This window comes from Tachysurus fulvidraco, chromosome 11 (genome assembly GCF_022655615.1).
Source record: "Tachysurus fulvidraco isolate hzauxx_2018 chromosome 11, HZAU_PFXX_2.0, whole genome shotgun sequence".
Classification (NCBI taxonomy): Eukaryota; Metazoa; Chordata; class Actinopteri; order Siluriformes; family Bagridae; genus Tachysurus; species Tachysurus fulvidraco.
This window is the reverse complement of record NC_062528.1, coordinates 9140771-9201718: the sequence shown is the minus strand read 5'-3', so window position 1 is coordinate 9201718 and position 60948 is coordinate 9140771. Positions and strand designations below refer to the sequence as shown.

Sequence of the window (60948 nt, the reverse complement as noted above, 5' to 3'; positions counted from 1 at the left end):
ATGTAACAGATTGCAATTCAAGCTTTCTTTTGATGATTAAATCAACCAAGTCATACAGCGTTACATGAGCTTAGTTAGCTTAGATTAGCCTTTCTGCTGTGAAGGAAAAACACTCAGGTAATAAACTTTAGTTTCTCACAATGCACATCTCAATAATGTGTTTATACCAATTACATGCTATAGCTTCCCAAATAAATAAAACCAGGCATACGAGTACATTAGACAAGGTCAAATTCAATCACATTCAGTTCAATCACTTGCAGGTGCAAGCACTTATGTTCCAAAGTATTTATTTTAAATACATATGGTTGGTGAGCTGTATCTTGCATATAACCAGAAAAATACCATTATATAGTTGTCTTACTAATTGTAGTGAAAAAGTATGAAACATGCAAGTTTTTCATTTTTTCCCTATCAGAATTGTTTCTGAATGATGTACAAGAAAAGTTCTCATGCTTCTGCTCAACTTTTAACAGTACATAAAAGAAATGCATCATTAGATCAAGTAAAAATTGTTTTGTACAAAAGAAATATATACACGATAATGTAAGACCCATTAAAATGAAATGTTCATAACAGACTGAGAAATCCTGCATTATGTATTGTCCACAATTGCTGTTGCAACCCCAAAACCTAGAAACTTCTTTTAGTGTATGGATTTTCATTATTTGATTTTTAACCTTCCACAATGGGCCACAACCAGCATTTGAACTTCAGCTCTCATCACTCTTCACTGTGGCTCGGCACTGGCTGCCGCTATAATACCGTGTTGCCTGAGCTGGCTCCTCAAAATCTGATTTTTTGATTTCCAGTCCTCCACCTGGGGTAAAAAAAAAAGAAGCTAGATTCAGTTTTATTTACAAATGTTATTATTGAACTTTTCTTACTTTGTAATTCATATCTAATTTACATTTGTGAACACTGACTGGTTACATAGTCACAGATGTCAGATGGATGTAACTGGATAAAAATTCAAATTAAAGGCTCACTTCTTGTCGTAAAAGCTGGTTGTCCATCCTCAACCTATCCAGTGTGTTGAGCTCCTCTGCTATTCGATTATTACTTTGTCGCAGCTCCTGGATGTAATCACAGGCCTTTGAGAGGATCCCTCCTTTACTCTATAGCAAACCACAAGGTAGAAAACGCCATCATTGCCACTGTCTGTGACATGTAGTAAAATTCCAGATAAAGTGAAGCCAACCTGTCCTGTCTTGGTTGCGTCCAGCGTGCAGTCTGGAATAGTCTTGGAAAGCTGAACAATCCAGTTGTTAATCTTATCTCTGCGCCTTCGTTCAACTATAAATCGGCAAACAAACATATTGCCCTAAGAGATTCAATCTATCTGATTCTTCAATACAACAAAGAGACAGTTTTAAAACTGAGGTCACCACTCACCTTCGTTGTGCTGTGCTCGCCGTTTCTCATCTCTAGAGGTCCTCGGTGCCTCTGACTTGCTGTCAATATAAAATATAGACCACAATAAACCAAACATAAAACCTTCTCAAAACTCTAGGCATTTCACACAAATCTGATAATTCATGCTAATTATAAATAGCTATTACAAGCTCTTATAACATTCTGAATGAGAAGATTAGATTACGTGTTGCAAGTTTGTGTCCGAGGTGCAATAGATCTCTGAGTTGCCCCTGTCAGAACCTCCTGAGGTGACATCATCACATATAACTGACCTTTACCAAAGGTAACAGAAAAATACAGTTAGATTTTTATATTAGTCCCATATACAAAATATACACAAGGAAATTGCAACATATAAAACAGGACATAGCCTCGAATATAGATCATAACTATGATACAAGATGGACATGCAAAACAGATTGTGAACAAACTGTAATGACATGATGGTGCAAAATGTGACAGTGTTTTCACTAATTAAACACACTTAGAGGGATCTATTATCGTGCTATTTACTACAATTGTTTTGCAATTGATACCGTTCACACTCCAAGGTTGAATGAGGATACATAAAAATACACTCACAATAACAAAAGTGCTGCTTTACATGTACATAAACTTGGCATCCCTTTTACTCTAAACCAATAGCTTTGTACCGAAATTCCACATCTTAAATTTCAATACTTCAGATAAGCTCACACAAGCACAATAAACACACTTTGCAGCAATGTAATCAACATACACATCCCCCTCTAAATCACTGAATAATTGAACATAAAGCCTACACTACCTACCCAATCCAACACAATCTAGCAAGCTACCAATAGAAAGTTCGCATTTTATTTATTTACACTTGTTTGGAAAATTAACCCTTCATGTAATGCTTATTATTTGCAAATGGGCTCCTTTGAAATGTGAAGATTTAGTCTTTTTTTTAGCCATAATGTCATATTGGTAATAAAAAAAAATCATGACATTAAGGCCATCCTTAAAAATATTCTTGTTTGCCGTAACCCGACCGACCCTGTCAATTTAGGACGGACTCAAATGTATTTATTTTTTTTTGCTTTAAGTCCGACCGACTTGCCGGTTGTAAATTTGCGTTAAGACCGACCTTTTTTTTTTACTCTTCAAAGAACTAATACAAAAGCAATAAAATAATAATAATTATATTTTAGTAAGTATTGTAAATATATAAATTGCCTAGGCCTACATACAAACGAATTTCTTTTAAATAAAAATAATGATGTCATCTAAGTTTACACTATTGGTTAATGGATGTCACACTAGTGAAGTGAAGTGGTGACATACGGCTAAGTACGGTGACCCATACTCAGAATTCGTTCTCTGCATTTAACCCATCGAAAGTGCACACACACAGCAGTGACCACACACACCGTGAACACACACCCGGAGCAGTGGCCAGCCATTTATGCTGCGGCGCCCGGGGAGCAGTTGGGGGTGCCTTGCTCAAGGGCACCTCAGTCGTGGCCGGCCCGAGACTTGAACCCACAACCTTCGGGTTACAAGTCAGACTCTCTAACCATTAGGCCACGACTGCCCTGTGCGTTTGCTTCGTCTCATTCTCTCATTCACTGTCAGAGTCAAAGGTTCACGCTTGGTAATGATGGCTGCAGCTGCAGTAAACAAAACGTTCACGGCCACCGTTCAAAGTCATACGGGTTCGGGAACCATAATAATCTAAAAAATTCATTAAAACAGCTGAAGACCGCTTTAACTTGGCACGTAGTTCTGGAAAAACTGTGCCCAGCATCAAAATAAGGTTTGCGATGATGCGCCCAAAGGCACGGGTTGAAGACCCAGTCAGTGACGTCACGATATGCTAATTTGTTTAAAGTCATACCTATGTAATCACCATCACCAAAATTTTACTTTTTTTTTATTGAAACTTGAAAAAAAAATATAGACCTACCTACCAACCTTTTTTTTTATTTTTATTTTTTACTGTTACTGCAAACCAAAATAATTTTAAGGATGGCCTAAAGGAAACAGTGCGAGAATGAGAAACTGTATATGACTCCTGACACCAAAGTGTTTTAAATAAATGGAAATCAAATAAAAATGCAAATCAATACAAATAACACCATTAACAGTGGTGTTGGTGGTATGTTTTCCATGTTATGACAACATCTATAATGTATAATTACGCCAGGTTTTTTAGTGTATGCTAAAAAAGATACCTGTAGGTGTGCCCTGGCTGAGGATTGTGTCAGAAGCCTGCACACCAGTAACCATAGTGCCTGTTCCAGCATCTGAAATTGTGGCAGGGTAATAGGTGTAATGGGTTTCCGTGCCATCTCCCTCTAAGGCTTCGCCTTGTGAGAACACAGCCTATTTACAGAGAAGAACAGAGGTATTACATTTAGAGAATGATAATATTTAAGAATTTAACATAGCTCACCATACACTTGCCTGTGTAACCGGCTGTGTTGTAGCAGGAAATCCAGCAACAACACTGACAGCAGTGGTGCCATCTGATTGAGCCTCTAACTGTCCATCTGCAACCTGAATCACCCGATATGTCACCTGCAAAAAATGGGAGGGTCACTAACACCTACAACACATCTCTTAAGATCCTATTGCATGTAAGACAATCCTAACACAAAACATATATCCATTACATCTGCTTGAGCTGACACATGTTTACAGAGCAGTGGAATACAACTACAGTTTACAACTTCATCACTTCTTCTCCTGTCCTACCTGCCCGATGGGAGGGTACAGTTCCCCTACCTGTCCCCCAGCTCCCTCTGTCTTAAAGAGGTATTTTATAGGCTGTTCGGAGGAAAACGTAGCAGCTGACTGAATAGTTGTTATTGCCGATGGATCCTCAGCAGTAGCCACTAAATAAAAGAAATGCAGCATTTTAGTCGGTGGTATTTCAATAAGATTTTTATTAGGGCTGAGATATGAAAGAAATAAAGCAGTACAGAACATGGCAAAGAGAAAAATCCAGAACTGTTCAATATTTTTTCAATAAAGGCACATACCAATGTGTACAATATGTACACCACAGCAATTTGTCTACTATTTTCATATTAACAAATGACATGACATTTTTTAAAAACATATATACATATATATATATATATATATATATATATATATATATATATATATATATATATATATATATTCTCCAATAAATAAGTAGGTTAATGATACCTTCTTCAATTACAGGAACATTACAGTCAGGGTCCGGACTTTTCTGTTGCCTATAAATGTAATGTTCAGGGGGGGAAATTTCAGAGATATGCACAAATAATAAACTCTTTAACATTTAACTGAGTGTAGAAAGCAAGCATCCCGTTATCGCACAAATATATTGGAAGCAGTGACCCTTTCATTTCCACCGGCATGTGAAACAGCAAGTCCTGCTTAATCCACTCTTCTGTAGAATAACATAAAAACAGATCAAATCAAACTCCAACAATAATTGCAGCAGAATGAAAAATAAAAAATGTTGCCATAGCTTAAAAATAAAGCTAATTGCTAGTCTGCTAGCTAGTGAGCTATCTTTGCCTTTTAGGCCGTACTTCACAAACACAGTCTTGCACTAAGCGTTTAAACAGCATTTGTGCATTATATATGTTTTTTTGCATAAAAACAAAGAGTAAAATAAGCTATTTATCCCAGTGAACTAGGCGTCCACTTTAGGTTAGCTAATGCTAACTGCGCTGCTAAAATTGGACAGATTTTGCTAACTGTTAACGAACGTGAAGATATTTAAGGACTAGTTCCATACGTTTAGCCTACGATTTTCCAGAAACACATATATACAAATATTAAAATATTAAAAAAAGAGGAAACTCCATCATTTCAACTCCTATCTTACTGTTTAATATAAATGTATTGTTTACTTGCACGGGTATGACCAGGGTTGCCAGATCTCTGTAAAGAAATCTAAACACATGGAGATAAAAAACAAAACCCTTATTTCAAATATTAAACCCGCTCTGCTTTATATCGTCCAAACACACTGCTTTCTTTACAAGGTCATAACATATATACGTAAGAAAAACTATATAAGCATACACTTCGAGTGGACCTGCTAACAGCTGTGAAAACTCTTTTTCCTCCCATTTTTTAATAACTAGTATGTGTCGAGTTCGTTGTGTTTAATAAAATTCACATGTCTATTATGTAGAATTATTACCAATACTTTATGAATGTATGCGTCAGATATTGTTCTTACATATAGGTTGCCTTTGAACTGAAAACTGATCTCTTACTATAATATATAAAATATTTAATATACTATATACTTATATATATAATACACTTTTGCCTAATTTTACTTATACACCATTTCAACTGTTTACATAACCACAATGCATACGGTAAATAATATTAATATGGGTTTTCCTGGGATCTGGCAGCACGCTGCGTGTGTGTGTGTGGGTGTGTGTGTGGGTGTGTGTGTTTAGCGTCATTATTAATCGACGAATAAAATATGTTGTTTTTAAAACGTGTAAAATGTATGTTTTTGACATAAAGAACAGCCTTTTCCACCCTAATAAAAACTTCCCTGTGTAAATCCTAAATAACTGACAGCTGACAGGTGGTTTGAGGTCTTGTTTGTTTAGAGGGGCGTACAGTATAGAGTTAATTTGTTGCCAGATGTTTTACATTAAATACTAAAAATATACATGTTAATATACATACAAAATGTTAATCATCAAAATGTTACAAATATGTTTAATTTTTCATGAAAAAATATTTTTATTTGAAACATTACAATATAATTCCATATGAGCATTGTGTCTCAAAATGGGTCCTGGAGAAAAAGTTCTGGTTATAAGGGCTTGGACTGGGGTAAAAGGGGTTGAAAGGGCCTAAGCCTCTGATGTTTACTGTCAAGTGAATATCATTATTCGAATAATGCTATATTATAATATTGAACAATGCTAATATTATTGTGTCTTAATAAATTGTTCAAATTTCATCCCAAGTTCAGATAACCTACTTTTGGTTGTTGTTGGTGGGACGAGGAAAATTTCTGGCGAATTTCCAGAAACTTTCCATAGGAACTTCATCTGGGAAATTTTTTAAAATATTCCAAGTTGAACATTTACCAGGAATTTATGAGAATTTATGGGAACTAATGGAAATGAATGGGAATTTATGGGAATTAATTAAAAATTTGTGGAAATGCATATAGACTGTATCATATAAAAACATACATATAAACATTTTGTTTGGACATAAGTTGACATGCAATAATACAGATTTTGTTCTTAAAAATGACATTTTGACAATACTGACTGTGACAGTGTCACCTGCTTCAGAAGTGATGAGAAGGAATGTTATTAAAATTGGATATTGCAATTGAAAAGGTATTAAAAAGACTTTTTGTTTAATTGCTGTGAAAGCCATCATCTAAAAATGGAGAAAAAAGAGGCCAGATGATGATCTTGCAGCCCTCACTCACCTCAGGCATAGGTCTCTGGTGTGGTTAAATTAAAGTAATTCTACAAACAAGAGTGGGCCAATATTTCCTCACAGGAATATGAATACCTGGTACCCAGTTACTTAAAGGGTTTGTTTTTGTTTGGTTGGTGGCACAACCAGATTTTAATTTTAAAGGGGAAATTATTATACATGTATAATAGGTGTTGCACAAAATCCTGTCAATCATTTAAAAGCTGTGTTTTGGGTTTTTATATTATCAATAAAGATTTTATGGCACCCTGTAAGACATGCTAATTGCAATATGAAAAAAAAAGAAACATTTCAAATGCTCTAATGATAGAACACATTTTTATCAGCTTCAGTATATATGGACGTCTTAGATTATTATTTCATCATCACATTATTGATCCAGTTAAAAGTCCAACATGTCTATGTACTAAGTGAAAACTGTGTAAACACTTCAGATTGAATGATTAATGCTTGTTCATACCAAGCAATAATGCAGCTTAAATAATGATTAATAAATCGAGGATTGCTTGTCTTTACTATAACATAGATATACATAAAATTATACTGGAAAATTTGCTATAAAATTTTGAAATTTTTTAAGCAAGACTTTTACATCAATGAGGACTTTTCTGATCTTGTCTTTGTATGAAATAGTGTGTGTGTGTGTGTGTGTGTGTGTGTGTGTGTGTGTGTGTGTGTGTGTGTGTGTGTGTGTGTGTGTGTGTGTGTGGACAGTGTTCTCTGAAGGAGCCAACTGTAAGCTCTCATTCTCTTCCTAGTAACAATGCAATTTGCTACAGAAACAAACATCCAAACAGTGAAACATATCTTTCACACATACAGCCCTTTCCTGATTTCATCTAATTGTGCTTAGTTGTTAGACTTGATTGTCTCAGATCTCAGACACAGTAGTTTAATTCACAGTAAATGATTTCACTTCATCTACTGAATGTCATTTACTGAATGGAAAATGGTATCACGAACTGAATTGGATAAATGATAAAATTTTGCTGTATATAATACAGTATAATTCTATACTATAAATGTTTCTGCACAATCACACAGAAATATTTTTATAAAGCTGATCTTTATTCCTTGTTCCATTGGAAGGTTCAGTTGACTTATTTACATGAACCATATGTAGAACAACAAAAGCTGATGATTAATTTCCTGTGACCTGAAAAGAAGAGTCACACATTTTGTTTTGTATCAGAGTGTAAACAGAACATAGACATTGATTTTATTCTGGATGATGTCAGCCGATATGATCTTTAAAAAGCTTGTTTATTTGTAGGTTTGCACATACAGTCATAGAAAAATATGTGTGTGTTTATCTCATTTTTCTAATGAACACATTTTAATTAGAAATACTTTTGTTATATATATTTATAACATGCTAATACCTTGATTTAATATCTGCAAGTATGTACTTTATTTTTGACCTCTAAAATGTTTGAGAAAATAATTACTTTGCAAGCTTTTGTTTAATTTAAGTAAATTGCCTAAAGATCAAGGCCTGTGTGGGCGAGATATTTGTACAAGAGTAACAGGTTACATAATGTGCCCGTATCTGTAAGTAAATAGTGTATAGTTCACTAACTAATGAAAAAAAATTCTGAACATATTTTAAACCAAAATATGAGTTTCTTACTGCTGATATTGTTTCATTCAACTCACAATGTTTATATTTCCATTTGGTTTATATTAATGAATGCACTTAATTTAGTTATAAAAAATTAATCATTCTAAATGTCACACTTTGTCATAAAGCCAAGAAAATCAAAGCTGAGTTCTCTGTGTTTATATAAAATATTTGATTACTCTTTCTTTCCACTAAAATTTGTCATATATATATTTTGTCACAATTCTTTAAAAAATCATCCAATTTAATAATATCTGCTGCATAAATATATCTTATTTCATAAATGTATGCAGAAGGTGATAAATATTTATTTTAGTAAAATGAAAAGATAAACACTCGTCTTCCCCTTCCCGGTCCTTCATTAATAATTCACCAGGCCTTCTATGATCATACAGAATCTCAAATAGGAGATGCATACAACATCCCGCACTGGTTGGCAGAGTTCCATCTACCCCAGGTTATACTGTGCAATTGTATTCTGCCACTACTGCCGTATGTCTGTCGTCACTATTTGATTAGATGCAGCCTCCTCCAGGGAAAAGAGGACCTGCAACACACTATCAAGGCTGCTGAGAAAATCATTGGCTAATACCTTCTACCCTGCTTTTCCAAAAACTACCACCGGGAAAGTGGTTGCAAATGAAAAAACCTAGAATGTGAGGGTATACTTCAGCAGTACATCTACATTTCATCAAAAACCTGATTAACATCTTCAGGACCAGACACTTAATGTAATGAGATGTTTCTTTCTTTCTTTTTTCTTTTTTTTATACCACAAACTTTGTGCTAGCGCCACATACTGGACAACAATTAAAATAACTGCTAAAAATGCTTCCATTCAAGGGCTGTTTTTGCTAATTCATTCATTCATTCATTCATTCATTCATTCATTCATTCATTTTCTACCGCTTATCCGAACTTCTCGGGTCACGGGGAGCCTGTGCTTATCCCAGGCGTCATCGGGCATCAAGGCAGGATACACCCTGGACGGAGTGCCAACCCATCGCAGGGCACACACACACACTCATTCACTCACGCAATCACACACTATGGACAATTTTCCAGAGATGCCAATCAACCTACCATGCATGTCTTTGGCCCGGGGGAGGAAACCGGAGTACCCGGAGGAAACCCTCGAGGCAAGGGGAGAACATGCAAACTCCACACACACAAGGCGGAGGCGGGAATCGAACCCCCAACCCTGGAGGTGTGAGGCAAATGTGCTAATCACTAAGCCACCGTGCAACCCGTTTTTGCTACTTGGAATTATTATTATTATTATTATTATTATTATTATTATTATTATTATTATTATTATTATTATTATTATTATTATATTTGGAATAACAGTTTACAGTGGCTGAAATTTTATCTTTATTCCAAGTATGAACTTTTGGACAATGTTGCTACTTAATTGTGACCTATTGAAACTGCTCGTTTTGTTGTATTGGCTATAAATAGAATCAAGATATTTTCTAATTTTACATTTATGGCATTTAGCAGACACCCTTATCCAAAGTGACTTAAAATTACAACTGAGCAATTAGTTAATGGCCTTGCTTAGGAGCCCAGCAGTGGCAGCTTGGTGGATCTGGTATTTGAACTCATGACCTTCCGGTCAGTAGTCCAACACCCTAGGCTACGACATCCCACACATTTTCACACAGTAGAAGTTACTACATGGAACTGCACTTTGACATATAGCATTTGCCTGAATACTGGTTAATTATTAATGACAGGACAACAGCAGATGGAGCTTTTTGGGGTTAAGAGTCTTTAAAAAGCTGCTCAAACGTTAGAACCTGCCTTTTACAAAGGATTTCATCATGGTGGTTGGCCGAGTCCACATAAGGACAGGGCTACTGCTAGCCTGCTTCCTCTTTCTCTCTGTTTCTGGACAAGGCTCAGGACCGTAAGTAATCATAAAGGATGTCCGATGGTGGAAATACAGCGGTCTATTTCATGTCATACTATAATACAATGTTCTTCTGCATACATAGCATTATGCGGTAATAGGTTTTTACATCTGCGTGTGTGTGTGTGTGTGTGTGTGTGTGTGTGTGTGTGTGTGTGTGTGTGTGTGTGTGTGTGTGTGCGTGCGTGCGTGCGTGCGTGTGTGTGCAAAATAACATTTTTAAACTGTATACGAAAGCAGAAAATTACAAACTATATATAGTAGGAAATTATTGCAAAGATTTACATGCCATTAAATTTGTATTATTAATGGAAACTAAAGACAAATTAATTCATAATGTGTAAATATATTTGCTTGAAAATCTGTATTTGTTTGTTTGTTTGTTTGTTTGTTTATTCATTCATTCATTTGTTTGTTTGTTTGTTTGTTTATGTATAAGCCTCCTTGAAATCCCTTTAAAAAAATCAAGTATCTATCAGCGTTTACAATTTAAGATATTCAGATTCAATAATCCAGAGATCAGACATTAATAAAAACTTAAATTCAAGCAGTAAAAGTCGGGTTGCAAAATTCATTATGCATCCCCTGCTATCTTATGTTTCCTCCTCTCTGTACAACAGTGAGAAAATTACACATGCATGTAAAAAAAAAAAAATTATGAATACTATGTCTTTTAAAATGAAATAAAATTATAATTTTATTTTAGTTTTCAGTATATTTTCATAGATTCAACTAATGTCTAACTCATAAAATGTTTTATGCCATTAGATACACAAGATGAGTGATTATTAAGAATAAGAAGAATGATTATGAATAAGCTATAATGCAATACATTATACTAGTGCAGTGTTCCATACTAGCTTATTTCTATCGATAAAAAGGTGGTGTATGTAGCTTTATTTTAGATGTTACTAACATGCTATGTGATACCAATCTGTGACTTAAACATTATTTCATATAATTTTAAGTTTATTTAACTTAAGACCAGTGTTGGGCAATAATGCGTTACTGTAACGCGGTTGCTTTTGAAAGTAACTAATGCGTTGAAGTAACTAGTAACTGTACCTAGTTACTAATTCTTAGTAACTAGCACAACACTTCTTAAGACACTGTGTATAGTCTTTTGCAATAGTAGTGATTGTTGAGTTTAGGAGATTACTAATTACACCTTTAGGAGGTCACCTAGCTAGAATAGTTCATCTTGCACTTGCACAAATGATCATTTTTTTTGTGCATTCCTTCAGATATTTCATGGTGACATTTCCTGCAGTAATACAGGCTGGCTCTGATGCTAAATTGTGTGCAAGTCTTATGAATCCTAATGAGACTCTGCAAATGAACATCCTTCTGGTTCACAACAACCAGAGAAGAACTCTTTTACAAGAAACAGTGGAAAAGGACTTTCACCACTGCTTTAATTTTCAGGTAAGTAATCAAACAGTCTATAATAATAATACTAAGAAAAATAATAATAATTATTATTGTTGTTGTTGTTGTTGGTGGTGGTAGTGTTGTTGTTGTTGTTGTTGTTGTTGTTGTTATACTGTATTGATTGTTCTTATTCAACATGGACACCTTACAGGCTCCAAATGTTGAAGGTGAATCAGTGCAGGAGATCAAAGTAGAAGTAAAAGGGGAAAGATTTAAGATGACAGATAAAAGGAAAGTGATGTTTAAATCCTACAACACACTGGTATTTATTCAGACTGATAAACCCATCTACAATCCAGGACAAACAGGTAATTCATATCTGCAATACTTAATGTCACTTAAACTCTTTACTGAAGGTTTATTTGTTGCTGATGGTACAGCTCAAACATTTCTCTAACATTGTTTTTCAACAGTGAATTTCAGAATTGTCAATATGGATTCTAATTTTATTCCACTTGAACAAAAGGTAGGAGAAAATGTCTCAATGTCTTTAAGTGCATTGACTTAATTTAGAATGGCCGGTTTTACCATCCATCTGTTGTATGTAGAAGAGTCTCCAATGTCATTTTTTTTTTTTTCTATGCACAGATTGATTTTGCACCTATTGTTGTGTAATATATTGTTTCATAGTGATTTTCTAATAAATTAATCTGGAGTGATAATGTACAGGATTCTTAATTGTCATATCTAAACTGTCATATTCTCATTTACAGTACAGCTCAGTAATTCTTGAGGTAAGTAAATGAAACTATAGATAATTTTTTTTTGTTGGAATTTTTGCTGAACACTTTTAATGTTTATACACATTCGCTTGTGTCTCTTTAATTCTTTCTTAAATAAAAAGGATAATCGTCATAACAGGATTGGTCAGTGGATGAATGTGTCCTCCAAAGGTCTGATACTGCAGCTTTCTCATGAGCTAAACGCTGAAGCTCTACAGGGACAATATAAACTAACTGCTAAAATAGAAAAAAGGGAGATCTCACATTTCTTTAAGGTGGAAAAGTATGGTAAGTTACACTACTAGTAGAGTACATTTTATTTGTTGACACATATCAAATCATTGTAATAAAAATATGCATTAACTTTTAGTTTTACCCAAGTTTGAGATTACAGTGAATACACCAAAAGAGCACAGTGTTGGAGAGGAAGAACTGAAGCTGGAGATTTGTGGAAAGTGAGTAAAGCCAATACATTTATAAAGAGAGGGAAAATGTTTTTCATGTTTTCTTTACATTTAACATATTTTGCATATTTTAAAACAAAGTACTGTTTAAGAACAATATAGGATTCACATCCAGTGAATATTCAGAACATGCCAAAGTACTGTAGCCTGAAAAAATCAGTGTCTACATCAATGTCAATGCTTATGCATTTTTAAGGTACACTTATGGACAGCCAGTACCTGGTGAAGCACTTGTGCAAGTGTGTCGTAAATTTATACAGACTTATAATTACCATCAGAATGCTCCAATGATTTCACCATGCCTGGTTGATACAGTAAAGGTGCGTAAGTAACACTGTATTAAAGAGCATTATGTTTTTATCTCTATACTGATAAAGTTCTCACCTGGTATTTGTTTTTGTGTTTTCCAAATAGATGAGTCAGACTGGTTGTGTCTTTCATATACTGAATGTGTCAACTTTTATGAATTCTGAATTCGAAGGGAATTTTGAAAATAGTCTTAATGTTACTGTTATACTGACTGAGGAAGGAACAGGTGAGTCAGTAACAGATCTCAACAGAACAGAGATAAGGGAGACATAAAACACTAATTGTTCATTTTTAACTTAAAGTTATAATACTTATAATACTCTGTTATAAATATTGTTGTTTTTATTTAGAATTTTCCATGGCAAAATCTGAAATCATATCACTCACATACGTAATTGGTAAAGTGGAATTTGTGGATTTACAAAATACCTTTGAACGGGAGAAACTTATAGAAGGAAAAGTAAGATTTTCTTGATTTTAAATTTACTTTGGTACATTAATTCTTCTATCATTTTTGTGAGGTTTTTGCCAGCCTTGACAAATTTACAGCATTTTGACTTTTCCTGGTCAACAGATTAAAGTCACTACCTACAGTGGAACACCAATTCCTAACAAGACGGTGTATCTTTTAGAAGGTCACTGGTTTTCTATTAAGATAATGCTCAATCTCACTACAGATAGTAATGGATTAGCAAGCTTCTCATTTGCATCGCCTGAACATCCTAAAACAGAGATAGTGTTGAAGGTATGATATGCTGACCTAAGCACTCACAAAATAAATCATCATAAAAAAGTAATATTACATTTAAATCTTAAAATCAAAGATTCTGTTTCTTTTTTGTTATCCAGGCAAGTGTCTATACAGAGCAAACATATAGATACAACACACCATTCTTTTCAACTGCGGACACACATATACATCTGCTCCAACCTGCTACACCTTACAGTCCAGTGTACAGTGAACTGTCAATAGACAGCTCAGAAGAACCATTTAAATGTGGTGCTGAAATTCCCATAACAATTAACTACTATATTGTTGGGGAAACTACTGAAAGTTACAGTATTGATTTTATATACATGGTAAGTACATGCAGTAAAATTGTATGATTTTTGAGATTGCTGCACTACTTTCTGTCATCTGCATTATCTAACTTGCAGTAACTCCATATATAATACACTGGACAATTATTATATATTTTCTCTCTGATTCAGGTTTTGTCTAAAGGAGTCATAGTTCATTATGGGCATGAGACAGTTGAAGTGGAAGCATCTACAGATCTCAGAAAAGGAAAAATATCATTTAAACTATCTGTTCTTGCTGAGCTGGCTCCTGTAGTGCAGGTTGTGGCGTACTCTGTCCTGCCCAGTGAGAACGTCATTGCAGCTAGAAGGAATTTTGATGTTGAAAAGTGTTTCAGAAATAAGGTAATGCTAGCACCTTCCAGGTTTGATGTTGTTGTTTTTTTTTAATGTTTACTAGTTATTGACTTATTGAGTATTAGATTTCGACTCTACATGAATGTTAAACATATGGAAACTTTTCTCTTTGGTGGACTCCAGGTTTCGCTACAGTTCTCTCCCTCTAAAGCAGTTCCAGGTGAGAAGAACACTCTTGAGGTCTCAGCTCATCCTGGGTCACTGTGTGGCCTCAGTGCAATAGATCAGAGTGTGTTAATCTTGGAGTCCAACAAACGGCTAGACACTGACAAGGTGGAGTTAAGATTTACAAAATCTTTTACATATACAAGTTTTTGAGCCTGTTTTAAAATTTAGTGCCCTTTAAGTGTAAACTTTATTAAAAATAAATACAAAATAATTTAAAGTAATTATATTTTTTTCTACCTAACCTCAAATCGGATTGTAACAAAAATGTAGCTTTCAAATTTTTAAAATACATTAACATTTTTATGGTAAATTTGTCATTGTACAGTATATGTTTTGATAAACCTTGACCAGGAATTATTTATATACATTGGGACTACTGTAGCCAGTAAATCATAAATCAGCTTGCAGTGCTCTGCCTTGACTGCCCTACGCTTTTTATTCCATATTTAGTGCTATTGTTATATTTGAACATTCAACCATTTTATTATGTCAATAACATATGTGTAATATAAATAAATAAAAACTAAATAAAGTAAGGGGGCACAGTGGCTTAGTTATTAGCACATTTGCCTCACACCTCCAGGGTTGGGTGTTCGATTCCCGCCTCCGCCTTGTGTGTGTGGAGTTTGCATGTTCTCCCCTTGCCTTGGGGGTTTCCTCCGGGTACTCCGGTTTCCTCCCCTGGTCCAAAGACATGCATGGTAGGTTGATTGGCATCTCTGGAAAATTGTCCGTAGTGTGTGATTGCGTGAGTGAATGAGAGTGTGTGTGCCCTGCGATGGGTTGGCACTCCGTCCAGGGTGTATCCTGCCTTGATGCCCGATGAGATAGGCACAGGCTCCCCGTGACCCGAGAAGTTCGGATAAGCGATAGAAAATAAATGAATGATGAATAAAGTAAAATTTTTCAATTACTGGCTTATCCATCTAGAAGGAAGGATGAATTGGTGTGTTTACAAGGGTTCATTTCTTTTAGCTGTCATATCCAGTATTAAATTCATTAAGAAAAAAACATGACGGGAGGTAATGATAATAGTAATTCATGCCCAGGGTGGTGTGATACAACTTAATGTGAAGCACAGTGGAAAAGCCTGATGGCAACAGTCAGAAGCATTATATCATACAACTTACTGTATAACAACAGACACAAATATAGTAATTTGTTTTATTCCCATTTTATTGCATATTGAGGTAAAGTAAGTTAAATAAAATAACATAAGTTGTAATTTACATACAGTATTTCTTATGTTAATGTAAAATATAATCATACATGCACAATGCCACAAAGTAATTTTTGTGTATTTTGAGATGTATTGCATTATCTTATAATAAAGACAAACTGTATCTCCCTTAGATATTTAATTTGTTGCCAGTGAAAACGTTATCAGAATATCCATATGGGGTTGAAGATGTTCAAGGCTGCTTGCATGTAAGACCTCGACGGGATGTGTTGCTAGACCTTGCTTACAATACATTAAAGGTAAATGACATGTTGCATTTAAAATGTTGCATAACTGTTTACTGAAATGTGTATAGATGTTATAACAGTATAACAACATATCTACGGTAAATCATTAGTAACAGAAAATAGTATTTGCAAAATATGCCATTATGTAACTGGTTCACTTGGGGTACTGGTGAATCATTTTATGGTCTTAAATAACTATGAGATTCATGTAAACAAGCACTGATATCAGGGTTGCATGAAAATATGGTTAATAAAAATCACTGTGTCACATGTACAATAACAAGTGCAAGATGTGTGACATTCTCAAGCTTTTTGGGGGGATTGGCAGATAGTAGTAGAAGCAAGATTTACTATTAATAATATTATTCATAATAACTGTAAAAAATAAAATACCTTTTTATCAGTTTCACTAAAAATATGATTCAAATAACTCATAATAATAATATGAAGATTACTGCACAAAACAGTGTTATTTGACATGGGAATAAAAACCTAAAATGTTCTATGCAATCTGGACGCTCTGTTCTCTGTACAACTATGTGGCATCTTTATCGTACAGTAGATCACCATGGGTTTATTCATCCATTGGTTTTGCAAGTCTACTTTTGTACATACTTTTGACATGTGTAAATGCATAAATATTTAGAAATATATAGGCACAGTATTTGGACAAGGTATTGATATTTTAGCTCTCTGTCAAAGTAAATTGTTTTTGAAATTAAATAATGAATATAAGTTAACATTAGGCATAGTATTAATATGAGGGTATTTACAGGACAATCTTCCACTCGTTGAAACAATGCATGAAATCTGATCACAAGTGGTCAGTGAAGACTCATTTATAATGTCAGGTGTTTATGGCTATGTTTCTTGGTTGTCCACTTGTTATCTTATCAACCAGGATGCATATTAATGCCATGTGTGAATGGCCTCTGTATAGGCTTTTTACCAAAAGTGGGAATGGAGTCCTCACCCTTTTTGTATCAGAACCGATCCTAAGCCTGTCTATAGGACTATGATTGCATTATATATTGTATATATAAATATAGGATTGTATATTTCAATATTTCAATTCTAACATCTTTGCTGAATTATACCAGAATTCCAAAGAAAAAATTCCAATTCAGACTTTTGTCACCTTCAACAGCTTCCACAGGTGTTGTGTGAAAAGCAACACATACAAGCTCTATGATTCCCAGTGCCAACCTTTCCTGGCAATCCTGACAAAATAATTTATTTGGCAATTTCTTCTGATTTATTTTAATTACTTCAAGGAATGTATATAAAAACTGCTCGAGGTGTATAGAAAGCATCCTACAGGTGCTTAGAAAAAGGGAAAAAATTCATTTCTTCACTTTTATGTATTCCCTTTATTTACATATTACTGATTTTTATTTTATTTGAAACTATTTGGTTAAGTCATTTTAATAATTCACTACACTGATTTTTTGTATCATCTTATCATCTTACAGGGAGCGGGGCTGAAGATGGCAACAAATTTGGCTGTTAGACACCCTGAATGTTTGATGTACAAAGGAATGCAATATCACAAATTGCGATATGTATATGATGGTGCATCCTTAAATAATACACTTTCTCATATATACATATTTTATGTATATTACATTATAATACATAATACAATAAATGTGTATGGCTGATATATTAGATTTATGTGGATAGCTCTTTTTCTGTTTGTATTAATTAGTCTCATAGACCAAAGGGTTACTACACACTAATGTCTATTTATGTTTTTGCTCATTTTCAGTGAGCTACATGGTAGGAGGTAGTGTTGGTCTTGGTGGCGCACATCGTGCTTTTGCATCACCAGATTTTGAACCCATTGAGACAGTTCGCAATTTCTTCCCAGAAACTTGGATATGGGAATTGTCTGAAGTGGGGTTAGTGAATCAGCATATTTATAAATTTGTCTGCAATGTACTATTTGAATTTCAATCTATTAGACACAAGATATCAAAAATGAACGTGAATGTACCTATTTCTCAGATAAGGCATGTTTCTGCAATGGTTGTTGCAATTCAAGTTGTCTTTTTGACAATATGTAACAGAAATTGAGTACAGTGATTCTCCGCAGGGACTCTGGATCTGTACAGCTTCCACTCACTGTTCCTGACACCATCACCACTTGGGAGACTGAGGCTTTCTGCGTGTCCTCTATAGGTCTGGGTCTCGCTCCTCCTGTTCAGCTCACTGTGTTTCAGCCCTTCTTCCTGGAGCTCTCATTGCCTTACTCCATTATACGTGGAGAGGTTTTTGAGCTGAAGGCCACTGTCTTCAATTATCTTTCCAAATGCATTATGGTATTTTATTTCTTATTTTATTTCTGAGATTAGATCTTTACAAGTATTGTGACGTTTGAGATGCACAGTAAATTAATCACCTGTGTCTCATTGACAGGTTAAAGTGACTCCAGCCCCTTCCTCAGACTACACTCTTGAAAAATCTTCTGATGGCGAGTATTCATCCTGTCTGTGTGCAAATGGAAGAAAGACCTTCAAATGGACTCTAATTCCCTCTGTGCTTGGTCAGTCAACAATTTCAGACTCATAATCATGGAGCTCTACAGTATATTTTCATTTGCCAGTGCCAGCCTTGTTTGAGTGTATACAGGCCTATTCTTAGCTTTAGATTGGTTAAAACAAATATTTATTTTTTATATTTACATTATTATAATTATATGATGTTGATAAATTTGTGCATATTTGTCATTAGTGGCAAAATATTATTATTATTATTATTATTATTATTATTATTATTGTTGTTGTTGTTGTTGTATATTGTTACACTGTACATTCATGAGCTATATATCTGCACAGTCACTGGTTTGATGAAGCAAAGATTTAAAGCTCTACAAAGTATGAATCTACAAGTTGTCCAAATAGTCACGAAGGACGATCATGTACAATATATGATATAAATAAAGATGTATAGATGTGAACAGTACATGAACAATATATAAATCTTTAGCCCTACTGTAACTGTGTGCAACCTTTTAATGGTTAAAATGCAAACTTCAAAATGGTTAAAATGGATAAAATTTCATGAAGCTTCTAAAAGATGAGTAAAAAATGTATTGTATAAACAAAATGCATTTTTTAATTCAGAGTATATCTTCATAATGTGCTTAAAATAGAAACAGAAATAACATGTAAAAAGAGATACCAATGAAAAAACGCAAAACATAACATATGGTGTCACACAGCATAGTTTTTGAATCTGTAGACCTGAGGTCCAATGCAGATTATTTATGTTGGAGACTTAAGGACATTTGTAGCCCAATGGAAATAAAAATATCTCATCCTTGTGACTTTTACTCTGTTTTTGTTTTTTTTCTTACCTAATTATATATTATAAATAATTACATGAACACATATTTGCTTCATTGGACTTTTCTTAAATTATAATTTAAATATAATATTTTTTTCATCTCTTATTATACAGGAGTCTTGAATGTGACAGTGAGTGCAGAGGCAGAACAATCTCAGACTGTGTGTGATAATGAGATAGTGAGTGTTCCAGAGAGAGGCCGTATTGACACAGTTACACGAAGACTCATTGTAAAGGTCAGTGTCTTGTAAAAAAAAAGCGTAACTTTAAATCTGTAAACCTTTTCTTTGTTAGGTTATGATCTAATAATATTATTTTCCCTTTAGGCTGAAGGAACTGAGAAAACAAAGAGCCAGAGTTGGTTATTATGCCCACAAGGTTAGACTTGCAAATATGTTTTCAGTTGAATTTTATTTGGTTGGTTTACAAATGATGCATACAAGGTTTTACTGCTCAATATTGATGAAGTTGACTTTCATCTTATAAACAGGCAACAGTGTTTCAGAAGAGCTGGAGCTGATTCTTCCTGAGGACATAATAGCAGGATCAGCACAAGCTTTTGTTTCAGTCCTTGGTAAGACATGAAACATTAAGAAAAGAAAAAAAATAATAAATACAACTGGATAAAAAAGAATTTGTCTTAACACCCTCTTATGCTAAAGAATACAAACAAACACAACATGCTTCAATAAGAGCTCCAACAAAGTATAATAAAGAAAGGAACGGTGCTTGCTGAGCACACATTGCTTTGTGATGAAATTGACATAAATGCTACATAAATTTGTATACATTTATTTAAAAGAAGTGTTGGAACAGCATTGTCCTGGGTCCTTGGTCTGGCGCTGTCACAAGGAACTCGTGCTACATGGGTTACAGATATATTCAATAGAAAATTCACAAGACACTGATTGGAGATTAAATTTCATCATAATTATTCAATATGTTGCTCTTTTACAGTTTCAGTACTATATAATTTCTGACAATCTGAGCTATAATTATTTTCTATGAAAATCAAGGCCAATGTGAGGATATCCATGAACCCTAGTTTACAATCCTAATCTAATCTAACCTTAAATGTTGTTTATCATACTTTGTCTGTGTTCTACTGACTTTTTTTTTCAGTATAAGGAAGTGCAAGGCCAGCCTCTCTATTGGGCACTGAACTCAAAACTATACATTTCTAGTTTAAATAGGAAGTAGTGCAATGGAGCTTCTATACATTCAAAACAGCTATATGTTTTGTCAAACATCTTTTTAGCTAAACAGATAAATTATTCTGTTCTTTTGTAGGAGACATACTTGGCCGTGCATTAAAAAATCTGGATGGCCTACTAAGGATGCCATATGGCTGTGGAGAACAAAACATTGCTCTTCTCGCCCCAAATATCTACATTCTTCAGTATCTAGAGAACACTGAGCAGCTCACCACAGATATCCGTGAGAAGGCTAATGGTTTCCTTAAGAGTGGTAAGTGAGCTTTCTTTGACTTGTTACAGTCATTACTATTAACTCTAAACAGACTTCTGCACTAGAATTAAAATCATTTGATTTTACACAGGATACCAGAGGCAACTTAACTATAAACATATAAATGGGGCATATAGCACATTTGGCAGGGGATCAGGGAACACGTGGTAAGATTTTCTTAAACCAAACCATCACTTACCTAGTGTGCATTAGTTATTATGAATTTTTATATAATTCCGGAATGTACAAAAATATTTTTACAAATACATCTCCACCAGGTTAACTGCTTTTGTCTTGAGGACGTTTGGCAAAGCACAACGTTACATCTTTATTGATCCAGAAATCATTAACAGTGCAAAGAAATGGCTCATACAAATGCAGGGAACAGATGGATGTTTTATACAACAGGGAAATCTGTTCAATAACAGAATGAAGGTACGTACTGTATGTTACTAGGCCAGTTCATACTACAAACAAATTTCTGAATCATTCTTTTAATTTCATTTATATTGACATATCATGCATATCATTATAACATATTATAGGGTGGCGTAAATGATCATGTGACTATTACCGCCTACATCACAGCATCATTGCTAGAATTGGGGAATTCACTCCAGGTAAGAGCATGATACTATTCACATCTCATATTTTTGCTACATTTACAATAAAATGAATCTAATCTAAATCTCATTCACATTCATGAATTCAGCCAGGGGAGTACAGATTTAATAAAGTTAAATTATGGTGGTTAAATTGAATATTTGTTCCAGCCTCCTAATTGATAGGTTCTGCTGATAATGATTTATGCACTTTTTATTGTAGAATCCTGTTGTACAAAATGGATTATTGTGCCTCAAGTGTACTATTGGTAACCTGACAAACACCTACACCACTGCACTGTTGGCCTACACTTTCAGTCTGGCAGGAGAGAATGAAATTCGGGAACGGCTACTAAAAGAGTTGGATGACGTTGCCATTTCAGGAGGTACAGAATTATTGGAAGAATTTGTAACACTAATATTTGTAATAAATGCAACAAACTACATTTCTGCAAGTAAAATTACTGAATGTAGTTATAAGAAATAGAAAAATGTTATTGCAAACTATGTATAAAGGAGCATACAGTATATGGATTAAACTATGCCACATTCTAAGCCTTTAGGACGGACAAACAAAATTTATGACATAACTGAGCCTTGCAAGAGCCACAGGGTTTTATGACAGTAAAAGTTGCTTTCTAAATGCGTGCTTTTGGATTTGAAATTCTTTTATTTTAGATGGTCGTCTTCACTGGACTCAGTCAGCATTAGATGATTCCAGCTCATTGTCAGTGGAAATCAGTTCCTACGTGCTCCTAGCTGTTCTCACTACAGGTCAACTCACTGCTGCTGAATTGGGCTACGCTAATAGGATAGTCAGCTGGCTCGTGAAACAGCAAAATCCCTATGGAGGCTTTTCATCCACCCAGGTAACCGATTGAACTGCATTGTTCCCTTTTGTTTGTTCTGCAGTTGTGATCAATCGATGTATACATTTTATAGCATTATTTAAAGGACTGTTTTTAATCAGGACACAGTCGTGGCTCTCCAAGCTCTGGCTCTGTACTCCACTAAAGTGTTCAGCTCAGAAGGCTCTAGCACAGTAACTGTAAAGTCTGCAGCTGGACACAGTCACAACTTTGATGTTAATCAGAACAACAAGTTACTGTACCAAGAAAGATCATTGCAGGAAGTTCCTGGTAAATACAGCATTGATGTGAAGGGCTCCACCTGTGTATCAGTGCAGGTCAGTGCATCTGATGCTTCCTGTCTTACAACCCATTTTAATAAAGTGATTGTATAAGCACTGACTACCCAGGGTCCCCAACAAATCCTTTTAAAGTCTATTCAAAATATTTTTTCCATTGATTGCTTTTTGTTGATTAAAATCCCTGCTTACAGACATCACTTTTCTACAATGTCCCCACACCTACTGAAATCAGTACACTGAGCATTACAGCAAAGACTGAGGGAAACTGCACAAAATCATTTGGACACACTTTGTCCCTGAAGTTCACTGTTGGGTAAGAATAAATGTGTGATAAATCTTTGTCGCAAAGAAAGAAAAGAACGGGTAATTGATGCCTTCATGGTACAAGCAAACAGTGGATTGCTGTAAAATATTTCATATATATAATATATTATTCTCTCATGACACTTTATCCTGCAGGGACAATAATGATTTTTTTCATTTGATATCATTATTAATGTGGATACTGCTGAAGTTAATGACTTTTGTTTTTTCAGATATAATGGAGCACTAAACAGCACTAACATGATCATAGTGGACATAAAACTCTTATCAGGGTTCACAGCAGATCGTGCTGAAGTAAGGAGTAGGAACGTTGCTTAGATTTCTGTAATATACATGTCTAGATAAACAGACATGCAAAGGCCTTTTTAATGACATGGTAACAGTAGAATTTTTTTTGTTTGCTTTTTAGCTGAAAAAAGGACTTTTGGTTGAACGGGTTGATTCTAAAGATGACCATATTATCATGTATATCAAAGAGGTAAGAGGATAACATTTATACGATACTTATCATTACCTATATTACAACTGTGCAGTATGTCCTGCCCAAGAAACATGTTTGTATGATTTATTACACACATAAACATATATGATTTAGTGTGTTTACTATATGATGTCTGCTTTGTCTCCAACAGCTACAAAAGAATTTTCCTATAGACTATGAGCTACACACTAAGCAGGTGCTTCCTGTCAAGAATCTCAAGCCAGCAGTGATCAAAGTTTACGATTATTACCAAACAAGTAAGATTTTCTAGGATTGCATTATTTAAGCAGTTACTGAAACTATGTTTTTATCATTAACTGATTTTAAACATATTTCATCCAGGTGACGAGTCTGAGACAGAATACACCTCTCCTTGTGTGTAGGGTTTTACATTGGGACAGAAGATGCAGAAAAATCCTTTGCCTATCTGCTGTATGATGGTCTTCGTTTCTCATTACGAATTTTTGTTGTTGAAATAAAAATACCCTTTAAACTCTTTATATGTTGCTGTTGTGTTGAAAATCTTCACAGTGTGAATGTACAGGCATTTTGACAAACATCTTGTGAGCTATCATTTTTAGAAGACACATTAAATTACATTGAAATATTTTTGATGTGTTTAGCAGAGCTCTGGTGTAAAGCTGGTGGTTGGCTCCATAGTTTCTTTTACCCCTATCAAATGTTAATAGTTATGTGAATCTATATGATGCTGTAGTGCTGATTTACCTCAGAGCCTGCTCAGCTAGTTATTGATCTGCAAGCTGCAAACCTGGTGGTTGATAGTGTTAATTTCGTCACCTATTTTTAATTTAGTCTTAGTCTTAGTCTAAGTCAGGTTGGCACTGCGTCCAGGGTGTATCCTGCCTTGATGCCCGATGATGCCTTGAGATAGGCACAGGCTGCCCATGACCCAAGGTAGTTCGGATAAGCGGTAGAAAATGAGTGAGTGAGAGTGAGTGAGAGTCTTAGGATTGTGCTAATGTCCTTGTTAGTTTTGTTAGTCATATTTAGTCATTCACATATCTTTTTTTTGTTAGTCAAATTTTAGTCGACTAAAAGTCTCGTCATTTTAGTCTAGTTTTAGTCAAAAGAAAACTCATGGTATCTTAGTCAAGTTTTAGTCGACTAAAAGTCTTTTAATTTTAGTCTAGTTTTAGTCAAAAAATTTTAGCTTGACCACATCTGGAATCTATTGTAAGAATAAATACAACGAGGCCTCATTAAATGCAATAATATCAGGAACACAAGTGTTATAGTGGAAATAAATAACTTAATGAAAAGCCTAAGATCAAAACTGTAGGTGTATATATATATATATATATATATATATATATATATATATACACGTAATAATATATATATATATAGGAGAGACCGTATGGTTGTATGGTTGTAACACTTTTTTCTTCAGCACCTAAAACTACCTTTTTTTTAGGTTACCAGCTGAAACTTTTAGGCAAAGTACCCAATATGACAACATACCCAAATGACAACAATTTAAATTTATTCAACTATGTCATAGACTTTGTGAGATGATGACAAATACAAGGTGGTACTTTGTTACAATCTATCCCACTACTGGGGTAGGTTGTAACACATACTGGGGTAAGTTGTAACAGGTAGACAAAATGCACAAAAACTAAGGGTTTCATCGACATTCCATATGTCACTGCCATCAAACCCATTTTTATCAATCACCTCCCCCAGTCGACTGAAGAAGAGTTCCACATTAGCGTGATTAAAACTTTTAGCTCTTGAAAGGCTAGTTGCCTGTGGACTCCTCACTGAAAGTCTGGGGTTAATTAAATTGAGTTTGCATGAAAGGTCTAATACACATTAAGAGGTCTTGAATCTTGCCTTTTCTACCATGTTCTCAAGACGCTTATCCATCATGCTCACCTCACGTGGAGTTAGCCCATAGTATATATCGGCTGCCTGGCTTATATACTGTGACTAAATCTCCTCTTTCTGCCAATATCTGTTCAAGGTTACATGGCAGATTCCATGGGATTCTGCCTGCCCTAACAGACTTTCCTAACTTCCTCTGCTGCTCTTTTTAAAAGACTGGCATAGACTCCATGATCTGTTTTTCTCACCCAAGTTCTAGGCATACTGTAAAATGATTAAAATCACAAAAATGTTCTGAGTTGTATATAAGGGGATGATTGTAACACTTTTAAAACACGTGTTACAACCTACCCCACCACTGTCACCCATTGTTTAGCTAGCTTTATTAGCATGAAATTGGCAGGAGGTTGATACACGAATCTTTATGTAGCCCAGTTAGGGTCTATTAGGTATAATTTCTGTGTACTGCAAGTACAAGGTTGTTTGTAATGCGCTGGCTCAAAACGTGCCTTTATCTAGCAGGTTTTTTTATTTATTTGTGATTGGTCATTTTCCACTTATGCCCGTCTCCGCGGGTAGAGGGTGAATTCGGGTTGGACAAAAAAGGGGGAGTTTTTAGAACTGCCGAGGGAGTGAGAGTTTTGTTTGTTTTGCTCCAGCGAGTTAAGTCGGATATAGACAAAATACCCACTAGCAAAGTGCTACTGTCTGTATTTCGCTAAAGAATGTTAATACTTGTATTAAGTGAATTAGTGTTTATACTCGGTATGAGAGTAAACGGTTATGTTTGTTTCGGAGTCTGTTGTAGAGCGCAGCCTGTCGCTAAGCTAACTATCGGGACTAAGCTTAAAGAGGATTCTATCTGACGGTTTTTCCAACCATCTAACAGTGTTTGGTTATTTAATTTTCGTGACGCAGACAAGTTCATGGAGCAGTCGTGACTCTATATCGGACGCGGATTGGATGTTGCTATGCTATGGTGACACAGTATCGCGCGGCTGCTGCTCGGGAGAGGAGGCCGTGAGACTACTGGAATATCTACCGCTGCATCTGAGGGAAGTTCGCGTTTTAACCACCTTGGAAGGCATTCAGGTGATCTATTTATTATTTTCTTTTAGCTCGTCAGAGCGAAGAGGCCATTTGTAGTTTTAAAGGCCACCACGCTCCCCAGCAACGTTACAGGCCTGCAAAAGGTTAGGTTGGTGACTGGTGTGTGTGTGTGTGGGCCCATGCATGTGTTTGCCTGAGAACTATATTATTGTGTGGTTTGTTTCCCGGAGTTTGGGATTATTGATATTTTTGTTGATGTTCTAGAAATTGATCTGACATATATGTGACACACTGAATCTCTGCCCAGTGTTTATTCGGGGTTTGATGCTATTTATGTTTGAGTTAATTTAGTGATATAGTCACACGTCTTTTCTGAGTTGTCCTGAAAACTACCCTGTGAAGTTCTGAGAATGTAGTTTAACGAGGCTAGTCAGAAGGAAGAAATACATAATTGGTTTACCTTTAACTTTATCTTTATTTATTTTGTTGTTTTATATATATACTTAAACAATTACTTACCATTTCCATGTGTACATAAATAAATGCCTTTAAGCTTACTTATCTTGTGAATTGATTTAAATTTTGATAACTTGCTGCATTTAGTGTGCACACCGTCTAACTTAGCTCATAAGTAAAAAAGTGCAAAGGAAGGAAAGTGATATCCCATCGAGAGACAAAGTGAGAACCCGGTCCTCCATCCAATTAAAGTTTAAGGGTAGAAGTACTAAACAAAATATTATCTTGTTATTTTTTTTACTTTCTTACCTCAGAATTAGATTTTCTGCTGTAGCTTCAGGAGAGATTGCAACACAGACTGGAAAACCTCCATGTGGGATCGTAAAAGAAGCCTGATGAGACTGAAACTGTCACTTGACTCCTATGTTATCCCTGATTCATGGAATTGTTAGTGTTACAACTCTCCCCGTGTTACATACCAGGTCTCCCCTATGTATTGTACACACCAATATTGATGATATTTGGAGCAATATTACATGTAATTGTTAAACTTGAATCCCTTACATATACATTTGCTTTTAAGCCTAATTATTAATTTTGATTATGATGTGATTGTGACAGAGGAAGAGGTTTCAGAATAAGAAACAATATCAAGGAGCAAGGCTATAAAACTTGTCAAAACTCCGCGAATCACAAAAGTATCAGTGAGAAGTTGAGAACACTCGTTTAAACAGTGCATATACTCGAACTTGACTGCACATCACATTTTTTACTTTATTGATAGGCTTTTAATCGTAATGCAAAGACCGGTCATCGGGACATAAGCTGTCATGTAAAGAGCCTGCGCATCGACAGGAAATGTCATTTAACACAAAAACCTGCCTCAGGGTTATTATTTATTTTTATTTATTTTTGAGCGGTGTGTGGACGAATTCTTTCTATGCACACACACTTTTATTTCTTGATAACAGACCGCTACTAACACACCATTGCCATGAAAAACAGAGCGTTGCCATGGACACACGGTATTCTTAACGGAAGCAATACAATCGTTTTTAAATCATTAAACTCCTTTTTAAATCATCATTGTGTGTCAAATCATTGATTTATTTGGTAGGTATCAATGTAATAAGCGGGATCCACTTTGCGCACCTGTAACTTGAGCAACAGCGCGAAGCCGCGAACTCTGTCAATGGTGTCAAATCTCTGTCATGGAAAAAAAAAGGTTGTTGACGAACATATTTCGTCTCGTCTGACGAAGTTAACGCTAGTCGTTGGTTCTATATTTTCTTTTACCCCTATCAGATGTTAATAGTTATGTGAATCTATATGATGCTGTAGTGCTGAGTTACCTTAGAGCCTGCTCATCTAGTTAGTGATCTGCAAGATGCTGGGTTGATCGTGATATTAGCATGAAATTTCAAAGCCTTGGAAAGGGTAAAAAAAAAAATAAGGGTTATGGGTTAAAAAAGATTGTGGGTTATGTAGAAACCCTTCAATTAAATTGAAAGTACACCATTGTTTCATCTTTGCTTTGCTTTGGCTATAAAAAAAGAAAGACACAGAACAGTTCTTCATATATAGGAGTGTTGAGCAGAAGAGATTATGGCAGTTACAAATTTTTTAGAGCCTATTATAACCCATTATTTCAAGAGCCTCCCCTAGGTGGTGGAAAAAACTTCCCCTAGGGGTCCGGACAGCTAAGTCTGGAGATGTAGAATACCTACTTATTCATGAAATATTGAACTGGCACTTTCTCCCCTGTTCGTTGTATATGTGTATTTAAAAATAATAATAATGGAGTTTTATGCTCATGGTATCTTAAGTCTGTAACCTAGTGAACCAGAGTTAATGTATTCAATGATAGAGACTTAACAGCACTTTTGTACATCCCTCTGGATAAGGGCTTCTGCCAAATGCTGTAAATGTAAATGGGTAGTTGACAAATGACCAAGAAAAAAAAAACTTTTTTTGGAAAGCATAACTTTTTAAGATACATATAAGTTACATGTATTTGTAAGTCACATAAATTTGTGGAGTATGAAAACTGCAGTTTCAGAAAATAGTTCTGGTCACTCATTTTGTCAATGACTTTTTTTTTTCACTTTTTCACTCAACAATACTGTAAATGTGTCCTATGGTGTGACATTTAAAAAGTACTAAGAAATTATATTAAATAACATAGAATAAATACTTGAGACAGAATTGTTCACATTATTAAAACATTATTTTCTTAAAGTGATATTTATTTTACATGAAAGTTCTAATTAGAATCATTTTCACCATGAATAGATGAATGGTGTCACACCAAAGGACAAAAAAACAACTTCAGTGGTCTTAGAACATAGTTCAATATTTAACCAATTCTGAGAGAAATACTTACCATGTGCACTTCTCATGGCCTTCATAGGGGTCTTCTGTCATATGACCTTGAGTGGGGTCTTTCAATTAAATGTAGTTGTCCATGATATTGCCCAAATTAAAATTAGGTTTTTGCATAACACCAAAGGACATTTTTTTCTGTGACAAACTTTATGAAATTCCTACACTTTTAGAAATGTATGTATATGAAAAGTAATGGCCACTTAGTGAAATAGACACTTGCACAATTATGCCAGGAGTGTTCATTAAGAATTTTAAACATTATTTTCTTTATTTATAAAATGTAATATTTATGAAATAATGTTGTCTACCGTCACACCATAGGACAATTTTGAGATTTGGCTCAAAGTTCTAAAAAACTAACAATAACTTGGGTATTAAAACAACAAATTCATATAAAACAAGAAAATGTTTAACCATTTACAGTATTCTAAATTATGAAAATGTGAAATAAATTATGTTTTATCTTCTGTGACAGTGAAAAAGCCATGTCACGTCAACTACCCAAATGTAAGAGCTTTTTAAAACTTAAAACAGGCAAACAAATACAAATCCACAAGGCAGAATCAAGGTCATAATAGAGGCAGAAGTCAGACAAAGCACAAGCACTGTTAATAGGGCAAACAGCAAAGACATAATCCAAAGAACCAGAATTGTATTGAATTGCTTTAAGACACTAAGAATATACTTCACAATGCAGTGATGGTATCAGTGTTGTTTAAAGTACTAGAAAGCAATACTTGAGTAAAAGTACAAGTATCGTACTAGAAAAAGAATTTGGTAGAAGTGAAAGTTACCTTTTAGAATAGTACTCAAGTAAAAGTCTTAATGTATCTGATATATACTACTGTACTACTGTACTTAAGTATCAGTGTATCTGGGAAAGTTTACATTTTGTACATAGTGCAATAAGTTTCAGATATGTAAAACTTACAAACTAGAAATTGTTAGGAATTGCAAGGATATTTATGAATGTATGACTTAGTTTCATGTAAGGCTACGTGGTCAAATAAGTGTGCTTTTGTTATACTCTCTGAGAAACTACTTTATTCTTATTTGCATTTTTTTTAAATAATGTTTCTGTGATCTAGTTACAGTAATTTATTCTTACAAATCCTCTATTGCTTTGATTAGAATATAATTTTTGTCTTTAGATATTTCATGGTGAAGTTTCCTGCAGTAATAGAGGCTGGCTCTGATGCCAAATTCTGTGTGAGTCTTATGAAGCCTAATGAGACTCTGCAAATGAACATTTATCTGGTTCACAACTGTCACGCTTGTGACACGGTGAGACAAAAAGGCGAGGGAGGATCCAAGTGCAGTTGAAGATTTAATGACAAAACAGAAAACAGATAAGCAGGCAAAACAGGCTATAACATAGGGTGGAACAGGAACAGGAACAGACCACATAACACACCAAACACCAACACCAACACAAACAACGACCAACAACAGGGAAGTGAACAGACAGAGTAAATATAGTAGACAGGAGCCAATCACAAAGCGGAGACGATTAGAGACAAAGACAAGACACCTGGGGAAGAGATGGAATGTAATTAGTGTCCATGGTGAGCAATGAGTGGGCGGAGCAAACAATTAACATCAGGGAGAGACGGCAGACAGAAACAAGGGGAAAACACAGACAGACACGTTACAACAACAAACAGGACAGGGCTCTTTTTTACGAGACCGTGGAAAAGGAATTTCATCACTGCTCTCATTTTGTGGTAAGAAATCCAGATGATTTTTTTAAAATTATTATTATTATTATTATTATTATTATTATTATTATTATTATTATTATTATTATTATTATTATTATTATTGTGTATTTATCTATTTATCTATTTATTTATTTATGATCATATTAATGCTTCTTGTGATTCCACATGGAACACATCTTCACAGGCTCCAAATGTTGAAGGTGAATCGGTGCAGGAGATTAAAGTAGAAGTCAAAGGAGAAACTTTTATGATGACAGAGAAAAGGAAAGTGATGTTTAAATCTCACGACACACTGGCATTTATTCAGATGGATATACCCATCTACAATCCAGGACAAACCGGTAAGTATCTGCAATACTTAATGTCACATAAACTGTTTAATAAAGCTTTATAGATATAGGTTTATTTGTTGCTGATGCTGCAGCTCAAAACATTGCATTTCTCTAACATTGTTTTTCAACAGTGAATTTCAGAATTGTCACTATGGATTCTAATTTTATTCCCCTTGAACAAAAGGTAGGAGAAAATGTCTAAGTTTTTCTATGCACAGATCAATTTAGCACCTACTGTTTAATATCTTGTTTCACAGTAATTTTCTAATAAATTAATCTAGAGTGTTAATGTACAGGGGGGCACGGTGGCTTAGTGGGTAGCACGTTCGCCTTACACCTCCAGGGTCGGGGTTCGATGTGGATTTTTAATTTACACTTATGGACAGCCAGTACCAGGGGAAGCACTTGTGCAAGTGTGTCGTAAATTTATACAGACTTATAATTACCATCAGAATGCTCCAATGATTTCACCATGCCTGGTTGAAACAGTAAAGGTGCGTAAGTAACACTGTATTAAAGAGCATTATGTTTTTATGTCTATACTGATAAAGTTCTCACCTGGTATTTGTTTTTGTGTTTTCCAAATAGATGAGTCAGACTGGTTGTGTCTTTCATATACTGAATGAATGTCAACTTTTATGAATTCTGAATTTGAAGATAATCTTGAAAAAAATCTTAATGATACTGTTACACTGACTGAGGAAGGAACAGGTGAATCAGTAACAGATCTCTTCAGAACAGAGATAAGGGAGACATAAAATACTAATTGTTCATTTTTAACTTAAAGTTATAATACTTATAATACTCTGTTATAAATATTGTGGTTTTTGTTTAGAATTTTCCATGGCAAAATCTGAAATCATATCACTCACATACCTAATTGGTAAAGTGGAACTTTTGGATTTACCAAAAACCTTTGAACGGGAGACAGTTATAGAAGGAAAAGTAAGATTTTCTTGATTTTAAATTTACTTTGGTCCAGTAATTTTTCTATTATTTTTATTTTATTAATTTTGCCAACCTTGGCAAAATTACAGCATTTTGACTTTTCCTGGTCAACAGATTAAAGTTACTACCTACAGTGGAACACCAATTCCTAACAAGACGGTGTCTCTTTTAGAAGGTCACTGGTTTTCTATTAAGATAATGCTCAATCTCACTACAGATAGTAATGGATTAGCAAGCTTCTCATTTGCATCGCCTGAACATCCTAAAACAGAGATAGTGTTGAAGGTATGATATGCTGACCTAAGCACTCACAAAATGATCATCATAAAAAGTAATATTACATTTAAATCTTAAAATCAAAGATTCTGTTTCTTGTTTGTTGTTATCCAGGCAAGTGTCTATACAGAGCAAACATAAATACAAAAAAACATTCTTTTCAACTGCGGAGACACATATACATCTGCTCCAACCTGCTACACCTTACAGTCCAGTGTACAGTGAACTGTCAATAGAGAGCTCAGAAGAACCATTTAAATTTGGTGATGAAATTCCCATAACAATTAAATACTATATTGTTGGGGAATCTACTGAAAGTTACAGTATTGATATTATATACATGGTAAGTACATGCAGTAAAATTGTATGATTTTTGAGATTGCTGCACTACTTTCTGTCATCTGCATTATCGTCTCTAGGTTACGACCGTAACCCTAGTTCCCTGAGGAACGAGACGCTGCGTCGAAACACTATGGGAACGCCCCTGCGTGACCGCGCTCTGAACCACGTGTGTAATCTGACCAATAGGCGCTGGGACGTGACGTCATCGGCGGGTGACGTCGCGTAAACAGGAAGCTACAAATGGCTGCGAGATGGACAAGACGCTAGCTCCTGCGAGAGAAGGTAAGCACCACAGGGATGCAGGGAGTGTGGCACGGAGATGCTGCGTCTTGTTCCTCAGGGAACTAGGCTTACGGTCGTAACCTAGAGACGTTCCCTTTCGGAACTCGAACTGCGTCGAAACACTATGGGAACGAGTGTCCAATCACGCCACACTGACCAGACCCTGCGTAGAGAGTGTGGGCCTTGGAACCTGCACGTAGGACAGAGGAGCCCGGGGTGGCTCTGAGGTCAAGGTCATAGAACCTGACGAAGGGGTGGACCAACCCTCAGCGCCACAGATGTCTTGGAGTGCCACTCCAACAGACTAGGCCATAGAGGCCGCAACACTCCAGGTGGAGTGAGCTCGGACCCCGAACGGTGCGGGGAAGCCAGAGGGCACTGGACACAGTCGGTTCTGTCGCTTCTGTTCGGGGGCTGTAAATGGAGGAAGCTCTGGAGCGGAGAAGGGTCTCTACTACCTCGGTAGAGAGACCAGCCGCTATGAACTGTGCCCCCTCAGGGGCCACAGCCACAGCCTCCACAGCTCTGGGCAGGGATGCACCAGGGTTCCGCCCGCCTGCGAGAGGAGATCTCTCCTGGGAGGAAGGAGGGACAGTGCAAGGTCTCCCGGGTCGCAAACAAATCCACCTGGGCTCTGTAGAACCTCCGCCATATGAACTCCACCACCTCGGGGCGGAGTGGCCACTCATGACCGAACCCCACCCCGTGAGGGAGGCATCTGTCGTTAGCGTCACGCGGCGACATGAAGCCCCCAACATGGGGCCTTGGGACAGAAACGTTCGGTCTTTCCAAACATCCAAGGCTCGAAGGGCACACCGCGAGACCTTGATGGAACAATATGGGTTTCCCTAAGAGAAAACCCCCTGCCCCACAGCAACCACTATAGGGGCCTCATGTGCAGGAGGCCGAGCAGGATTGCGCTGGACGCTGCAGCCATGAGCCCTAGCAGCCTCTGGAACTGCTTCACAGTGAGTGGCTGGCCTTCCCGCACTCTCCTGACCGAGGTGAGGATGACTTCGACCCGAGCAGGTGACAACCGTGCCTGCATCCTGGCCGAGTCCCATATAACGCCCAAAAAGGTGGTTCTCTGTGCTGGAGAGAGCATGCTTTTGCTGGCGTTTAGCCGAAACCCAAGCACCTTCATGCAGGCGAGGACGACATCTCGATAATGCAATGCCTGGCGCTCCCACTGAGCCAGAATCAACCAGTCGTTGAAGTAATTTAAAATGCGGATGCCCTGGATACGCAGCGGGGTCAGTGCTGCGTTGACGCATTTCGTGAAGGTGCGGGGTGAGAGTGCTAGGCCGAATGGGAGGACCCGATATTGTTAAGCTTCGCCCCCGAAAGCAAACCTCAGGAACCTCCTGTGTGCAGGAAGGATGGAAACGTGAATACGTATCGATGGAAACGTGAATACGATCTGGAAGACACGTATAAGTACGTGTCTTCCAGATCTATTGTGATGAACTAGTCCCCTGACCTGATCTGAGTCACGACCTCCATGAGGGTTAGCATCCTGAACCTGTGCCTCCTGAGAGAGCGGTTCAAGGAGCGTAGATCTAGAATGGGACGCAATCCGCCATCCTTTTTCGGAATGATGAAGTACGGGCTGTAAAAGCCTGACTCTTGAACCGAGGAGGGGACCACCTCAATGGCTCCTTTCCTCAGGAGTGTGTGCACTTCTTGTTCCAGGACCAGAGCCTGCTCGGTTCCCACCAGGGTGGGAAACAACCCGTTGAAACGGGGAGGAGAGGACGCGAACTGAACCATGTAGCCGTCCTCTATGGTCCGCAGGACCCACCATGAGACTCCTGGCAGCTCCTCCCAAGCTGTCAGAAAGTTCCTCGGGGGAACCCCCCCCTCTGACCCGCTCAGAGCAGCTGGGGCCAATGTGCCATGTGCTTCGTGGCCCTAAGAGTCAAGTCGGCAACTCCTCAATATCAGCGGTCTCAGAGCTAAGTCCCTCATCCAAATCAGGTAGCAGGTCAGCCTGGTATTCCTGCAACACACTCATGGTGTGGAGACAGCCCGCAGCCTGACCTGCTGCCGCGTAAGGCTTCCCTACTAAGGCTGACGTAGCACGTAGCGGCTTAGTAGGGAACACCGGAGCCTTTAACGATGATGCTACGGTAGGGGAGAGATAGCTAGCCAGCGTCTCTTCCACATGCGGCATTGCCCCATAGCCACACGCCTTAGCCCCATACACAGACTAGGAGAAGTGCGCGTAGAGTACGGGGTTTTCCAGGATCTCGACACCTCAGCATGCAGATCGGGAAAAAATTGGCAGGCTCCGGCACTGAGGAAGTGACACAAGGCACAGGAAACGCTCATCCAGCTTACTTGTTGTGTGCTGCTTCTGCTGCTCCACCGGCCAATCTAAATCCAGCTTGGCTACAGCTCGTGTCACGACCTCGAAGAGCTCCTCATACAGCACAGGCTGTGAGGAGCCCACGTCCTCCCTAGCATCCATCAGCTATCCTTCCTCGGAGGGAGAGACATGTAATGCCGTGCTGCTCACGCCGGGAGAAGAAACAGCCATCGGGCCTGCTTCTCCGCGAGAGCCGGAGCTCGATTCAGCACACGAGGCTGGAGAGGACTCATCCGCCTCCAATCCCGCTGCTAAATCGACCTGCGAGCCCCACGAGCGCCGGCGCCGCTTTGCCTCGGCAAGAGCGGGACCGGAGCCGCGAGGGAGAGCGCTCTTCTCGAAGAGCGCTCTCCGGGAGCGAAGCGTGCGCATAGCCATGTGGCTACACTGGCGAGCAATCGACTCCCTCAAGAGCCGATTGTGCATGCTCTACTCCCAAGCAAACAACCCATCGATCGTGTGAATCCTTCCCGGTAATATAACGGGGACACGGAAAAACACACTTTCGGAATTTTTGTCTGCAAGCCATCACTCGATCAGAAAAACACAGTATCAGAAAAACAGCGCTTTCTCGCAGCCATTTGTAGCTTCCTGTTTACGCAACGTCACCCGCCGATGACGTCACGTCCCAACGCCTAGTGGTCAGATTACACACGTGGTTCAGAGCGCGGTCACGCAGGGGCGTTCCCATAGCGTTTCGACGCAGCTCAAGTTCTGAAAGGGAACTAACTTGCTGTAAATCCATATATAATACACTGGACAATTATTATATTTTTTTTCTCTCTGATTCAGGTCTTGTCTAAAGGAGCCATAGTCCAACATGGGCATGAGACAGTTGAAGTGGAAGCATCTACAGATCTCAGAAAAGGAAAAACCTCATTTAAACTATCTGTTATTACTGAGCTGGCTCCTGTAGTGCAGGTTGTGGCGTACTCTGTCCTGCCCAGTGAGAACGTCATTGTAGCTAGAAGGAATTTTGATGTTGAAAAGGGTTTCAGAAATAAGGTAATGCTAGCACCTTCCAGGTTTGATGTTGTTCTTTTTTAAATGTTCACTAGTTATTGACTTGTATTAGATTTCGACTCAACATGAATGTTGAACATATGGAAACTTTTTTTCTTTGGTGGACTCCAGGTTTCGTTACAGTTCCCTCCCTCTAAAGCAGTTCCAGGTGAGAAGAACACAATTGAGGTCTCAGCCCATCCTGGGTCACTGTGTGGCCTCAGTGCAATAGATCAGAGTGTGTTAATCTTGGAGTCCAACAAACGGCTAGACACTGACAAGGTGGAGTTAAGATTTACTAAATCTTTTATATATACAAGTTTTTGAGCCTGTTTTAAAATTTAGTGCCCTTTAAGTGTAAACAAAATAAATACAAAATAATTTAATTGTACAGTATATGTTTTGATAAACCTTGACCAGGAATTATTTACTAAAAATCTAAGAATAAATAAACTTAAAAATAAAATGTCAAAATAACAAAAACCTAAAAAATGTTGATCGTCATTTTATAGCAACACCATCTTAATACATAACATTTTTAACAGATTTTAGTTGCTGAAACTAAGGCTTTAGTTTTCATGAAATGTAAAGAGCAGGTATTGCATTACTGTTTAGAGTTTGATGTCTTCTTGATCCTTAGCAGTGTAATTATATTAGTCCTGGATCCTGTTCCAGTGAGGCAGAAGGTATGACAAAAAGGCAGGAAAATCAGTCTTTGGATAACCACAAATCAGGCACACAGGGAAAGCACAGTTCAGAAATAAGGAAATAAAATATGCAACACTTCATCACAAGAGCAGCTGGAGGAATCTTTAATAATTATCTAGACAAAAAGTCCAAAAGCATAGGTGATCAGCAAACAAAGTAATATAGCAAGAACAAAAACAGAAACATTAATAAAGGCTTAGTATTGAAAGGCAACAATGGCAACTAAATGAATGTTTAAGTAGACAAACTAATCACAGGGAAAACTGAAAGAGATGAGAATAATCATAACACATTATAATTAGACCGTTACATACAGGTTGGGAGACAAGTAATAAATCAGCTTGCAGTGCTCTGCCTTGACTGCCCTATGCTTTTTATTCCATATTTAGTGCTATTGTTAAATTTGAACATTCATCCATTTTATTATGTCAGTAACATATGTATAATATAAATAAATAAAAACTATGTAAAGTAACATTTTTCAATTACTGGCTTATCCATCTAGAAGGAAGGATGAATTGGTGTGTTTACAAGGGTTCATTTCTTTTAGCTGTCATATCCAGTATTAAATAAATTAAGAAATAAAACATGACAGGAGGTAATAATAATTCATGCCCAGGGTGGTGTGATACAACTTAATGTGAAGCACAGTGAAAAAGCCTGAAAGCAACAGTCAGAATAACAAGACACAAATATGGTAATGTGTTTTATTTCCATTTTATTGCATATTGAGGTAAAATAAGTTAAATAAAATAACGTAAGTTGTAAGTAACATATTTATATTAATGTAAAATTTAATCATACATGCACAAGGCCATGAAGTAATTTTTGTGTATTTTGAGATGTATTGCATTATCTTATAATAAAGACAAACTGTATCTCCCTTAGATATTTAATTTGTTGCCAGTGAAAACGTTATCAGAATATCCATATGGGGTTGAAGATGTTGAAGGCTGCTTGCATGTAAGACGTCAACGGGATGTGTTACTTGACCTTGCTTACAATACATTAAAGGTAAATGATAGCTTGCATTTAAAAAGTTGCATAACTGTTTACTGAAATGTGTATGTATGTTTTAACAGTATAACAACATATCTACAGTGTTACAATAAATATTATGTGTCTGGTTTACTTGGGGCACTGATGAATTATTTTATGGTCTTATATGTATAACCCTGAGATTCATGTACAGTATACAAGCACTGATTTCAGGGTGGCATGAAAACCTAAAATGTTTTGTGCAACCTGGACACTCTTTTTTTTTTTGTATTTTTTTTTGTACTATGTGGCATCTTTATCCTAGATCAACATGGGTTTATTCATCCATTGTTTTTGCAAGTCTACTTTTTTACATACTTTTGACATGTGTAAATGCATAAATATTTAGAAATATATAGGCACAATATTTGGACAAGGTATTGATATTTTAGCTCCCTGTCACAGTGAATTGGTTTTGAAATTACATAATGAATATAACATTCAGCCGTTTTAGAATTAATATGAGGGTATTTACAGGACAATCTTCCACTTGTTGAAACAATGCATGAAATCTGATCACAAGTGGTCATTGAAGACTCATTAATAATGTCAGGTGTGAATGGCTATGTTTCTTGGTTGTCCCCTTGTTATCTAATCAACCAGGATGCATATTAATGCCAGGTGTGAATGGCCTCTGTATAGGCTTTTTACCGACAATGGGGATGGAGTCCTCACCCTTTTAATATCACAACTGGTCCTGAGCCTGTCTATAGATATATGATTGTATTATGCATTGTATATGTAACCTTTGGTTAAAGTATCAAGAATGAGAAAGGACCGACTACGCCACCTGGGTTAGCCAGGAAAATAAGTTAAGCAAAAAAAAGAATAATTAAACCAAAAAGAAATTACAATAATGTGAATGACCCTGCTGGTTCGGATATACAAAAAATAATACAAATTTATTTTACAAAAAAACATTGCTCTTAAAAATACTTTAAAATATCATGTACAGTTTACCGGTTAATTACCCACAATTGACAAGAAACTAGATTGGATCCACCTTTACAGAAGGGACAAATCACAATAAATCAGTGCTTAATATTTAACACCTTGACAAACCAAAAAAAAAAAAAAACAGGATAAACCAAAAATAAGACACAAATATACTCTCCCTCTGTTAAGCCTCACTAATCACAGTTCATCATCTGATAGTCGTAGGTGGATATATACACGATAAACATACACTCATAGAAACAAAGGAAACAAAAAAAAGAATACAGAATACAAATAACAGTCCAAACGTAGCCTCTAAAACCAGATTAATTTGAAAAGCACCAAAACAGCTTAACAGAGAAGAAATAAAAAACCGGTTAATTCAATAAGCTACTAGGGATACTGTAATGAGGCGGAGTCGTAAGGATCCATTTGCAGCGTTTATTTAAATAGGCAGAACAGACAGGCAGGGTCAAGCAAGGCAAACACAATGTCAGAGAAAGGCAGATCGGAGTCGAAGAACAGGCAGGAGGTCAGGGCAGGCAGCAGAGAATCAGAGAAACAGGTAATAGAAACAGGATCAAAAACAATCAGAACAGACAATCGGGAAACGTTCGGAATGACTGCAGAAGCAAGTCGAGACTTTGCAATGAGATCAAGTTCGTTTCCTTATTTAAGCGCGTCAGCTGATGGGGAACAGCTGGCGCCATGGTTAGGTTGAGCGGGGTGTAGTGGGAAGTGTAGTCCGGAAGCGCTTAGTATTCCAGAGACGATTCCCTCCGTTGTGAGTGCGGAGGTGAGGCAGGTGTGCCGTACATGACAGTTGATGATGCAAGTTACAAAATATAACCAGAAACCTGAAAATTAATTTTGTTCTGAAATGTACAAATACATCTCCACCAGGTTAACCGCATTTGTCTTGAGGACGTTTGGCAAAGCACAACGTTACATATTTATTGATCCAGAAATACTTAACAGTGCAAAAAATTGGCTCCTACGTATGCAGAACAGAACAGATGGATGTTTTATTAGACAAGGTAGGCTGTTCAATAATAGAATGAAGGTATGTATACTACTCAGGGTTTATCACAAATTTATTGAATTTAATTTTTATCCCTATATCATGCATATCATTCTAACATATTGTAGGGTGGTGTAAATGATGATGTGTCTATTACCGCCTACATCACTGCATCATTGCTTGAATTGGGGAACACAGTCCAGGTAAGAGCATGATGCTATTCACATCTCCTGTTTTTACTACATTTACAATAGAATGAACCCAATTACAGTCACATTGTTTTTTGTTAAGTCCTGCCTTTAAATAAACTTTCCAAATCATTATTTTCTTCAACACAATAATGTATTATGTTTTAATTGAAGGATCCTGTTGTGAATAAAGGACTGTTGTGCCTCAAATCTTCTATTAGTACCTTGACAAACACCTACACCACTGCACTGTTGGCCTACACTTTCAGTCTGGCAGGAGAGAAAGAAAATCGGGAGCAACTATTTAAAAAGTTGGATAATGTTGCAATTTCTGGAGGTACTGAATTATTAGAAGAATTTGTAACACTATTTTTTTAATAAATGCAACAAAATATTTTTTTCAATTAAGATTACTGAATGTCGTTATTGGAAATAGAAAAATGTTATTGCAAACTATGTATGAAGGAAAATATATGGATTAAACTATGTCACATTCTAAGCACTTAAAGGCAGGGTCTCCATTGTTTGAAAGCCAATGTTGACATTTGAAATCACCAAAAACAAAGACGCCCCTAACCCAAATGGGTCCCACCCCTGTATTGATAGCTGCGCCCACACATTTATATGCAACCCAGGCAACTAATGGAAAGAAATGTGTCTTTATCATAGCTGAAGGGAAGAACAATACGATTGCAGATAAACAAACAAGCAAAAATGACACACAAGCATAATCATGCAAAGGATGGCATATATTAGTTCTGTGAAACAAAGCAAAACCAACATTACTCACCTATCTTGAAAGAAAGAAGCAACCTCGGTGTCCCATCTCAGGCCTTCCCGCTCCTCCAGCGCTGGAAAGCTGATCCAATATTTACATGGGTCTTACTTCTTGCCTTATCGTAAGCGTTTCTTCGTTTACTTTCTTTGTTTTTATCCCCCATGTCAATGTTAAAAATGTCACACATGCACACTGAACACTCTCTCTGCCTATATTGACAAGACCCACCCCTTTCTGCTCATTAGCTACACGTTAGTTTTGTTTTTGTTTTGTTTGGGGGCCCAATGCAGTTTTCTGAAGCATTTCTCAAACAACGGAGACCCCACCTTTAATAGGAAGCCTGAACATAATTGATTTTACGGCAGTAAAACGTGTTTTCTAAATGCGTGCTTGTAACCCAAGAGAGGATCTTGTAGGTGATATTTGAAATCATTTTATTTTAGATGGTCATCTTCATTGGAATTCATTGGACTAAGTTGTCAACAATTTGTAATACTAAAATGTAATAATTGAAATAATCATTGTTTCTGCTGTAGAAATGTTACTATGATTATGTGTACACGTCCTAATAATCCTAATAATTTAGTCTCTTTTATTTTAGATGGTCGTCTTCACTGGTCTCAGTCAGCATTAGATGACTCCAGCTCATTGTCAGTGGAAATCAGCTCCTATGTGCTGTTAGCTGTTCTCACTTCAGGTCAACTCTAGCACAGTAACTGTAAAGTCTGCAGCTGGACACAGTCAAAACTTTGATGTGAACCAAAACAACAAATTACTGTACCAAGAAAGATCATTGGAGGATGTTCCTGGTAAATACAGCATTGATGTGAAGGGCTCCACCTGTGAGTCAGTGCAGGTCAGTGCATCTTATGCTTCTCTTACATGCATCGTACAAACCTTGTGTCTATAAGAAACATTCTGTTTCAGAGAAAATTGCAGTCCTATGGATCAGCAAGCTCTGTATGTACACTGTAAAAGCACTGACCTCCCAGTTATCTCAACAAATGATTTTATAAAACTTTTTGTTTGTTATTATTTATTACCTGTGTATTGATTGATTAATGGTTTATCATTTTTAAATCCCTGCATTCAGACATCACTTTTCTACAATGTCCCCACACCTACTGAAATCAGTACACTGAGCATTACAGCAAAGACTGAGGGAAACTGCACAAAATCGTTTGGACACACTTTGTCCCTGAAGTTCACTGTTGGGTAAGAATACATGTGTGATAAATCTATGTCGCAAAGAAAGAAAAGAACGTGTAATTGATGTCTTCATGGTATAAGCAAATACCGTTATTTTAAAGGCTTACAATAGATGTGCGCGATAGATAGTGACAATAATGATTTTTTTCATTTGCTATAATTATTAATGTGGATACTGCTGAAGTTAATGAATTGTGTTTTTTTTTTCAGATATAATGGGGCACTAAACAGCACTAACATGATCATAGTGGACATAAAACTCTTATCAGGGTTCACAGCAGATCCTGCTGAAGTAAGGAGTAGGAACGTTGCTTAGATTTCTGTAATATACATGTCTAGATAAACAGACATGCAAATTCCTTGGTAATGACATGGTAACATTAGAATAATTATTAATTTTGTTTTTTTTGTAGCTGAAAAGAGGACTTTTGGTTGAACGGGTTGATTCTAAAGATGACCATATTATCACGTATATCAAAGAGGTAAGAGGATAACATTTATACGATACTTATCATTACCTATATTACAACTGTGCAGTATGTCCTGCCCAAGAAACATGCTTGTATGATTTATTACACACAAACATATATGATTTAGTGTGTTTACAAGATAATGTCTTCCTGTCAAGAATCTCAAGCCAGCAGTGATCAAAGTTTACGATTATTACCAATCAAGTAAGATTTTCCTAATTTGTGTTATTTAATAATTTACTTTAATGACTACATTGTAATAATTCCATTTACTAATATTGAACTTTTTTCATTCAGGTGACCAGTCTGAGACAGAATACACCTCTCTTTGTGGAGGATTTTTTAAATTACATTTGAAGGTGCAGAACATCCTTTATCTGTTTTATGTTGGTTTAATTTTCTGATTAAGATTTTATTGTGGATTAAAAATACCCTACAAATGCCTTCTCTGTGAATATTTTGTTGAAGATATTGTCAGAATCATAGGACATGTGTAATCTATAATGCAATGTTTTAATGTAACGGAGTACAAATACTTCGTTACTGTGCTTAAGTAGAAATTTCACGTATCTGTACTTTACTTCGCTATTTAAATTTATGTCAACTTTCACTTTTACTCCACTATATGTTTCAATATAGGTTTTTGATATGTGACATATATAAAATTGGCCGTTTTCCTATATTATATGCACACATATATACGTGCATACACATGTATGCACGTATATTATGCACCTATATGTTCACCTATATAATAGATAAAATGTATACTTTTACTCCGTTATATTTCCACTAAGTATCTTCGTTACTCGTTACTACAAAATAAAATCAGAAGAAATGTGTGCGACTGCAATAAGAGGTTTGGCGAATCACTGCTCCTAGATTTTGCTCCGCGCGCTCTATTTCAGCGTAATGTTGCCAAAAGGAGACGGAAGCACAACAGAAACCGCCATGGAAGCACCTGCTGGAGGACCTCCCGTTATTGTAGACCTGGGGTGGCCAACCAGTCAGAGACAAGAGCCACATTTTTTACTGTTTTACCGTAAGAGCCACATCATACACATGGGCACACAGGATCATCACCTTTTATTGTCCCTGCCATTTTGAGAGCGAACTTGACACAAATTGTTTACTCAAATTATTTTGCTCCTACTGGGAAACTTTGAGGTATTTTCATCCCAGTGCGCGTTTGACGAAAATACCGTATTGAATTCAAGCGAAGCGAACACGCACAATAAAAAGACACAAATACAAACTTCGATATGATCGTAAGAGCCGCATGAAAACGGGCAAAGAGCCGCATATATATATATATATATATATATATATATATATATATATATATATATATATATATATATGAAATATCATAAGGCATTACAGGCATTACACTCTGGTGAATATGGAGAACATTCAATTCATTGCATGTGAAATAGAGGGAGGTAACAGATTCTGATTGTAACAAGTGGATTGTTAGTTTTCCTGTCATGTTCCCAAGGGGACAGATTGGAGTGATGCACGAGTGAGAGTGAGTGACGTACGGAGGTTCGGGCACGTGTAATGTTGTGTACACATGTAAAAATAAAAGTAAGCAATGATACTGCTTTAACCGTCCATTCTGTATAGTTTAAATAAAACAGAACAGAATGAAACATGGTGGCAGCGGTCGTGAATTCAGCTGAAGCGAATATCGAGCCGTGAGGAGTGAAAACTGCCGCTAGCTTGTTGTGGTTAGCCTAGCACGCGAGCTCGTGCAAGGGATTACACAGTGTATACGGAGCCTAAACCGGAGCAGAAAAGAGCGTCAGACGTCGCGATGGATGGTCTCAAGCCGCCTCCGATACTTTGTTTGGATTCAGCTAGGGATGGGCGATATGGCCTAAAATCCATATTGCGATATACATTACAGCCTCTTGCGATAACGATATATATTGCGATATATAAATTATAATAGAACTATTTCAGAACAGGTTACACAGACCCTTAGGAAAGCCAAACTGCTAAATGTATTTTTTTAAGAAATAAAGAAACATGTCGTTTTGAGAACATTTATTGTGAAAAAGCAAAACTAATGATACAACAAAATGTTGCAGATAAATAAGTCTTTCCTTCTAAAAGGCACTATACTTAGTTCAAGTCCTTGGTTCTTAAATGCCACCCAAGTTGCAGAGAACATAAAAACTTGTGTCTTTTTAGTTAAGGAACATACACTGTACTGAAAATACTTCCAGTATTAATTAGGCAAAGAAAATTATTCAGTGTAAATGCACAGATACTTTGAATAAAAGCATATTTCAAACCTGCAGCCGAGGTAACACATTTGCTTTTAAACATTTTGTTCTCCTAATGAAATTAAAACTGGTGTCTTGTTAATAAAAAAATGGACACTGTGAATTAGGGATATACTTCCAGTATTAGGCATGGCTATTTTAAATAAAGAAAATTCTTCCAAGTGTAGTGCACATACTTCAAATGAAAACAAGTGCTAAATGAAAGCACAAAATAAATAAGTAAAATACTTTCAGTATAAGGAACATATACGTCAACTAAAAGAGAATTTTTAAAGTATAAAAGTTTCTTTACAGTAGTGCCATGCCATATATACAGTAAAAAGTGCAAATGTAGTTATTTTCTTAAAGGACACAAAATATGCAAAGCACAGGAAAAACTGTCTGGTGTTAGCATGTTAGCGCTAGCGTTAGCCTGTTAGCTCTTCCAAATATAAGGAGTACCTTTTGAAAATGACTGTTAGATTGAGGTTTGGATCAGTTCCTGTATTTTCTCTCATGCGTTCTTCGTACTGGATCTTGCGGTTGGCTGCATTGCCGTTGGTATTCAACGACATGTTTAGTTTTGAGGTGGTAGAACAGATTAGTCATGTTACCGCTCTTAGCTGGAACTTTTGCCCCACACACTCTACAGAGTATATTTTTCTGCTGCTCGTCGGACGGCTTAAATCCAAACCAATAATAGATGTTGCACCGGTCTTTTTAATGAGCTCCTCTGTTTCGCTGACGCTTTCAGCCATGTTTATTCAAGATGACGAATATGATGATTCGTTGCAGCCGGCTGCAGCTCGTGGCTCTAAATTTCGCGGGTAGATTGCGTCATCAACATGCATTATCGCGATAGTGCAATAGAATTAAAATCTCTATCGTAGGCCAATGTTGTATCGTTTATATCGTATATCGTTTATATCGCCCATTACTAGATTCAGCCAACTTAGCGAAAACATGGAAAAGTTGGAAGGAGGAGTTTACGTTGTATACGGACCTCACTATGCCCGATGCAGAAGAGACAACTAAAGTTAAGTTGTTTAATTTCCTCCTTGGAGAGAGAGGGAGGGAACTTTTAGCAACGCTGACAAGCGGTGATACATCTACGCGGAGGACAGTGAGTACAATGATGACGCTGTTTGATAAACATTGCAATCCGCAACTGAATGAGACTTTTGAGCAATATAAGTTTTTTGTTAGAGACCAAGGACAAGACGAAAATATTGACAGATATGTCACAGATTTGAGAGTATTGGCCAGCACATGCAATTTTGGTGACATTAAGGACTCACTAATAAGAGACCGCATTGTTTGTGGTACACAGAGCCGAGTGATGAGGGAAAGACTGTTAAGAGAAGAAAACTTAACGCTGGATAAGTGCATGCAAATATGCAGAGCTGCTGAACTGTCTAAAGAGAACAGCAAAACCATACATGGTAAAACGGTGGAAGAAATACATGCAATGAAAAAGAATCCAAGGAGAGACAAAAAGGAGGAGATTAACTGTAACTTTTGTGGTAACATACATGAGAAAAATAAACACAGATGTCCAGCCTTTGGAAAGAAGTGTAAGAAATGTGGAAAGGAGAACCACTTTGCTGCAAAATGCAAGTCCAGGTTTGAGAAAAACAAGAAAGGCAGACCGGTACACACAATTTCGGAATCAAGTGAGTCGTGTGAGGACATCATGACATTAACAGATGTCAGTGAAAACCAAGAGACAATAAATCAAGTGAAAGAAGCACACAGCAAAAGTCAACATCTCTTTGCAGGTATGTTGTTGGACAAAAAGCTAGTTAACTTTCAGATAGACTGTGGTGCTACTTGTAATGTTATCCCAATGCAACTGTTGAACCCAAATATACAGTTGGATAACTCAGAGTAAATACTTGTCATGTACAACAAAAGCCGATTACGACCACTTGGAAAATGTAACGTCAAACTCCGAAATCCGAGAAATGATAAACTATATAGACTTGAGTTTCAAGTAGTGGACCAGGAGGACAGGATCCCGCTACTGGGAAGAAAAGCTAGCGAAGCCATGAAGTTGATCAAAGTACAGTATGAGAACATACTGGCGATTGACAGTATAGTGAAAACACAATGTAAAGACAAAGCGACTGACAACGGTGAGCAGCTGACAAATATGGAGAAAATAAAAACAGAGTTTGGAGACGTTTTCACAGGCGTTGGCTGCCTAGAAGGCGAGTACAACACTGAAATAGACAAAAGTGTACCACCAGTAAAACTGCCTAAACGCAGAGTGCCTGTTGCAATGATGACCCCACTCAAAGAGGAACTAAAGAATCTTGAAAGCCAAGAAATCATAGCACCTGTGGAGCGCAGCACTGACTGGATAAGCAGTATGGTGTTAGTGACAAAACCAAATGGAAAGCCAAGGATCTGTATAGACCCCAAACCACTGAATAGAGCACTAAAAAGGAGCCATTTTCCTCTAATAACCATTGATGATATCCTGCCAGGACTCTCAACATCCAAGGTATTCACTGTTTGTGATGTAAAGCATGGATTTTTGCCATGTCAAACTGGATGAAGAGTCCAGTTACCTCACCACGTTCGCAACCCCATTTGGACGGTATCGTTGGCTCAGGATGCCAATGGGCATAAGCCCAGCTCCGGAAGTTTTCCAAAGGAAACTCATGCAAGCACTGGAAGGCTTACCGGGTTTGTATATTATAGCAGATGATATACTGATCACAGGGGAGGGTGACACACAAGAGGAAGCAGACAAAGATCATGAGAAAAACTTAAGATGTTTTCTAACGAGGTGCAAACAAAAAGACATTAAGCTCAATGCAGACAAGTTTAAACTGAGGAGAGAGTCTGTACCCTACATTGGACACTTGCTGACAGCAGAAGGCCTCCGCATTGACCCGGAGAAAGTGCGGGCAGTGCGGGAGTTGCCGAGGCCTACAGATGTTAAGGGGATACAGAGACTTGTAGGTATGCTGAACTACCTTTCAAAGTTTTGTGATCATCTTTCTGATGACTGTGAAGTTTTGAGACAACTTACACACAAGGAAAACATGTGAGAATGGACTGAGGTGAGTTTGAAAGTTTGAAAGACAAAATAACACATGCACCATTGCTCAAGTACTATGACCAAAATGAGGAGTTAACCCTACAATGTGATGCCTCAGAGACAGGACTAGGAGCAGCCCTGATACAGAAAGGTAAACCTGTGGCATTTGCGAGCAGAGCGCTGACACCCACAGAAAGGGGTTATGCACAGATCGAGAAAGAATGTTTGGCCATAGTTTTCGGAATGGAAAAGTTCCATCAATATACTTATGGTAGAAAAGTGACTGTTCAAAGTGACCATAAGCCACTGGAGAATATTGTGAGAAAACCGCTACTTAGTGCACCAAAGAGATTACAGAGAATATTACTCAGGCTGCAGAAGTACGACATTAACGTGATCTATGTGCCTGGGCGAGACATGCTACTAGCTGACACACTCAGCAGAGCTTACTTACCTGACAGCAATCAGGGAGACACAGAGGCAGATCTAGAGACTGTCAACATGATTACCTACTTACCAATCTCTGCAGAAAGACTATCAGCTATTCGCGAGGCTACAAAGGAAGACACAAAGTTGCAGGAAGTGATTAAGTTGATTCTTACAGGATGGCCTCAGAACAAAAAAGACATTGAGAAAAACATTCAACACTATTTTGCTTTTCAGGATGAGCTGAGCTTTCAGAATGGCATTGTGTTTAGGGGAGAAAGAGCAGTTATTCCTGACACACTAAGAGCTGACCTGACCAGCCGCATACACTCTACACATCTGGGAGTGGAAGGTTGCCTCAGACGTGCGCGCGAGTGTGTGTACTGGCAAGGGATGACTGAGCAAATAAAGACGTTTATTTTCAAATGTGACATCTGCAGGTCAGTTGACCCCAAGCAACAAAAAGAGACATTGCATCCCCACGACATTGCTTATAGACCTTGGGCTAAGGTTGGAACTGATTTATTTTCTTGGCACAATAAAGACTACCTAGTAACCGTGGATTATTATTCAAATTTTTGGGAGGTTGATTATTTACCGAACACCAAAAGTACCACAGTGATTCACAAATTGAAAGCACACTTTGCTCGTCAGGGGATTCCAGATGTGCTCATCTCCGATAATGGACCGCAGTACTCTTCACATGACTTTAAAATGTTCAGCAAAAAGTGGGAATTTGTGCACAGAACATCGTCACCCGGGTACCCACAAAGCAATGGGAAGGCGGAGTCAGCTGTTAAAACAGCAAAACGTCTTATGCAGAAAGCTGCAGCTGCTGGACAGGATCCATACTTAGCCCTGCTGGACCATCGCAACACACCGAGTCAAGGTCTCAACACCAGTCCAGCACAGAGACTTCTCAGCAGGAGGACCCGGACCCTTCTTCCTACTAAAGATACACTGTTGGAGCCTAAATTGTCAAATAAAAAACAAGGACTGATTAACAACAGACAAAGACAAGAGAAATACTACAACCGCACAGCAAAAGACTTGGACTGTTGCACATCAGGGGACAGTGTTCGAGTCCAACCATTTGAGCCTTGTGAAACTTGGAAAACAGCTAGAGTGATTAGGCCAGTGAGTCTCAGATCTTCTGAGGTTGAGTTGGAGTCGGGTGGTGTCCTGAGGAGAAACCGTCGCCACCTCAGGCACAACTACTGCCCACCCTCAACAGTTGCACAAACAGGAGTGTTGACAAACACACAAACCGTAGCTGCTAAATGTAGTCAGGGTAGTGATCCAAGCACTGTTACTACAAGGTCAGGTCGTCAGGTTAAAAGGCCTACCTATTTGAGGGATTATAATATGTAAGATTATTACTTGACATGTTTTGTCATTTTCTAAATATGGATGGGAGTTGCGGTTGCACTGTAAAAGAGAGGGGAAAAGGGTGAATGAAGCATTGATTGCACAGTTAATTTGCAAGAATATATTTTCAAGAATAAGTTTACAAAACATGCACTTGATGTTAATGTTCTAAGAGGACATTTCATAAGTTTATTTTTTTTTGTGTTCAGGCAAGATAGTTACAGGCATTTTCTGATGCATTATTGTTTACATATGAAGGTACAAAGAAAATGTTAATTTTGTTTACAAAGAAAATGTTAATTTTGTTTACAAAGAAAATGTATAACGTGAAAAAAAAAAAAAAAAAGAGAGAGAAAAGATGTAACAAGTGGATTGTTAGTTTTCCTGTCATGTTCCCAAGGGGACAGATTGGAGTGATGCACGAGTGAGAGTGAGTGACGTACGGAGGTTCGGGCACGTGTAATGTTGTGTACACATGTAAAAATAAAAGTAAGCAATGATACTGCTTTAACCGTCCATTCTGTATAGTTTAAATAAAACAGAACAGAATGAAACACTGATAACCTGTAATAGCACCTTATCATATTTTGTGACCGTGCTATAAGTTTGTTTCTGTTGACATGAGACCCAAATCCTTTTTGGAGAACAATAACGAATTCCAGTATTTTATTCTGCACTTTATTACTGAATAACAATAATTCAAATGTTTAAAAAAAAAAATTTAATTCAAATTTGGAATAATAATAATAATAATAATAATAATAATAATAATAATAATAATAATAATAATCTTGTTATATATTTAATTTATATAATTAATTATTTAATTATAATTAATATATATATAATTAACAGTCTAAAGCATCAGCATCTGACTACATTTTTTTTAGCCTTAATTAATAAATGACTTTCAGGGCAGTTAAAAAAAAAGCAGTCATGAAAACAGAGAATGCAAAAGCATTTGAGTAACTTTGTTTTTTTAAGTACTGTAAATGAGTCTTTAGTTCAATGCGCATGCAACTGTTTATTTGCAGCACGACGGCACGCGCGTTGAATGTAACGTGCACGGCGCGTGGCGCGTTCTCGCAACAAAGATTTATGCAAGATTTTGCATTTACACTGTTTACGTAGCGAACTTCTCTAGATGACCTATTTTAAGCTGCATTTTAGCAACAGCGCCCTCTAAGGTCACAACATACGATAGGTCACAGATTTCGGTGTCATACCTGGACTCGCTTTGGAAAACGGTTGCATTAAACATCGGTGAACGGAAAGTTACGGCTGTTTCGTGAAGAACTCCCGGATATTAAACTGGAGCTCAAAGGTCATCGTAGTGGCGGGGATATTCTGCAGCTAAGGGTTGTGGAATTACATCTGTTTGAGCGAGTTTGTTTTGAAGTTTGTCTGAACATTTACTTCAACGTTGATATCATGAAAGTGCTCCTTTTTGTGCGGTGATCTTCATGCCCGGTCTATGGGACATATCGAGGAAAGCGGAAGATAAGACGAATCAATTGTTACGCTTCCATATGTATCAGCCAAAAAAATGTGCGAACAGTATTTTCATATTTCGGGCTGTTAGTAATTCCGTGTTAATGGACATAAAGAGCTCACCTATTTTTACTTTTAAACCTAAGATCTCTTTACCAGACTCTCGTAAAGAACAATGTAATCCTTCACTAAAAAATCTAAGGCAGCGATATTTGATAATGTTGTTGCTCTTACTGGCCGGTATTAATCCAAATCCTGGTCCAGTTGGAAGTGTTTCAACCCCTTTGGATTTTTCAAATAGATCAGGCCTTGGTATTGTACACTTAAATGTTCGTAGCCTGTTGCCAAAATTAGATCAAGTACAAATATGGGCCAAGACGACCAAAGCTGATGTTTTGGTTATTTCTGAGACGTGGCTAAAAAAATCAATCTCAAGCCACGACATTGCATTACAGGGGTATAATGTGTTTCGGGCTGATCGTAAAAGTAAAGGGGGTGGGGTTGCAATGTATATTAAATTAAACTTTCATGCTACTGTTCTTAAATCAGTTTCTATCCCTAAGCAGTTTGAGCTTTTGGCTATTGATCTGGAATATGGAAAGGATTGTCATTTATGCATAGTTGGTTGCTATAGACCACCAGCAGCCATCAGTGAAGCTCTCACTTCATTGTCAGCTGTTTTATCTGACCTGCTTTCAAAAGACCTTGTTATATTGGGTGATTTGAATTGGAACTGGTTAACATCAGACTCAGATCAGTTTAAAGCATTTTGTGACTCTGTGAATTTTACTCAACTTATTGAATCACCCACACGACCAAATCATAAGAACCCAAGTAAGTCCACTTTAATAGATATTATACTAACAAACAAAACCCATAAATACACACATACAGGGGTTTTTCCTGATGATGTCAGTGATCATTGTACTGTTGTCGTTATAAGGGATTGTAAAATTCCCAAAGTAAAACCTAGACTTATTTCAAAAAGGAGCTTTAAACTGTTTGATAAACAAGGGTTTTTGCATGAGTTGTTTGCATCTGATTGGAATAAATTGTTCTAAATACCTGATGTGTCCACTGCATGGCAGTATTTTCACACTTTATTTTTGAAGATTGTAAACAGGCATGCACCTGTTAGGACTTTCAGAGTAAAGGGACGTGATAACCCATGGGTCTCACATGAATTATCTGAACTCCTTCATGAAAGAAATTTGGCTTGGGCCATAGCGAGGAAATTGGTTACAGAAAGAGATTGGGTAGCATTTAGAACATTGAGAAACAAATGTAGAGCTCTTATAAGAAGATCAAAATCTGAATATTATCTAAATGAAACCACACAAAATCTCAATAACCCTATTAAATTTTGGAAGACCATCAAATCACTTTCTCCCTCCACGTTATATAATGATTTTCCTGATCAAATTTTAGTAAAAGATAGCCTTCTTACTAGTAGGACGGATATGGTAAATGTTTTTAATAAGCATTTTATTTCTTCAGGTTCAATTTTGAATGAAATTCCTCTGAGTATTATACCAAATACATCTCCTCTGAGAGAAGACAGCTCTACTTTTAAATTTTCTACTGTTTCAAGAGGTGAAGTTTTAAAGGCTTTAAAAAACCTGGATATTAAGAAGTCTGCAGGACCTGATGAAATTGAGCCATATTTTTTAAAATTAGCTGCTGAGATTATTGCTGGCCCACTATTTTATATTTTTAATTTATCATTGGATCAGAATGTTATTCCTGATGTCTGGAAATCTGCTTTGGTTGTTCCCCTGCTGAAAGGTGGAGATCCAACCATCTTAAATAATTATAGACTGATTTCCAAGTTATCAGTGATAGTCAAAATTTTAGAATCTATTGTCAGTGAACAGCTAAAGGATTTTTTTTATCTAGTAATAGTATTTTGTTCAGGTATCAGTTCGGGTTCAGAAAGAATCATAGTACGGTAACTGCCACCATGAAAGTTCTAAATGACATTACTTGTGCCCTAGATCGTGGAAGATCATGTGCTGCAGTGTTTATTGATTTGGCTAAAGCTTTTGACACTGTCAATCATGGTATTCTTCTATCGTGCCTACATAGTATCGGTCTTTCTGAAACCGCATTAGGTTGGATTAGGAATTACTTAAAGAACAGGTGTCAAAGGGTGCAAATTAAGGGGTTTCTCTCTGACAAGCTTAGTATCGAATCTGGTGTACCACAGGGGTCCATTTTGGGTCCCCTGCTATTTACATTATATATAAACAATCTTGGTGACAATGTATTAGATGCAAGCATTCATTTATATGCTGACGACACCATCATTTATTGTTTTGCACCCTCCATTAATAGCTGCATCTTAAAGTTGCAGGAAGCATTTGCAATAGTTCAGCATAACCTTATCTCTTTAAAACTAGTTCTGAATGATAAGAAAACGAAATATATGATCTTCTCGAGGAAATATAAGTGTGTATCTTCTCTTCTGTTGGAATGGTTGTTGTTGCAGCACGGACTGTATAAAGTGTGACACCAGTCGTCTCATGTTGCTTACATGTGAGAGTACAGACCGGGTTTGTTGTGTTCAATAAAATTAAGTGTACGCAACTACATTGCGTTAACCGTCCATTCTATGTATTAAAGAAGATAGAATGAAACATGGTGGCAGCGGTGCTTAGTGAGAAAGACAAGCACAGACATTAACAGACACAATGACAGACACCGGCTGAGAATGGTAGAAAGTCACGGGCAGCGCAGATGGAGAATACACTGGGACTGAGACCGCCACGAGCTCTCTGCCTAGACTCAACTCATTTGGCGAAATCATGGAAATTGTGGAAAGAAGAATTCACGCTGTATATGGATCTCACTTTGGAGGATGCTGACGAAGCCCTCAAATTGAAAGTGTTCAGTTATCTCATTGGGGAGGCGGGAAGAGAGCTGTGCGAGACCCTGATCCCCTCCTTGTCACCAGATCAGACAGTAAGAAGAGTAATAAATGCACTGGATGACCACTGCAGTCCAAAAGTGAACAAGACAGTGGAGAGGTACCGTTTTTTTTTGTCAGAAATCAGGGCTCTGACGAGAACATTGACAAATATGTAACGGATTTAAGAATGCTTGCCAGCACGTGCAATGTCGGCCAGATTAAAGACTCTGATCCGCGATAGAATTGTTTGCGGCATATCCATAAGCCGCTGGAAAACATAGTAAGAAAACTTCAAGGGGGAGAGAGTTGTGATTCCTGATGCACTCAGAGGTGACATTGTTCAGCGCATTCACTCCTCACATCTTGGCATAGAGGGATGCCTAAGAAGGGCGAGAGAATGTGTTTATTGGTTGGGGATGAATGATCAGATAAAGACATTTATAGGAAAATGTGACATCTGCAGATCTATGGATGTGAAACAGCAGAAGGAGACCCTGTGTCCTCATGAACTACCAAGTACCCCATGGTCTAAGGTGGGAACAGTTATATTCACTTTAGACAACAGAAATTATCTGATCACGGTTGATTACCTATCTAATTTCTGGGAGTTGGACTACTTATCTGACACACGATCCACCACTGTCATCCATAAGCTGAAATCACATTTTGCGAGACAAGGCTTCCCAGATGTTCTTATATCGGACAACGGCCCTCAATACGCATCAGAAGACTTCAAAAAGTTCAGTAGACAGTGGGAATTTAGACACAAAACATCCTCCCCGGCCTATCCACAAAGCAATGGGATGGCAGAATCAGCAGTAAAGACCGCAAAATGGTTGTTGAGGAAAGCAAAAGCTGATGGGAAGGATCCATACCTCGCTATGCTTGATCAGAGAAACACACCATCACAAGGGGTCAAAGCAAGCCCAGCACAGCGATTGTTTAGTAGGAGAACCAGAACTCTGATGCCCATGCATGACAACCTGTTACAACCAAAGGTACTCAACACTCGACAAGGACAGATTGAGAACAAGAACCGTCAGGCTGCATATTATAACAGACATGCAAAAGATCTTGGTCCTTTAAAACAAGGAGACAAAGTCCGTGTCCAGCCTGAGGTGCACAACGAAACATAGAGGAAAGCGACAGTAGTGAATCCTCTGGACTGCAGGTCTTATGACGTCCAGCTCGACTCAGGGAACATTCTGAGGAGAAATCGCTGACACCTCAGGAAGGACAAAACTACAGTAGTGGAAACTACAGTGACTTGCCAGCCTGCAGGGGTTAACAGAGACAGAGTGACAGGCTTGAATCCGAACACAAGCAATCCTACTCTTTCTATTACAAGGTCTGGGAGAAAAGTTTTTCGACCTCAATACCTTAAAGATTATGTTCATTGATCACCTAATATTTACTGGTATGCTCCGGGATTCCGGGGGATTATGTTTTTTTGTATATGTTCGCCCCGCAGTGAGAGTTTGTTTCATATGTGCTACTTTAAAAGATAGAGAGAAAAAAAAGGAAGAAAAAAAAAGAAAGAAAAAAAAAGAAAAAAAATGAGGCATAAGATAAACAGTAAAGACAATGGTTTATTTTGTTATATGAGTTTACTTTAAGGGAAGAATAGGTGTTGGGAAGGATTGAAGTTTCAGTAAGATAATGCTAAGACAGTAATAATTTTATATTTTGTAATTTCAGTCAATACGAAGCATATGTGAATGTATGCATGCTGTTCCGATTTACATTCCAGTAAGTTCTTGAAATCAAATTGTGTTTTCATGTTGTAAGTTACTTGGGAAGAAAAAAAAAAGAGAAAGGATGTTGGAATGGTTGTTGTTGCAGCACGGACTGTATAAAGTGTGACACCAGTCGTCTCATGTTGCTTACATGTGAGAGTACAGACCGGGTTTGTTGTGTTCAATAAAATTAAGTGTACGCAACTATATTGCGCTAACCGTCCATTCTATGTATTAAAGAAGATAGAATGAAACATCTTCGGTTGCTTTACACTCATCAGGGTAATTCCCTAAAGCTAGTCTCCTCCTATAAGGTTTTGTGTTGGCAGAGGACTTATCATTTAAGTTACACGTTAAACATTTGTTGCCTAAACTAAGGTTGCAACTGGGGTTTTACTTTCGAAATAGTGCTTGTTTTTCACAGTCAGCAAAGAGAAAGTTGGTGGAAGCTACCTTCTTACCTGTCTTAGATTATGGAGATGTTTTTTACAGAAACACCACTAAGGCTCTTTTACAATCATTGGACTCTGTTTATCACTCTGCTTTAAGATTTATAACTCGTACCAATCATTATACTCATCACTGTGCACTGTATGAAATGGTAGGTTGGCCTTCGCTTCATTTAAGAAGATACAAGCATTGGCTTATATTAGTGTACAAGGCCATAGTTGGCCAGCTTCCTCTTTACTTGAATAGTCTACTAACGGTCAGTAGTCAAGAGCATGATCTGCGTTCAAGTAGATATATTCTTTTACATGTTCCATTGATGAAGACATAGTTTGGAAAAACTGTTTTTACTTATAGTGCATCAACTGCTTGGAATGAGATTCAAAGATCTTTGAAACTGAGTGTATTTATCTCAATGAATGAGTTTAAGCTGTATCTCAACCGAACATTCCAAACTGTCTGCACTTGTTCTTAATCTTGTTTTAGTCTTGTTTTATTGTTGGAAATGTGTGTTGTGATTATTGTTCTATGTACTTAATTTGTTTGTTGTCTATTGTTGTCTAAAGTTGTCTATTTTGTGCTGCTACCTTGGCCAGGGCTCACTTGTAAATGAGATATCTATCTCAATGTGATTTTATCCCTGGTTAAATAAAGGTATAATAATAAAAATAATAATAATAATAAGGTATTAAAAAGACTTTTTCTTTAATTGCTGTGAAAGCCATCATCTAAAAATGGAGAAAAAAGAGGCCAGATGATGATCTTGCAGCCCTCACTCACCTCAGGCATAGGTCTCTGGTGTGGTTAAAGTAATTCTACAAACAAGAGTGGGCCAATATTTCCTCACAGGAATATGAATACCTGATACCCAGTTACTTAAAGGGTTTGTTTTTGTTTGGTTGGTGGCACAACCAGATTTTAATTTTAAAGGGGAAATTATTATACATGGATAATAGGTGTTGCACAAAATCCTGTCAATAAGTGAAGTTATCATTTAAAATCTGTGTTTTGGGTTTTTATATTATCAATAAAGATTTTATGGCACCCTGTAAGACATGCTAATTGCAATAAGAAAAAAAAAACATTTCAAATGCTCTAATGATAGAACACATTTTTATCAGCTTCAGTATATATGGACGTCTTAGATTATTATTTCATCATCACATTATTGATCCAGTTAAAAGTCCAACATGTCTATGTATTAAGTGAAAACTGTGTAAACACTTCAGATCGAATGATTAATGCTTGTTCATACCAAGCAATAATGCAGCTTAAAGAATGATTAATAAATCAAGGATTGCTTGTCTTTACTATAACGTAGATATACATAAAATTATACTGGAAAATTTGCTATAAAATTTTGAAATTTTTTTAAGCAAGACTTTTACATCAATGAGGACTTTTCTGATCTTGTCCTGGTATGAAATAGTGTGTGTGTGTGTGTGTGTGTGTGTGTCCGTGTGTGTCCGTGTGTGTGGACAGTGTTCTCTGAAGGAGCCAACTGTAAGCTCTCATTCTCTTCCTAGTAACAATGCAATTTGCTACAGAAACAAACATCCAAACAGTGAAACATATCTTTCACACATACAGCCCTTTCCTGATTTCATCTTCAATTTCACTTGTGCTTAGTTGTTAGACTTGATTGTTTCAGATCTCAGACACAGTAGTTTAATTCACAGTAAATGATTTCACTTCATCTACTGAATGTCATTTACTGAATGGAAAATGGTATCACGAACTGAATTGCATAAATGATAAAATTTTGCTGTATATAATACAGTATAATTCTATACTATAAATGTTTCTGCACAATCACACAGAAATATTTTTATAAAGCTGATCTTTATTCCTTGTTCCATTGGAAGGTTCAGTTGACTTATTTACATGAACCATATGTAGAACAACAAAAGCTGATGATTAATTTCCTGTGACCTGAAAAGAAGAGTCACACATTTTGTTTTGTATCAGAGTGTAAACAGAACATAGACATTGATTTTATTCTGCATGATGTCAGCCGATATGATCTTTAAAATGCTTGTTTATTTGTAGGTTTGCACATACAGTCATAGAAAAATATGTGTGTGTTTATCTCATTTTTCTAATGAACACATTTTAATTAGAAATACTTTTGTTATATATATTTATAACATGCTAATACCTTGATTTAATATTTACAAGTATGTACTTTATTTTTGACCTCTAAAAATGTTTGAGAAAATAATTACTTTGCAAGCTTTTGTTTAAGTAAATTGCCTAAAGATCAAGGCCTGTGTGGGCGAGATATTTGTACGAGAAACAGGTTACATAATGTGCCCGTATGTTATCTGTAAGTAAATAGTTCACTAACTAAAGAAAAAAAATTCTGAACATATTTTAAACCAAAATATGAGTTTCTTACTGCTGATATTGTTTCATTCAACTCACAATGTTTATATTTCCATTTGGTTTATATTAATGAATGAACTTAATTTAGTTATAAAAAATTAGTCATTCTAAATGTCACACTTTGTCATAAAGCCAAGAAAATCAAAGCTGAGTTCTGTGTTTATATAAAATATTTGATTACTCTTTCTTTCCACTAAAATTTTTCATATATATTTTGTCACAATTCTTTAAAAAAATCATCCTATTTAATAATCTCTGCTGCATAAATATATCTTATTTCATAAATGTATGCAGAAGGTGATAAATATTTATTTAAGTAAAATGAAAAGATAAACACTCGTCCTCCCCTTCCCGGTCCTTCATTAATAATTCACCAGGCCTTCTATGATCATACAGAATCTCAAATAGGAGATGCATACAACATCCCGCACTGGTTGGCAGAGTTCCATCTACCCCAGGTTATACTGTGCAATTGTATTCTGCCACTTCTGCCCTATGTCTGTTGTCACTATTTGATTAGATGCAGCCTCCTCCAGGGAAAAGAGGACCTGCAACACACTATCAAGGCTGCTGAGAAAATCATTGGCTAATACCTTCTACCCTGCTTTTCCAAAAACTACCATCGGGAAAGTGGTTGCAAATGAAAAACCTGGGAGGAATATAGAATGTGAGCAGTACATCCACATTTCATCAAAAAACTTGATTAACATCTTCAGGACCAGACACTTAATGTAATGAGATGTTTCTTTCTTTCTTTTTTCTTATATCAATCAAAGAATTTCCTTGAGTATGAGTAAGTGAACACTTCTCGACACCTGAAATTCAAGTGATTGAATACTGACTCAAAAGATCACCTCCCTCTTACATCTCAAACAAATTTTTATCCAATCAGCACCAAATGTGGCATACATCATCTTCCAACCTAGATAAAAGTTATCAAAAGCATTTATAAATAAATACTCTAAATACACTTTGAATGGGCTATGAATCTGATTGTGAACCTGCCAAATAGGATGTGAGTCTGCATCTCAGCAACGACTTGCAATGACACAAATCTTGGTTGGCATCCTCATAAAATAACTCAAGGTGCAGTTCATTGAACTGCACTTTGACATATAGCATTTGCCTGAATACTGGTTAATTATTAATGACAGGACAACAGCTTTTTTTGGGTTAAGAGTCTTTAAAAAGCTGCTCAAACGTTAGAACCTGCCTTTTACAAAGGATTTCATCATGGTGGTTGGTCGGGTCCACATAAGGACAGGGCTACTGCTAGCCTGCTTCCTCTTTCTCTCTGTTTCTGGACAAGGCTCAGGACCGTAAGTAATCATAAAGGATGTCCGATGGTGGAAATACAGCGGTCTATTTTATGTCATACTATAATACAATGTTCTTCTGCATACATAGCATTATGCGCTAATAGGATTTTACATCTGCGTGTGTGTGTGTGTGTGTGTGTGCGTGTGTTTGCGTGCGTGCATGTGCAAAATAACATTTTTAACTGTATACGAAAGCAGAAAATTACAAACTTTATATAGTAGGAAATTATTGCAAAGATTTACATGCCATATAATTATTATTAATGGAAACTAAAGACAAATTAATTCATAATGTGTAAATATATTTGCTTGAACATTTGTATTTGTTTGTTTGTTTTGTTTATTTGTTTGTTTGTTTGTTTGTTTGTTTATGTATAAGCCTCCTTGAAATCCCTTTAAAAAAAAATCA

At 36.8% G+C, this 60948-nt stretch overlaps 3 protein-coding genes and 1 pseudogene across 11 annotated transcripts in view; 3 read left to right on the top strand and 1 right to left on the bottom strand.

Annotated features, from left to right (window-relative positions):
- Positions 1-273: 273 nt before the first annotated feature.
- Positions 274-5532, bottom strand: usf1 (upstream transcription factor 1). 9 transcript variants are annotated; one of them, XM_027175257.2, is made up of 12 exons: positions 5470-5532; positions 5295-5337; positions 4753-4825; positions 4600-4649; positions 4138-4277; positions 3847-3960; positions 3615-3765; positions 1601-1688; positions 1396-1454; positions 1202-1296; positions 990-1118; positions 274-820 (listed from the first exon to the last, which is right to left on the bottom strand). In XM_027175257.2, exons 1-12 carry the CDS (start codon positions 5515-5517, stop codon positions 731-733), a joined length of 1080 nt encoding a protein of 359 aa, XP_027031058.2. In that variant the 5' UTR covers positions 5518-5532; the 3' UTR covers positions 274-730. The 9 variants fall into 9 exon arrangements, with proteins under 9 accessions (XP_027031058.2, XP_047676899.1, XP_027031061.2 ...); XM_047820943.1 differs by having other exon boundaries at positions 4168-4277; XM_027175260.2 differs by having other exon boundaries at positions 4774-4825.
- A 4729-nt stretch (positions 5533-10261) lies between these two features.
- LOC113661229 (alpha-2-macroglobulin-like) lies at positions 10262-24280 on the top strand. Its single transcript, XM_027175245.2, has 34 exons — positions 10262-10409; positions 11657-11837; positions 11995-12151; positions 12257-12309; positions 12557-12577; positions 12688-12853; positions 12936-13020; positions 13226-13349; positions 13444-13564; positions 13689-13798; positions 13913-14083; positions 14188-14418; positions 14551-14763; positions 14899-15048; positions 16297-16422; positions 17883-17982; positions 18179-18311; positions 18506-18731; positions 18829-18955; positions 19873-19994; positions 20085-20136; positions 20249-20332; positions 21049-21225; positions 21317-21392; positions 21504-21660; positions 21771-21845; positions 22051-22213; positions 22506-22696; positions 22798-23013; positions 23169-23290; positions 23514-23595; positions 23711-23779; positions 23934-24039; positions 24125-24280. Exons 1-34 carry the CDS (start codon positions 10324-10326, stop codon positions 24163-24165), a joined length of 4314 nt encoding a protein of 1437 aa, XP_027031046.2. The 5' UTR covers positions 10262-10323; the 3' UTR covers positions 24166-24280.
- A 7897-nt stretch (positions 24281-32177) lies between these two features.
- Positions 32178-43750, top strand: LOC113661241 (annotated as a pseudogene).
- A 16634-nt stretch (positions 43751-60384) lies between these two features.
- The window catches only part of LOC113661232 (alpha-2-macroglobulin-like), a 14561-nt gene continuing 13997 nt past the window's right edge, over positions 60385-60948 (top strand). Inside the window, exon 1 of the mRNA XM_047820936.1 lies at positions 60385-60539. Within this exon, the coding sequence (XP_047676892.1) occupies positions 60454-60539 (86 nt within the window). The 5' untranslated portion in view covers positions 60385-60453. The remainder of the gene's footprint in view (positions 60540-60948) is intronic.

Excerpts from the sequence above, each read along its gene's own strand:
- LOC113661229 (XM_027175245.2), top strand. The coding sequence starts at position 10,324 with ATGGTGGTTGGCCGAGTCCACATAAGGACAGGGCTACTGCTAGCCTGC. Across the intron at positions 11,838-11,994 it reads ACCACTGCTTTAATTTTCAG|GCTCCAAATGTTGAAGGTGA; the intron begins GTAAGTAATCAA and ends GACACCTTACAG. Across the intron at positions 12,854-12,935 it reads CTTTAAGGTGGAAAAGTATG|TTTTACCCAAGTTTGAGATT; the intron begins GTAAGTTACACT and ends ATTAACTTTTAG.
- usf1 (XM_027175257.2), bottom strand. The coding sequence starts at position 5,517 with ATGGGAGGAAAAAGAGTTTTCACAGCTGTTAGCAGGTCCACTCGAAGT. Across the intron at positions 3,766-3,846 it reads CAACACAGCCGGTTACACAG|GCTGTGTTCTCACAAGGCGA; the intron begins GCAAGTGTATGG and ends CTCTGTAAATAG. Across the intron at positions 1,297-1,395 it reads GCGAGCACAGCACAACGAAG|TTGAACGAAGGCGCAGAGAT; the intron begins GTGAGTGGTGAC and ends GCCGATTTATAG.